Source organism: Zingiber officinale, unplaced genomic scaffold, assembly GCF_018446385.1.
Source record: "Zingiber officinale cultivar Zhangliang unplaced genomic scaffold, Zo_v1.1 ctg246, whole genome shotgun sequence".
NCBI lineage: Eukaryota > Viridiplantae > Streptophyta > Magnoliopsida > Zingiberales > Zingiberaceae > Zingiber > Zingiber officinale.
In genome coordinates this window covers 1,211,806-1,283,894 of record NW_024589918.1, presented here as the reverse complement: position 1 = coordinate 1,283,894, position 72,089 = coordinate 1,211,806, and the positions used below count along the sequence as shown (strand labels likewise).

Below are 72,089 nucleotides of genomic sequence, written 5' to 3'. Positions count from 1 at the left end.
TTTGGATTTTTGTAGAATTTTCTAGGGTTTCAGTTGACTGAAATGGAATTTCAGCAACTATCGACTCGATCGATCCATGGATCGATTGAGTTCTGAATCGATCCATGGATCGATTCAAGCATTCCAATCGATCCATGGATCGATCGATCCAGTCGAGCCGAATCGATCGCTGGATCGATTCGAGAATTAAATCGATTGGAACCCAACTTCAATCGATCCAAGTTGCTGGTTTTGGCTGGGAAGGCCTGATTTCAGCATCTTTGAACCTATTTTAGTCTAGGTAACCATTCCAAACCCTTAAATACATTTGTATACATACAAAGGGTGTTTTCATGTTGAAAACAAGGATGGATTGGTTAACGAAGACTAAGTAGAAGTTTAGGTTGAGGTTGTTTCAAATTTTGAATATTTGAACCTCAAAACTTCTAAATTTGGGTTTCCTAATGTTTTAGGGATTCCAAGTCATTGTTGGTGCAATGACAGAAGTTACCACCATGTCTTTAGGGGGAGGGACTCTTTAAAGACATGAAAATTATTTTTCATGAACCTTGGAAGGTGGTTAATCTTCTGTTGTGAACTTGCTCAAGGTTGAGCATTTAAACTTGAAATGGGGAGAAATGGGGAGTGGATATCCTCATTATTTCAAGTGGACACTCAAGTGGTAGATAATGCTCAAGGTTGGGTAGTTGTCTACATTGAGGGAGAAGTAAAGGATAAATAAAGGGTATGGGACCTTCATTATCGTGTTGATCACAACGAGTGATGTTGTGAACAACGATGAGCAGCTCTTCAGGGGGAGAGTCTTCAACAAATGGATTTGTTGAAGTGTGCCCAGAATTGGAGCATAGGTTGATGTGTGTCCAACGATGGGTTGATGTGTGCCAATAGGGGGAGAATGTATGGTTAAGCTTAGGCCTTCATTACCTGTGGGAAGGTCATAGGGGGAGAATGAAAGGACTCATGAAAGGGAGTAAGTTAGGCTTTCATTACCTAGAGGGAGTTTGCCCTCTTAGGGGGAGAATGAAGAGCTTAATTTATTCCTTCATTACCTAGTGGCATGAAGAAGGAGGCTATGGGATTAGCCTAACTTACATATGGGATTGTAAGTGTTATTGTGGTATTGTCAAACATCAAAAAGGGGGAGATTGTTGGTGCAATATCCCTCAGGTCAAGGTTGACCTGGGTAACCAAGCTGAGTCTTGGTTTGGGTTTAGATGTTTGACAATAAGATATTGATTGTAGAAGAGTCAAGTAGGTCAAGGTTGACCGGATACTTGACCGGGAAGTCCTAACTGGGATGTTAGGCAAAATGAAAGACCTAGTGAGTGAAGCTAGGCAGATGGAAATCCTGGTGAGTGAAGCCGGTGGAAGGAAAGTCAGGTAAGTGAAGCCGAGGCAAGAAAAGTCCCGTGGTGAAGCCAGGAAGTCCTAGTGAGTGAAGCTAGGCGGATGGAAATCCCGGTGAGTGAGGCGGTGAAAGTCCTAGTGAGTGAAGCTAGGCGATGGAAATCCTGGTGAGTGAAGCCGGTGAAAGTCCTAGTGAGTGAAGCTAGGCGGATGGAAAACCCTAGTGAGTGAAGCTAGGTGAAAGTCCCAGTGAGTGAAGCCGGGCAAGGAAAATCCAGATGGATCAAGGATGATCGGACATCCGGTATTGAGAAGTCCAAGTAGGTCAAAGGATTGATGGATACTTGGCATGAAAGAAAAGTCCAAGTAGGTCAAAGGGTTGACCGGATGCTGGGATAGAGAAAAGTCCAAGTGGGTCAAGGATTGACCGGACACTTGGTAAGGGAGTCCTAGCAGGTCAAGGGGTGACTAGATGATAGGCATGACATACCAAAGTCAAGGTTGACCGGATGTTGGTTTGGGAGGTTTGGGACTTGTTTTGGACAAAATCAAGTCTGGATCGATCGATGGATCGATCATCGGATCGATCGGTGGATCGATCGGACCTGTCAATGACGAGCCTCGGATCGATCCGTGGATCGATCCGAGGTCCCAATCGATCGATGGATCGATTGGAGCCGTCGCGCGATAAGCGCCGGATCGATCCGTGGATCGATCCGATGTTTCGCGATAAGCACTGGATCGATCCGTGGATCGATCCAAAGCCTCCCCGATCGATTGGGAATATTCGAATCGATCGGGATCCGACCGTTGGCGTCGTTTATAGCTGCAGGCGTGTGATGGCTGCGATAGATCTTCTCCGATTCACTCCAGATTTCTCGCCAGCTCCTCCACAGCACTCACAAAGCTCAGATCGCCAGTTCTTGAAGGATCTTGGAAGTTTTCCAAGTCAAGAGGCGGATCAAAGCCAAGAAGAGAAGCTAGGGTTAGGGTTTATACTCATTGTAAGCTTGTAAGCTTGTATTTCTTGTATCCTTTCCCTCTCTCCTTGTATTGAGTCTTGTAGGGCTTCTCCGCCCTTGGTAGTTACCATAAAGGAGAGTTTTATTTAGTGGAGGGTGTGTGTGTTGGTGTGGATCCTTGGATTAGTCACCTCTTGTGAGGTGGATACCAAGTAAAACCAACCGTGTTAGCGTTGTGTGTTTGTTTCTGTATTTTCCGCTGCACATCTTTGAAGAGACAAGCAACGCCGAGCAACGAGCGAACGCGACGAGCTATTCACCCCCCCCTCTAGCTACTTTTGGTCCTAACAAGCAGGAGCGCTGTTGGGTTTTTCGGGCCGCGAAAACCGCTTTTCGCGTCGTGGAAACCCCGAATTACCCAAAGCCGTAGATCCGTGCAAGGAAAAACCGAATGAAATACAAGTACGAGTTTCAAAAACTTCTAGATCTACTCCTAGATCTATGTGTTAAGAAGTATACCTTGAAGCGTGCCCTTTCGCGTTCCCGCTCGTCCAAGGAATTGCTGGATCTCTAGACCGTCAAGCGTCAGTCCTCTAGAAGTATCCACACGGACACGTAGGTGGAGAAAACCTCACCCAAAGGTGTGCTAGAACCTTGGTAAGATTCGGCCAAGCAAGGAGGAGAGGAAGAGGGAGAGCTTGAGAGGAAGAAGGAAGAAGATACACCCTTGAATGAAAAATGAATTCCCATTCAAAACCAAAAGTGGTCGGCCACTTCCCATAGTGTAACTCCCCATTAAATGCAATTAATGTGAAGTTATTACGAAAATGGCTTTGTAACTTCCATGAGGTGGCACCCATGATGATGTGGAGTAACATCATTGGTCCATTTCAATGCCAACTCACCAATGAGGTGGCATAAAGTCAAGTCTAACTTGACTTTTAATCTTCCTCTCAAGTCAAGTCAAACTTGACCAAATCTCTTCCATGGTTAATCGAATCCAACCATTTGATTCAAGCCAACTTAATATAATGAATCTAATTCATTTAATTAAATTGATTCAATGAGTCAAAATCTAAATTAGACTCATTGAACACATGAATCAACTTGAGTCGAACTCAAGTTAGCCCAATTAGGATTACTCTTAATCCAATTTGATTCATCAAATGAATCTAATCCTCTTGGTTCATCATATGAACCTAATCTCCATCTAATTGTCCTAAGTGTGTGACCCTATAGGTTCTTGTAACGTTGGCAATGCCCTAAACCCATTTAGGAGCATAAGTAATGAGCGGTATCTAGCAACACATCATTACTACCCAAGTTACAAGAATATCGAGATCCGACATCACCTTGTGACTACTAATTGTGACTCCTCACAATATATGACAAGTGCCCTTCTATCATAGACATCTAGATTGATCAATGTGAGGCATAGACCGTGTTATCCTCTGACCAATCTAAATCTTGAACTCCAAGTAGACTCACTAAATCAAATGAGCTCAATATCCCATATTGACTCATTTGGGCATGGCCATGCACTTCGTGGTCTCACTCTATCAAGAATACCGATGTCTCTCCCGTCATATAGGAGGGATAGATCCCATCTACATCACTCACATCCCTCTGCATAATTTGTTATATACCCAGTAATCGCCTTTATAGTCCACCTAGTTACGGGTGACGTTTGACGAAACCAAAGTACATAACTCCTTATGTAGGGATCTATGGTGACTTCAGGTCTAAGGACTAGTAGTCATACTAATAGCCACATGAGAAAGTATATGACACTCATATAACGATCCATGATACTTTCTCATGGTGGGTCATTCAGTATACATTCTCTAATGTATACCCATGTGTCAACTTGATATCTCTATATCCATGACTTGTGAGATCAAGTCATCGAGTTGACCTACATGCTAGTCTTATTGCATTAACATTGTCCCTGAATGTTAATACTCGACTAGGAATGATTAAGAGTAGTGTTCCCTATATCATCTCACTATCGGTTCAACTAATCGATTGATATAGGTGAGAACCATCTACTCAAGGACATTATTATACTTAGTTTATTTGGCACCAATACAAGTAAGTATAATAACCAAAATCCAAATGCCTTTATTAATATACAAGAATATGATACAATGAGTCCATACAATCATCAAATGATTGACTCTAGGGCTCTAACTAACAAGCGCCACGTCCCTAGCATCCGTCTCTTCGACTTTCGGACAGGATCATATTTGGTGTCGTCTGTGGGAACGTCACCTGCATCCGAGCTGAGAAGATGGAAGACATTGGACAACTAACCACCGTGACGCTCACTCAAGAGGAGGTGGAGATGCTCATGCAAGCATGGGTAGTAAAAATGATGGAGCAACAACAACAAGCGCAAGCCGATCGGCCAGCACCATAGCCTGCAACATCGATGGCCGATAGGTGAGCGGGGCAAGAAGACCGAGCGAAGCAACTCTCCTTATGGGGGCAGAACCGAAGGCTGACCGACACCCAGGGGAAGTGTCGCTCGTGCCGATCCCCTTCCATCGAGCTTTGTTCCAAACCCCCTTGAAGATAGCCCAAGTGCATCAAGAGGGGGGATCATCTTCTAACGACGCACCCGTTCGAGATGCACGGAAAGGAAAAGTGCCCCGTCCCTCGAACGGATCAATAGGCAGTTCTCAGAGGAGATTTTACAAGACCATATGCCTCAACACTACACCCCGTTGGTAATCGAGATGTACAACGGATCGACCGACCCAGATGATCATTTGGATCGGTTCGACAATGAGGCTACACTACACCAGTACACGGACGGAGTAAAATGTAGAGTCTTTCTCACGACTCTCTCCGAATCGGTGCAGCTCTGGTTCAGAAGGTTGTCGGACGGCTCTATATGAAGCTTCAAACACTTCCGAGCCGCATTCCAGCACCCTTCGCTAACAGTAGACGCTACCAGAAGACGAGCGTCAACCTCTTTACCCAGAAACAAGGGCCCAAGGAAGCGCCCCGAGCGTACATCCAACGCTTCAACCAAATGACCATGGACATCCCCTCGATCTCGTCTAAGACCATGATGAATGCCTTCACCCAGGGGCTCACTGAAGGGGACTTCTTTCGGTCACTCATCAGGAAGCTGCCCCGGGACTTCGACCATATACTGAAGAAGGCCAATGAATACATCAACGTGGAAGAGGCTAGGCGGCCAGAAGAAAGGAGGCGTCGACCGAGCACTCGACTATTAGTTAGAGCCCTAGAGCCAATCATATGATGATTGTTGTATGGACTCATTGTATCATATTCTTATGTATATAAAGGCATTTGTTTTTGGTTATTATACTTACTTGTATTGGTGCCAAATAACTAAGTATAATAACGTCCTTGAGTAGAAGGTTCTTATTTATATCAATCGATTGGTTGAATCGATAGTGAGATAGTATAGAGAATACTACTCTTAATCATTCCTAGTCAAGTATTAACATTCAAGGACAATGTTAATGCGACGAGACTAGCATGTAGGTCAACTCGATGACTTGATCTCACAAGTCATGGATATGGAGATATCAAGTTGACACATGGGTATGCATTGGAAAATGTATACTGAATGACCCGCCATGAGAAAGTATCATGGATCATTATATGAGTGTCATATACTTTCTCATGTGGCTATTAGTATGACTATTAGTTCTTGGACCTGAAGTCACCATGGTTCCCTACATAAGGAGTTACATACTTTGCCTTCGTCAAACATCACCCGTAACTGGGTGGACTATAAAGGCGATTACTGGGTATGTAACAAATTATACGGAGGGATGTGAGTGATGTAGATGGGATCTATCCCTCCTATATGACGGGAGTGATATCTTAGTTCTTGATAGAGTGAGACCACTAAGTGCATGATCATGCCCAAATGAGTCGATATGAGATATTGAGCTCATTTGATTAGAGTGAGTCCACTTGGAGTTCAAGACATAGATTGATTCGAGAATAGCACAGTCTATGCCTCATTTGATCAATCTAGATATCGTGGATAGAAGGACATTGTCACATATTGTGAGAGTCACAATTAGTAGTCACGAAGGTAATGTTGGATCTCAACATTCTTGCAACTTGGGTATAAATGATGTATTGCTAGATGCCGCTCATTGCTTATGTTTCTAAATAAGATTTAGAAACATTGCCAATGTTGCAAGAACCTATTGGGTCACACACAAAGAACAAGTGAATGGAGATTAGGTTCATATGATGAACCAATTAGATTAGGTTCATGTGATGAATCAAAAAATTAGATTAAGAGTAATCTAATTTAGGTTTTTTGAGTTAGACTCAATTAGGTTGGATTTAACTCACCAAGGAAGATGAGTGATCAAGTTTGACTTGACCATATGGAAGTGGAAATATCAAGTTTGACTTGATGCCACCTCATGAAGGATAACTTATCCTACACGGCATGGCTAGCCAACACATCCTTGCCAAATCATCAAGGGAGAGCAAGATTCCTAGTGTGGTCGGCCATATGAATGGAAGATTCATTGGCCGCCCAAATGAATGCATTAAGATTCATTGAATGCAATTAATTGCATTCCTAGTGTGGCTAGCCACATGAATTGAAGTTTCATTGGCCACCCAAATGAATGCATTAAGATTCATTGAATGCAATTAATTGCATTCCTTGTGTGGCTGGCCATATGAATGGAAGATTCATAGGCATTGAATTAATTCATTCATTTTTGTATCATCTTACTTACTTCTTCCTTGCTCCTTCTCCTCTCTTTGCTGAGAGCTCCAAGCAAGACAAGAAAGTTAGTGAGTTTATCCAAGAAGAAAGGTAGAGTGATAGTCACATAGAAAAAATAAGAGGAGTGTTTGAGATTATATCTTTCTCTTTTCTCCTACCTTTCTTCCAATCCCACCCGAGAGCCCTAGGGAGTGCTAGCACACTTGTGGTGCTCTCTTCTCCATCCTTGAGTGTTAGATAACACTTCTTATTCGTGTGGATACTACTAGAGGTGTGTACGCTTGAACACACTCAAGATTCGAAGGACCTTGGACGAGCGGGATTTTCGAAGGGCTTCGCTTCAAAGGTATAACACTCACCATGTAGATCTAAAGTAGATCGATCTAGAGTAGGAAATAAGTACAAGAATTTTATTAATTTTTCGCACGGATCCGTGGCTAGCATTCGGGGTTTCCGTAACACAAAAAGTGGTTTTTGCGGCTCGAATTGCTAACATCGACGCCGACCGAGCGTCGACCGTCAAGCAGCCATCAACCACCTAAAGGGCCAAGGGCTGAAGGAGTACGACCGCATCAGGAGACCAGGGTACACGCCGTGCAGCATGTGGCATCCGGGCGGCCCAATGCGTCAAAGGGCAAGGTATGGATGCCTATGTTTTGTTCATTCCACCAGTCGGCGATGCACAATACACGGGACTTCCGAGGACTGACGCCAATTGTCAATCGACCGACCCCCATGGGTATCGTCGTCGCTCCCCATCTCCTGATCGACGAGATCGTCGCCCTCGACCGAGCGACGAGAAGAAAGAAGGGAGCCCGAGCGCCATCACCATCAGTTGAGGGAGGAATTTGATCCCTCTAGGATCCCGGCCGAGCGAATTAGGCTGTTTGCTCGGGAAGAGGAAAACAGGAACAACGCTTCCCGGGGAGAGATAGGTATGATCGCCGGATGGCCGACCGACGGTGACTCCAACCATGCCAGGAAATCATACGCTCAGCGATTGGAGATCCATGGCATAGGGTGCAGTAAGGAGAAGGTCGAAGGCCTCAAATCAGCTTCGGCCCCAGTGATTTAGAGGGCGTCGAAATCCCTCACGATGATGCTTTGATCATTCGAGCGATGATCGCCAACTACACCATTCACTAGACCTTCGTCGACATGGGGAGTTCAGTGAATATCATTTTTAAGAAAGTATTTGATCAGCTGTAGATCGATCGCAGTGAGCTACTGCCCATGGCAATCCTGCTTTACGGATTCACAAGCAACGAGGTTTTGCCGATTGGCCAAACAAGATTGGCCATCTCACTAGGAGAAGAGCCGTTGAGGAGGACCCCGACTACTAACTTCATAATAGTAGACGTGCCATCAACTTACAACATCATCTTGGGTCGACCGACCCTCAATGAGTTCCGAGCAATAGTGTTGACCTATTGCCAGAAGGTGAGGTTCCCAGTGGACGATCTGGTGGACGGGTCAAAGGCGACCAACTGGCCGCTCGGCATTGCTATATGGAGATGGTCAAAACTGAGGCCAAAGCAGCTCAGAAGACTTCATGATTAGAGGTAAATGCTATTATTGAAAAACCTCCTACCTTTATATATGAAGAAAAGGAGGAGGTTTAGATCCACCCAAGCCGATCGGAAACCACGACCTTTGTTGCCGCCAACCTGGAGGAAGAGAAGAAGGCAAAGCTGATATCCGCCTCAGACAGAATCATGATGTGTTTGCTTAGTTGCCCGACATCTCCCCTAGTGTGGCCCAGCATGAGCTCCACATCCGACTGGACGCTCGACTGGTCAAACAAAGAAAAAGAGTTTCAGCGCAGAGCAGAACACGATCATCCGGGTGGAGATAGAGAAGCTATTGGAGGTCGACCACATCAGGAAGTCCAATTCCTGAGCTGGCTAGCCAATGTTGTGCTAGTCTCCAAGTCAGGCAACAAATGGCGGGTCTGCATCGACTTTCACGATCTCAACACGGCCTGCCCAAAGGATTTCTATCCCCTGCCCAAGATAGATCAAATGGTGGACTCGACGACGGGCTACGAGCTTATCTGCATGCTCGACACATATCAAGGATACTACCAAGTGACGCTCGCTCGGGAAGATAAAGAGAAGGTCAGCTTCATTACGGCTGATAGAACATACTACTACAATGTCATGCCGTTCGGATTGAAGAACGTCGGAGCCACCTATCAGAGGCTAATGAATAAGGTGTTCCGATGGCAGATCGACCGTAATATAGAGGTATATGTCGATGACATATTGATTAAATCCCTCTGAGCTACTAACCTATGTGCAGATATCGACGAAACCTGCCGGACTCTAAAGACATACAGAATAAAGCTGAACCCGAGTAAGTACCTGTTTGACGCAAAGAGGGGTCACTTCTTGAGCTACATCATCACCGAGTGGGGTATCGAAGTCAATCCAAGCAAAGTCCAAGCTTTGTAGAACATGTCTCCACCTCAGAATTTGAAGGAAGTTCAAAAGCTGACCAGTCAGATCATGACACTATCCAGGTTCATATCCAACTCGTTCGATCAGAGCTTGCCATTCTTCAAGATACTGCGCCGAGCTACAAAATTCTAATGGGACGCCGAGTGCGACCGGACGCTGGAAGAGCTGAAGGAGTATCTGAACTCATTACCTGTATTAGCTAAGCCAATCATGGGTGAGCCGCACAGGATCTACTTGTCATCTAATGAACATGCGGTCGAGTTAGCTCTTGTCAGGGAGAACGACCCAGAGCAGCAGCCTGTGTATTTTTTGAGCCACGTATTAAAATATGCTGAGTCACACTACACTGGTCTCGAAAAGTTGGCTTACGCCTTAATACTCGTCACGCGGAGACTTCGCCTGTACTTCCTGGTGTATTCAATAATAGTGATGACCAACAGCGCTTTGGGAAAAGCCCTCAATTCGGAGGCGTCAGGGTGGTTGATCAAATGGATGACCGAGTTGAGCGAGTTTGACATTCAGTATCAACCCTGATCAGCGATCAAGGCTCAGGCCTTGGCGGATTTCATCACGGAAGTCCAGAGTGATGAGCCGACCACAACGTGGAGGATATATGTGGACGACTCGTCCACTCGGCAGGGTAGCGGGATCGACATATTGTTTATCTCACCTCGAGAGGATCAGATGCAGCTGTCCGTCCGGCTGGACTACGAGTCACTAATAACGAAGCATAATATGAGGCGTTGATAGCCAGCCTACAGGCAGCTCGGCACGTGGGAGCCATTAAAGTCCTCATCCACTCGAACTCCCAGCTCATCGCCTAGAAATTATTCGGGACCTTCAAGATAAGCAGCACATAGCTGAGGCTCTATGAAGAAGCTTTCGAGAAGCTGAAGGCCAACTTCTAGGAGGTTGTTATACAGAAGATCCCCCGATCGGAGAACCAAGCGATGGATGAACTAGTGTTATGCAATTGCATGTGTACGGTTTCATCGTCAGTAATAAAAATATCGAATCTACAGGGACTGTTGATTAAGCACTAGAGATATTGCAAAGTACGTTATCTAGACAAACCTAAGATTGGTGAGAAAAGAGAATAAGAGAGAGAGAAGAGGAAAGTGAGAAGAGAGAGAAGAGAGAACTGATCTTGGAGGGAATGAGCTTCGGGAGATGGATTCTAGGATTTCGGTTTCATTATAATGCTAGGAGATACTACATAGATTGCTTAGTTTCCATCCTCTATGTCAATGTTCTTATTGGAAGTTAGATTGGCCAGTATCCCTAAGCATCATGTAGAGACATTTCCTGTGAAATCCTGTAACGGTTAACCCCCTGTCACGAGGGCGCCTCGGTAGATCACTGAGATACATATATAGTAAAGAACAATAAGGATAAGGGTAGAGGTTCGGTACGGTTACCTACTTCCTTATGGAGGAATTGCCTCTCCTTTCAAGAGAATGTCCTAGATGTCCGTGAACGGGTTACCCTTGTCACTAGGGCCCCTCGGGTATGCGATCTAGAGCACACTCTTTACGAGAGCAGCAGTTCCTAAGGGATTGTTTCTCCTTTTGAGGGAACGTCTTAGACATCCGGAAAGGGTTTCCCCTGTCACTAGGGTACCATGGTCAATACGCTCTAAGGTATCCCCTTTGCGGGATCAACAATCCTCCACATCAATAAATTAAAGCATAGAAATATAAACATCTCACACAAGCATGAACAAGACATTAACAAGTCATCGTATAGAAACAAAGTGAATCTACATAGTCCTACATCTCCATCGCATTACAAATATTCCCTAATCCTGGAAGAGGGCGTTTACTCCATTGTGGGGGAAGAACAACTCCAAAACATAAAGAAAAGTATACTTACAACCCTAGAAGGAAAGGAAGAAGAGATGCTTGATGATTTCGATGTCTTGGGGATGCTTCCTTGCTCCGGAGATGGACGGATCGTGAAGAGACGGCGGTGGATGAAGCTCGACGGCTTTCCTCGAGGGGAGGGACGAAGTCCCAAACCAAAGATCTCCCAAAAATAGGTTTCTTGACCCTTTTATAAGCTAGGGTATGGGCGCCGCACGACCCGTGGCACGACTGTGCAAGGTTGGCACAGCCACGCCCATCCTCTCCTCTGGCGAAGCTGCACGGCCGTGCCAATTGGCACGACCGTGTGGTCTTTGGCTTCTGCTCCCTGAGGCACGGCCGTGCAAGGATGCACGACCAGGCATTCCCTTGTCTCAGCCTGGAGTGGCACGGCCGTGCAATGATGCACGGTCGTGTGCTGCTTTGCCACTGTCATGGAGGCACGACCGTGCATGGTTGCATGACCATACCTTGCTTGGCTGCTGGTGGTGAGGCACGACCGTGCAGGGTTACACGACCATGCTCTGATCCCTCTCTGGATTGGCCACACGGCCGTGCAAGGTTGCACGACCGTGCTCTCTGGTTTGTCCTGGTGCGTCGACAATCACCGTTTTCGCTCCAAAAGTTATCCCTGTCAACACAAAATCAAAAAAAGAGCAGATATCTGAACAAAAGAGTATATATAGTGAATACATGCTAAAAGAGGCGATCATGCAAGGAATATATACGTATAAAGCAAGTGAATGTGCATCAAAACATGCATAAATGATTATACTATTTACGCACATCATACCCCCAGACTTTAACCTTTGCTTGTCCTCTAGCAAAACCTGCAATCTAGATTCATGTGGTTAAACAGTGCATCATAATCTCTAGTGAGTCAATCTAATTCTATCAAATGATTTCATTGGTGAGCAAGATACAAAAGTAGTTTGAGTATGACCTAAGTAGTAGTCCTCTGTGCTCAGTGCGAAAGTGGCCTAGATTTATCAAGTTTCAATCCCTAAGTCTAGTCAAGTCGTCATAAAATTGTGTTCCTTATGCTTCCGGCGATAGACACTTACCTGCCACACGCAAGGTTCGTTCCCCTCAAAATGCTATGCATCGTCTATATAAGGTCTCAAAGGAATACTCAGTATCAAGAGAAACATAGCATTCATTTCCCCAGTAACCTAACTCGGTCTCAAAGGGGTGAATTGCTAGTTTCCACTCACGACAACTATTTTTTTATCCCTTAGTTTTTTTCCATTTTTTTTCTTTAAATGTTTGCAAAGTATCAAACTTGAACAAACCTTCATTTTTTCTATTTTTTTTTAAATTTTTTTGGGATTGATTTTTCCAAATGAGTTTACATGATCTGAGTTTATTCGGTAACCAAAATATAGTTGAGAGGTCATCATAGAAACACAAGTACTAGTCCAATTCTATGAATTATGACTATTTTAGAGTTATCAACCATAAAAAATAGGCATAGTGTATAGAGATCCTAAAACAAGGCCAATACTTAAACTCTTATAGTAAAAACATTGCTCACTTCATGTTATCATAGATAGAAAAAGATAGATCACTAAATATACTAGTACATGAACCATATAAAATCTAGAATAAATGTGCTAGTATTTTGCAATAAGGAACAAATAATCATAATATGATGTAAAATGCAACTACTAAGCTAAAAGAAATAAGTAAAAACTGAACTAAACTAAATGCATCTAATGCATCCCCCCAGACTTAAACTTTTCATTGTCCCAATGAAAACTAAAAACCATGTGGAGGAGATTAAAAGTAAGAGAAGTTACCAAATGATGCGTGCCAAGTATCCATGCCATTAACTTCTCCATCATGTAGTTGCACTTCTCCTAATCTTTGAGTCCTATAAAAGAAGATAAACAACAAAAATTAAGTAGAGGATACATGTTTATTATACAGAAAGAACTAAAGATATAAAAGAAAACAAGGAAAATGAACTTGGGTTGCCTCCAAAGAAGTGCTTGTTTAAGGTCATTAGCTCGACCACCTCATTAGATTCATCGAAATCTCACTCTTGGAGGGGTAAGATATTTTAGAACCCTCTTACCAAGGGCTCTTATTATGGAGAGAGCTTTCATCAAAAGGTGAAGAATAACTCTCTTCATCTTCGTCTTCTTGGAAATTCTTTCAGAAGGTCGAAGACGGTTCAGATCGAGCTTCCAATTATAGGCCCCATGAAAATCTGCACACCTAAAAGAAAAACATGCCTCTCCCAAGCATGCTATATTAGATAGAACTAGAACCTTATTAAGATGAACTGAGTTTGTATAAAAAATTGAATCACTTCCAATAAAATCAATTATAGGTACCTCTATAAAGTTTTCCAAAGGATCGCTAGAAATACTAACCTTGCATTGTTGAGATATACCTGAAAGTTCTAAACATGTGGATGTGACTTCTTCAGAATTAAGCACTGGTTCTAGCTCTGACTCAAGTGGTGGTGCTTCTGAAAATGGTGATTCTTGGGGCTTTGCTTTCATTGCACAAGGTGCTACACATTTATCATCAACCAATTCCATTCTTACAAATTCTATAGCATCAATTGGTTGTGTCATCAAAGTAAGTGATTCTTGGGGTGTTTCCTCCATAGTACACCTCTCTACACTTTTATCCACCACATTACCATCAAAAGAATTGAAGAGTCCACTAACATCAATAGCATCAATAGAGGAATCAACAGCTTTATTAGAAGTTTGTAGTAATAGTTGTAAAGCTAGGATCTCCCGTTGCACCATTAGCTCTTCAGAATCATGTGTTGTGGTCTTCATTTGGCCTGGAGCAGGAATATTTGGGTTTTGAGAGTCATCCAAGTCAATCGGCTCATCTGGTTGTGAAAGATGTGGTCTGTCCAATGAAAAGCCATCCTGAAACTCTGACAGACTCTGATACACATGGAAAGAATGCTCAACATTTTTTATGTATTTGTAGTCCAAATCTTGATGGTTCATCCAAAATTGATTGTAATGTTGAGACGGGCCAGAGATCTGTTGTTGGAATAATAACTGCTCACTCTGCTCTTGAATTAGTTGGGGTTGAAGGATCTGAATTTGATGATCTTCCCAGTCATAGCTATAACTATCAAGAACTTGCTCATATGTATCTTGATGTTGAGGTTGAACCAAACACTGAAGTTCCAGAGTCTTAGCAGATTTTTGGAAAAAATGGCAAATAACAGCTGGATGAGATGTGCTACCACACACTCCACAAAAGAACTCAAATTGATCATCTTCTGAATCATAATATTCATCAATGGAAGATCTTGCTCTTGCACTCATAGGTGTGAAAAATTATTTTGAAGCCCTTCTTGACATGCTAGTGCTCATGGAAATCTAAAAAAAAATTTGAGAAAAAAATAAAAATGAAGAATTAAAGAAAAGAAATAAAATGCTATATGAAAAACAAGAAAGACAATGCATAATTTAAATTGTAAAAAAAAATACAGAATTTAAAGACAAGAAAGAAAATGTAGATTTTTTTTTTGAAATATGAAAATGGAAAAATAAAACTATTCATATGTTTAAATTAACTAAATTGCTAATCTACTAATGTTAATGCGAACAGTCCTCGACAACGGTGCTAAAAACTTGTTACATAACCGCAAGTGTACGATTTCATCGTCAGTAATAAAAATATCGAATCCACATGGACTGTTGATTAAGCACTAGAGATATTGCAAAGTACGTTATCTAGACAAACCTAAGATTGGTGAGAAAAGAGAATAAGAGAGAGAGAAGACGAAAGTGAGAAGAAATAGAAGAGAGAACCGATCTTGGAGGGAATGAGCTTCGGGAGATGGATTCTAGGATTTCAGTTTCATTATAATGCTAGGAGATACTACATAGATTGCTTAGTTTCCATCCTCTATGTCAATGTTCTTGTAGGAAGTTAGATTGGCCAGTATCCCTAAGTATCACGTAGAGACGTTCCCTGTGAAATTCTGTAACGGTTAACCCCCCTGTCACGAGGGCGCTTCGATAGATCACTGGGATACATATCTAGTAAAGAACAATAAGGATAAGGGTAGAGGTTTGGTACGGTTACCTACTTCCTTATGGAGGAATTGCCTCTCCTTTCAAGAGAATGTCCTAGACGTCCATGAACAGGTTACCCTTGTCATTAGGGCCCCTCGGGTATACGATCTAGAGCACTCTCTTTACGAAAGCATTAGTTCCTAAGGGATTGTTTCTCCTTTTGAGGGAACGTCTTAGACGTCTGGAAAGGGTTATCCCTGTTACTAGGGTACCTTGGTCAATACGCTCTAAGGTATCCCCTTTGCGGGATCAACAATCCTCCACATCAATAAATCGAAGCATAGAAATATAAACATCTCACACAAGCATGAACAAGACATTAAAAAATCATCGTATAGAAACAAAGTGAATCTACATAGTCCTACATCTCCATCACATTACAAATATTCCCTAATCCTAGAAGAGGGCGTTTACTCCATTGTGGGGGAAGAACAACTCCAAAACATAAAGAAAAGCATACTTACAACCCTAGAAGGAAAGGAAGAAGAGATGCTTGATGATTCCGATGTCTTGGGGATGCTTCCTTGCTCTGGAGATGGACGGATCGTGAAGAGACGGTGGTGGATGAAGCTCGACGGCTTTCCCCGAGGGGAGGGGCGAAGTCCCGAACCAAAGATCTCCCAAAAATAGGTTTCTTGACCCTTTTATAAGCTAGGGTATGGGCGCCGCACGACCCGTGGCATGGTCGTGCAAGGTTGGCACGGCCACGCCCATCCTCTCCTCTAGCGAAGCTGCACGGCCGTGTCGATTGGCATGATGGTGTGGTCTCTGGCTTCTTCTCCCTGAGGCATGGTCGTGCAAGGATGCACGGCCGGGCATTCCCTTGTCTCGGCCTGGGGTGACACGGCCGTGTAATGATGCACGGTCGTGTGCTGTTTTGCCACTGTCATGGGGGCACGGTCGTGCATGGTTGCACGACCATACCGTGCTTGGTTGCTGGTGGTGAGGCACGGTCGTGCAGGGTTGCACGGCCGTGCTCTGATCCCTCTCTAGATTGGCCACACGGCCGTGTAAGGTTGCATGACCGTGCTCTCTGCTTTGTCCTGGTGCGTCGACAATCACCGTTTTCGCTTCAAAAGTTATCCCTGTCAACACAAACCAAACAAAGAGTAGATATCCACACAAAAGAGTATATATAGTGAATATATGCTAAAAGAGGCGATCATGCAAGGAATATATACGTATAAAGCAAGTGAATGTGTGTCAAAACATGCATAAACGATCATATTATTTACGCACATCAACTAGCGAAGTTATCTAGTTCGTTAACGTCGATCGTCATAAGTCAGCCGATTAAGTAAGTATCACTGGTGGCCCACATCGACCGTATGGAGGGAATCACCTTCCCGAATGACTGGAGGGCGACCCTAACAGAGTTCCTGCATGCGGAAGCTGCACCGGCCGATTCGGAGGAAGCTCGCTTTCTAAAGAAGAGAGTCAGACAGTTCACGTTGATCGGCGACTAGCTCTACAAGAGGGCCTTCTCCCGACCCCTCCTCAAGTGCATCGGACCAGAAGAAGTAGAGTACATCCTGAAGGAGGTACACCAAGGCTCTTGCGGAGGTCATCCGGGCGGTCGCACGTTAGCCCCAAAAATACTTCTAACTGGATATTTATGACCGACCCTCGAGGAGGATGCCGCTCGGACGGTAACAACTTGCTTATCCTGCCAGAAGTATCACAGCTTATCGCACCTGCCGACCGAGGAAATGAAGGTGTCCACGGTATCATGCCCATTCGACCAATGGGGCATGGACATTGTCGGGCCTTTCCCCATGGCGACCGGTCTACAGAAGTTTCTACTCGTGGTGGTGGACTACTTCTCAAAGTGGGTAGAAACCAAGCCACTGATAAAAATCACTGAGCAGATGGTCATCAAGTTCGTGTGGCAAAACATCATTTGTCGGGTCGGTATCCCACACCGACTCGTATCCGATAACGGGAGACAGTTCGCCGATCGGAAGCTCAGAGAGTGATGTGAAGGATATGACATCCAACAATCCTTCACCTCTGTAGCCTACCCTCAGGGCGACGGGCAGGCCGAAGTCACCAATCAGGAGATCTTCAGAGTCTTACGAGCTCGGCTCGACCACATGGGAGGCAGCTGGGTAGACGAGCTCCCTAGTGTGCTATGGGCTCTCCGCATGACTCCGAAAGAGGCGACCGACGTTACCCCATTCTAGTTGGTGTACGACAGCGAAACAGTTGTCCCCATGGATGTCGGAGTCGAATTCTACCGGGTGCAGCACTACGACGAAGGGAATGCTAAACGGAGGCTGATGAAACTCAACCTGGTGGACGAAGCAAGAGCCAAAGCCGCCATTTGACCAACGACATACCGGCAGTGAATGAAGCAGAACTACAATAGGCGAGTGATCCCGAGGTCCTTCCAGGTCGGTGACCTCGTTTGGAAGGAAGTGAAACCGGTTGGCGACATTGCCAAGCTCGAGACACCATGAGCAGGACTGTTCAAGGTTGTGCAGAAGCTCTGATCGGGCACGTACTATCTAGAGGATAAAGACGGGAGGCAAAGGTCATGGAGTGCGAACCATCTTCAACCCTATAGGATTGGATGAGAGGTGCGTAAGTGAATCCTATACTTTGTATCTATCGTGTGATTGCCAAACGCAGGGCTAAGTTTGAATAAAAAAGCGAAAGCCTCCAAGTGCATCTTCCTCAACGGTCGAGCGGTGACCTTAAACCCGAGTGCGCGAGTCTACATCAAATCATCCAGCGATGACGTTAAACCCTCGTCTCCACCGATCGTTAAGCGGCGACGTTAAATGTGAGTCTACATCAAACCATCGAACGACGACGTTAAATGCGAGTCTATATCAAATCGTCGAGCGGCAACGTTAAAACCTCGTCTCCACCGATCGTCGAGTGGCGACGTTAAACTCTCATCTCCACCAGCAGTCGAGTGGCGACCTTAAACCCTTGTCTCCATCAACGATCGAGTGGTGACCTTAAACGTGTGTTCACAATGGTTGATGACTACATCAAATCATCGAGCAGTGACATTAAACCCTTGTCTCCATCGACGGTTGAGTGGTGACCTTAAACACTTGTCTCCACCGACGGTCGAGCGGCGACCTTAAACTCGAGTCTTCGCATATGCCTCAGTAATGGTCGAGCGGCGACCTAAAATCCAGGTCTTTATCAAGTCGAGATGTACTAGTCACAAATCAGCATATCGAATCTCCTATCTCCCCTAGTCCCGAACCAGCATGCGAGATTCCTCGTCTCCCTGTTCGGGGTTAAGTAGCCTACGAAAGCTCAGTGAGCAGGCGAGCATTGATGCACAACCGACCGTCAACTCGGGCTTCTCAAAATCTCAAAGTCTTTAGAATGTAGCAGTCGCTCAGCACTATTCTCTCAAATACTCCTAGGGTCGAGCAGGAGATCATAGAATCACAACTCTAAATAACAGAGGGGTCGATCGACTGATAGAAAAATTATGAACAAAACTAAGGGGTCTGGAAAACAATCAGAAGTCGAAAAATATGCACGGAGGTAAAGCTCATCCGAATGGATGAGCATACATTGCAACTTCAAAATTTTTTACAAAACATCAGAACTACAGGGACTCTCAGCCTCACTCAAGATAGTTTAAGATGTCGTCTGGCAGAGAGGCGGTGAGTTTGTCTCGGCTGCTGACGTTGCTGGTCAGAGCGGCTGGTAAATGGCCCCTTCATGGAGCTAGCTGATCGTCTCATCGATCGCCAAGTCAAATAGTTGGAGGGCTCGGTCGGTGACTTTATTGCAGAATGCGTCCGAGCGGATGTAAGCTTGCTTCATGGCCTCGAACCTACTCCCCTCGGCATCTTGATAAATTCTCAACGCCGCTCGGGAGCCCTCCAGCTCATCCTTAGCGGTGGCAATTTGGCCAGGAGGGACGTCTCTTTGACCGAGCGGCTATGCCGTTCGGCGACCAGGAAGTCTTCATCTTCCTTCTGAAGGTGCTGGAATTCCGTTCTTTTTAAATTTCCCTGTACAAAAATTGTACAAGTACATAACTTTTCCTAGTAACCCGCATGTTCGATCAGACATGTCTTTGATCAATCAAGTAAGTTCTTGATGGATCAAAGCACACCTTGATAGAAGTACAAGATCGCTGGCCTCTTGTGTTGATATTCAAAATTGATACAAAGAAAACTAAACTAATTACGCAGCGGAATCAAAAAACTAGTTGTACATTTCCTTTGTAGCAAAAGACCTCTTGATCTTCTGTTGTATTCCTCTCCTCTTCTTGGATGTCGTGTGGGTAACGATCTACCAAAACAAAACCACCCTTCTTCCCTTCGGATCCAAACCGCCAGCCACCAAGGAATCTCTAGGATGAGCCGCCTACTAATCTTCTTCCTTCTCCTCTTCTCCAATCCGCCGCCCACCAAGAGATCCTAGCAAGGAGGGGTGTCGGCCCTAGCAAGGAGGGGCATCGACCCTAGCAGGGAAGAGGGGGTGTCAGCCCTTGGCAAAGAGGAGGGGCGTCGACCCTAAGTAAGGAGGAGGGGAGGGGCGCCGACCATAAGGAGGGAGGAGGTGAGGGGTGCCTGCCACAAGGAGGAGGATGTGTGCCGCCGACCCTAGGAGGAGAGAAGAGAATTATGGGAAAATTAGATTTTTGAGGCCACCACCTACTCCTTTTATAGCCTTGCTGCCAGCCCTAGGAAGGTAAGAAAAAACCAAACCAAAAACCAAGTTGTGGATGGGTGGATGTGAGGCTTTATATAGAGGCTACAACAGGGACCTAGAGGAGGAATTGGTTTAGGCCTCCTAATGGGCTTGGGCTTCCTGTGTTCGGTCCGAACACCCAACTCAAGTCCATCAATAATAACCCATACCACTAAAGGATTATTATTGAACTACCGCACCAATCCCATATTACAATATGGGCTCCTTCTTATCATGAGTGTGTTAATCTCTCTGTGTTTAAGATATCATATGTCCGTTAATTAAATGAGTTATTGACAACTCAATTAATTAACATCTTATTCCAAGAGTAGTACCACTCAACTTTATTATCATACTGGACTAAGTCCACCTGCAGGGTTTACATGATAATCCTTATAAGCTCCTCAAGGGGGCATCATCAGTCTAAATAATTAGGACACAGATTCCTTCTATAATCAACAACACACCATATAAATAATACTATCTCCCAACTTATCGGACCTATTAATTTAACGAATAAATCTCACTCATTGATAAGTTAAAGAAATAAATACTAAGTATACGTGCTTGTTATTATATAGGGATTAAGAGGATGCACATCCATAATAACAGAGGTTCTGTTCTTTTATGTAGTCAATATAAATCAAACAACCTCAAACAGTCCTGCTCAATACACACATAGTGTACTAATGTAATTTTATAATCAAGACAGACTAATACCAAATTACACTACAACTGTTTCAATGGTTTGTCCCAATCCATCTTGGTTGTGAGCTACTATTTATAATTTATAAGAAACTGATAACATGATCTTCTGTGTGGCACCACACACCATATTATCTACAATATAAATTAAATGGACAACTGCATTGACATATATATAAATGTAAAATGCAAACATTTGACCAAAGTGATTCTCATTTCAAAATATTTCAAAACAGATGTTCATACAAAAGATAGGCTTATAGTATACATCCCAGCACCTTCAGCTTCTGGACGAGGGTCCGGGTCGCCTTATTCTTCTCGTCTAAGTCGGCGATGGCCTGGTTCTTCCTCATGTTTGCCAACTCGATCTTGTTGTCAAAAGTGGCAACTTGTTTGTTAAGTCACTCCAGCATGGTGGCTTGACCGACGCTCTTTGCTCGCTAGGCCTCAAGTAGTTTCTCGTTCTCTCCAGAGCAGCTCGAAGCTTGGCCACCTCGGCGTCGATCTTCTCTTGAGCAGCGGAGGATTGACCGCTCGACGCCTTCAGTTGTTTTACCTCCTCCTCCAGGTACGTGAGCCTGTGGCACATGACCAAGCTCTCCACCCAGTACTACAAACAAACAAAAAGGAGTTCGTAAGTGCTGATAGGAGGTAAAATCTGAATTTACATTAAAATACTTACTCCAGTGGATATTTGGGTGTGACTGTTCGCAAGGGCACCCGGACGCATCATCGCCGCACGGGCTCAGGCGCCCTCCCAGATTTTGGCGAGAGACCCCTGAATGACAATTTGGTGCTCGGGGCCTTGAGATCCAACGCTTGGCTTGCTGTATTCCTTGGTAGGCAAGTGGAGGATCGTCGTGATATGGTGCTGGCCGCTTGGGGGAGACTGTGTTGAAGTCGCCCGGCCAAACAACCGGAACGTGGATGTCGGACTTCCTCACCTTCGAAGGCTTCAAATTCAATGGCATGAAAGCCACCGGTCGAGCGGCTAGAGTCCCTTGCGGCAACTCGACAAGGGATGACGTCCGATCAGAAGATGCGGAGGCTGCCATTGGTTGAGCCAGAGTTGGGGTCGAAGTTTCGACCTGCTCGGCTGACTGCGCCCCCGAGGTGGCAGAGCATAATGAGGGTGCGGCTCAGCGCCTCTTGCGTCGATTCAGGGGCACGTCAGAGGAGCCTGAGCCTGATGGTTCCTCGACATGAATGATGGGGTGTTGCTCGGTCGAAGGCTGTGAGACCTGGGAGGCTCCTCCGCTCGGCGCATGGCTAGACTCGCCTTCGGCCACCACCACGGGCGTCTCCTCACTCAGGCCGAGTGGATCTTCATGGGAGTCAAACTGTTGTCGGCCCCGGCTCGCCAGCTCTTCAGTAGCCACCACCTCGATCATGGTGTCCTTAAGTTTCACCTTACCGATCATACGTGCTTGCATCATGACTTTAGCTACAAGAGAAAAAGAAAAATCAGTTAACATCAAAGGAAGAGGTAAAGAGGTTTCTTATCTCGGCTGGTCGGCAGCCGGGTGCGGATCAGACTGAGGCCGAAGATGTAGAGGACACCCTCAAACAGCAACTTGTGGATATCGTACTTCTGATCGACCAACATCGCCATAACATTCAAGTAGTCCGATAGGCTCCTATATGCCTTCAGTTGGGGCTGAGGCACCACTTTGAGCTGCCAATGGGTTGAAAAATCTGGCCGCTCGGGAAGAAGCAGGAAGAAGAAATACTCTTTTCAATGTTTATTGGAAGTTGGTATTTTATCAAAAAATACAAAGTTGACCCGGGACTAGAATAGGAAGGTCCCCGATTCAGATTGCTTCAGGTAGTAAAAATAATGAAAGACCCGAGGGATGAGAGAGATGTTGTGCAGCCGGAACAAGACAACGATGCGGCACAACAAACGAAAAGATTTCAGCACATATTGGGGAAGGGAAATGCGGAAGTATTTACAGACGACGAGAAGGAAGGGATGAATGGGGAACCGTAGACCGTCGATGAAATGGTCTCTGAACAGACAGATGCATCTGGTCGGCGGGGTATTTGGCCAATCGGACGAGGAAGGCAGAATAATTTCATGGTCGTGCTGAATTTGGAAAGCGTTCCTAAGGCCCTCAGTGTCGTCCTCATCGAACCTGGACTCCATGGTGTGTACCATAGCCCAGGGATGGAGGCCGATGGTTGTGAGGAGCTGGCCATTGCAAAAATAGGTAGAAAAAGGGACTAGAAGGAAGAAAGGTGGCCACCAGAAGGTCACTGGAATAGAGGAAGCAGAAAGCTCGAAAGCAAAAGTGATGGGAAAGTGAGCTTACTGGAAAAAGATCGACGGGAAATAAATGCGAGGAACCGCCGGAGCAAATCACGCAGAAGCACAGAAGGGTTGCTGGAAACATAGAGCGACGAAAGCGCAGAGAAGGCGGTGATGCAGCGGGTTCATATACCCCGGGCTCGGCCGACCGGAGCCGTCAGATCTAGGTCGCTGAAACCTAGGTCAAGATCCGACCGTTGAATTTAAACTGTCAAACGTCGCAATTAATGGCTGTCACGTCAAGCATGCAGTTTCGACGGGCGCGACATGTGGCACATTCCCATGGAAAATTCCAAGAGCATTTAATGATAGCATGGAAGCACGTTCAACCTTAACACGTAGCGATTTACATGATTTCCAAGAGATCTGGATGACGTCAGCCAGACTAGCCCGCCCTAGACAACCCAAGGAAAATTCTACAAGTGCAAACCTTCGTCCATCCGGTCAGATCGAGGAAGCACACTTATGCCCAAACGACAAGCTTCAGCAGGCCGATCAGCGAGAAGCGCCACATCCCGTTTGGAGTCCATACTACGATGAAGGCCGATCGGGAGGGAATCTGCTCACCTAATGGTCCAGTCAGTCGGACTACAGTCTCCTTCGACTAGACTTGAAGGGAAGGCTTATGATGCGGTAATTAAGCGGGGCCCCACCCTATTGCCATGGTGGAGGTCAAAGTCAAGATGGTCGATGGGTGGAGGTTGTTGGCCGGTCGAGCAAGTTATGTGCCGATCGGGGGTTGAGCACCGACCCATCATCTTGAGCATAGTGAGTAATCAAACTGATGCTCAAGAGACGCGTAGAAGCCAAGCCGAGCGGCTCCTCGCTTAGCCTAACAACAGACTCGACACCAGCTAGGCCCGCAGGCAGTGAGTTACTCGCCGAGCATATGGACAGTGGGCTTCAGGCCTAGCGGATATCCCGCTCGGCCCAACAGCAGGCAACACTGGGATAATGGACTTTCAACCGAGCGACCTGTTATTATTCCGCAAGTGTACAGATTCGTCGTCAGTAATATAAGATTATCGTATCCACAGGGACTGTTGATTAAGCACTAGTTAACTTCGCACGATGAATTATATAGACGAACATAAAAGTAAAGGAAAGAAAAGAGGGAAGAGAGAAAATAGATCTTGGAGAGAATGAGCTTCGGGAGATGAATTCTAGGATTTCGGTTTCATTATAATGCTAGGAGATATTACATAAATTGCTTAGTTTCTACCCTCTATGTTCATGCTCTTGCAGGAAGTTGAATTGGTTAATACCCCTAAGTATCGAATAGAGATGATTCCTGTGAAATCTTATAACGATTAACCCCTGTCACGAGGGCTCCTCGGTAGATCACAGGGGTACATGTCTAGTAAATAACAATAAGGAAAAAGGTAGAGACTTGGTATGATTTCCTACTTCCTTATAGAGGAATTGTCTCTCCTTTCAAGAGAATGTCCTAGACATCCGTGAACGGGTTACCCTTGTCACTAGAGCCCCTCGGGTGTACGATCTAGAGCACTCTCTCTACGAGAGCGGCAAATCCTAAGGGATTGTTTATCCTTTTAAGGGAACGTCCTAGACGTCCAGAAAGGGTTACCCCTGTCACTAGGGTACCTTGGTCAATATGCTCTAGGGCATCCCCTTTGCGTGATTAACAATCCTCCACATCAATCAACAAAGCATGCAAAGAAATATAAATACGTCACGTACACAATGCACGAACAAGGCAATAACATGTCATTAAATAGAAATGTGGCGAATCTACATAGCATCTCCATCACATTACAAATACTCCCTAATCCCAGAAGAGGAGATCTATTCCATTGCAAGGGAAGAACAACCCCAAAACATGAAGTAAAGCATACTTACAACCCTTGATGTGAGAAGAAGGGGAAGAAGAGATGCTTGCCGGGGTTTCCGATGTCTTGGAGATGCCTCCTTGCTCTGGAGATGGACGGAACGTCAAGGGACGGTGGTGGATGAAGATCTAGGGTTTCCCCTGAAGGGGAGAACCATTTCCCAATGAGAGGGTCAAAGTCCCGAATCAAAGATCCCCCAATGAATAGGGTTCTTGACCCTTTTATAGGGTAAGGTACGGGCGCTGCACGGCCCGTGTCACGGCCGTGTGAGATCCGCATGGCCATGCCTATCTTCTGCACTGGTTAGGTGGCACAGCCGTGTGAGTTGGCATGACCATGCCTATCTTCTGCACTGGTTAAGTGGCACGGTCGTGCGAGTTGACACGGCCATGCTTATCTTTTGCATTGGTTAAGTGGCACGGTCATGCGAATCTGCACGGCCATGCTCTTCCTCTCTTCTGGTTAAGTGGCATGGTCGTGCGAATCCGCATGGCCGTGTCTTCCTTCTGCTTTGGATACACCTCACGGCCGTGCGAATTGTCATGGCCGTGAATCAAGGGAGTGTGAACTTGTAGACCATTTTATCACATCTTAACGTGGTATTCTTGAGTTGGGGTCTTCATCAAAGTTGTAGGTCTTGACGTTAGCTACAATTTAGTATAAAGAATAGCCCAAAACTCTAACGCACCACAACGTTATGCCTATCTTTCTCTTCGTGTGCAGTGCAGGATTTGACACGGCCGTGTGCCAAGGCCATGTCTCATAGAAATGAACTTTAGACCTTCAAGACTTGGTTTTCTCTGGTTGAAGTCTTCATAAGAGTTGTGGATCTTTAGGTTATCTACATTTTGAGATCTGGAATGACTCATAACTCCAATTGAGAAGAAAGTTATAGTAATTTAACTTTTGATATGTAGTGCTGGAAATCTCACACGGCCCGGACACCTTGGAAGCTCTAGACTTCACTTAAGCTCATTTTTGCTCCAAATCGTGTCCTATCAACAAGAAAACATACAAAGAGCAGATCTCCGAATAAAAGCGTATTTATGCAGAATATATGCTAAGAGAGATGAACATGCATAGAATATACATGAATAAAGTAAATGATTGTGCATCAAAACATGTATAAATGATCATAAGATCTACGCACATCACACCTCAGACTTGAACCTTTGCTTGTCCTCAAGCAAAACCAGTAGTCTAGATTTATGTGCATAGATGGCATGTAATAATCCCTAATGAATCAATATAACCCTATCATATAGTTTCATTGATGAGCATGATACAAAAATTATTTGAGTGTGGCCTAAGTAGAAGTTCTCCGTGCTCAGTGTAATAAGTGACCTAACTTTTTCAAGTATCAATCTCTAAGCCTAGTCAATTTTTCATTTAACCGTGTTCCTCATTCTTTCAGCGATAGGCACTTACCTGCCACACGCAAGGTTCGTTCCACTCAAAAATGCTATGCATCGTCTACACAAGGTCTCAAAGGAATACTCAGTATCAAGAGAAACATAGCATTCATTTTCCCAGTAACTTAACTCAGTCTCAAATGGGTGAATTGCTAGTTTCCACTCATGATAACTATTTTTTAATCCCTTATTTTTTTTCCTTTTTTTATTATGTTCGCAAAGTATCAAACTTGAACAAACTTTCATTTTTTATTTTTTTTTCTTGGGATTGATTTTTCCAAATGAGCTTACATGATCTGAGTTTATCCAGTAACCAAAATGTAGTTGAGAGGTCACCCTAGAAGCAAGAGTACTAGTCCGGTTCTATGAATCATGACTATTTTCAAAAATATTTAACATCAAAGTCAAACATAATGTGAAGAGATCCTAAAACTAGGCCAGCATTCAAATTCTTCTAGTAATAATAATGCTCACTTCATGCTACTATGGATAGGAAAACATAGATCAATAGACATACTAGCATACCAAATCACACAACATAAATATCTAGATGAAACATGCTAGTATTTTGCATTAAGAAACAAACAATCATGATGTGATGAATGATGCAACTAGGAAAATTTTATTATGCAAAAGAACAAAAGAAATAAGAAAAAAACTAAACTGAACCATAAACCAAATGCATCTAATGCATCCCCCCAGACATAAACTTTTCATTGTCCCAATGAAAACTAAAAACAATATGGAGGAGATTAAAAGTAAGAGAAGTTACCAAATGATGTGTGCCAAATGCCCATGTCATTAACTTCTCCATCATGTAATTGCCCTCCTCCTAATCTTTGATTCCTATAAAAGAAAATTGACAATAAAAATGAAGTAGAGGATACATGCTTATTATAAAGAAAGAAGTGAAACTAGAAAGAACTAAACCAATAAATGAAAACAAAGAAAATGAACTTGGGTTGCCTCCCAAGAAGCGCTTGTTTAAGGTCATTAGCTCAACCACCTCATTAAATTCATCGAAATCTTGCTCTTGGAGGGGTAAGATATTTCAACACCCTCCTACCAAGGACTCTTATTATGGAGAGAACTTTCATCAAAGGAGCTACAGAGTAAAGCATAACTCTCTCCATCTTTGTCTTCTTTGAAGTTCTATCAGGTGGTCGAAGACGGTTCAGTTTAAGCTTCCAATTATTGGCCTCTTGAAAATCTGCACACCCAAAAGAAAAACATACCTCTCCCAAGCATGCTATATTGATAGAACTAGAGCCTTATTAAGATGAACAGAATATGTATAAAAAATTGAATCACATCCAACAAAATCAATATTAGGTACCTCTATAAGATTTTCCAAAAGAACACTAGAAATACTAACCTTGCTTTGCTGAGAGATACCTGAAAGTTCTAAACATATGGATGTGACATCTTCTGAATTAAATGATGGCTCTAGATCTGGCTCAGGTGGTGGTGCAAGTAAATGTGGTGATTCTTGGGACTCTGCCTCTATTGCACAAGTCCCTACGCATTGGCCCACTACATGTTCAATCCTTGCAACTCTCATAATCTCAGCAGGTTGTGTGGGTAAAGGAGGTGATTATTGAGATGCTGCTTCCACAACACAACTCCCTACACTTCCTTTCATAACATCATTATCAACACAAGCATCAAAAAATAAATCAACACCAATATCCTCAGTGGGAGAATCATTTATAAGAGGATCACTAACTTTATTTGCAGTTTTAAGTTGATCTACCATATCACATTCATCATCTGAAAATTCAATTTCATCATAACACCCTGTAAACCCAAAAGGTAGATATGAAAACTTGTTATCCACTGCATTATCATCATAATCCTCATCTGAAGAGTCCTCATCTTCATATACATCCAAAAATCTATACTCAACCATATTTGTGTCACAGAATTTGCCAAAGTCTTCGTTTTCATTGACCCTCACTAGTCTTTGTGGAAAATGAACCCTTAGTGAAGGTCTTAGGAAAGGTACTTCCTTTTCCCCATATTCCCTTTGAGCTTGCAGAGGAGGTCCAACTTGCTTATCTAGTGTTGGTGTGATTAATCGTTGAGGAAAAGGTACTTGTGTCCTTTGTGAACTTCTTGGAGTAATGGAACTGAGTTCTTGAGATCTTCTACTATTCTTCTCCTTAATTCTGTATAAGTCCTTTTCAGAAGTTCTTCATGATTCTTGTCACTTCTCAACTTAATATCATTATCATTTACACTAGATCTTGTCTGTGTAGGAGGAAGGTCTTCTTTGAACCATTTTGAAACTATGCTATTAACTTTTTCCCCCAAATGTTTCAACTCCTCATTCTGTGACTTGTGGATTTCAAAACTCTTGGATGGTTGAATGGTATTTTGTTTGACAGGATCTCTTGTATATATGGCTTGTACTTCTTGAATTTTTTAGGGAAATTCCATCCAACTTTTGCTTGACCATTCATAGAGGTTCAATGCTACTTGATCAATCAACATGTATGCTTCATCTACACTCTTGTCCATGAAAGAACCTCTAGTTGATGAATCTAACAAACATTTATCTGTGAAAGAAATTCCCCTATAGAATATGTGCAGGGTCAGCCATTTTTCCAAATCATGATGAGGGCACTATCTTTGTAGACTCTTGGATCCGTTCCATGCTTCAAATAATGATTCTCCATATGCCTGAGCAAAATTTGTGATGCAATTCCTCATATAAATTATTCTACTTGGAGGAAAAAAAAATAATCTAAAAATTTCTTCTCTAATTGTTTCCAACTTGTGATGCTTTGAGGATGGAGGGAATATAACAAGTCCTTGCTTTATCCTTGATACTGAAAGGAAATGCTATCAAACGAACTGTATCTGCTGACACTCCTTCACAGTTCACCATATCACAAAGCTCTAGAAATGTCTTAAGGTGCAGATAAGGACTTTCTAATACTTCTCCTCCAAATTTATGACCTTGTATCATGAAAATTAACTCTGGGTCTAGTTGAAAATTTTCTGCTTCAATATGAGGCTGCACAATGAGAGACATAAATCTTGCAGAAATGGGCACAGAGAAATCTCTTAAGGGCCTGCTTGACATGTTAGTGTTCATTGATATCTAAAAAAAAATTATGAGAAAAAGCAGAAATAAAGAATTAAAGACAAAAAATAAAATGCTATATAAAAAACAAGAAAGACAATGAAAAATTTAAATTGCAAGAATGAAAGTGCATAAAGAAAACAAGGAAGAAAAAACAAAAGGAAAAAGAAAAACGTCTAGAGTAACTCATATACTAATCAACTAATGTTAATACGAATAGTTCCTGACAACGGCGCCAAAAACTTGTTATGATTCCGCAAGTGTACGGATTCGTCGTCAGTAATATATAAGATTATCGTATCCACAGGGACTGTTGATTAAGCATTAGTTAACTTCGCACGATGAATTATCTAGAAGAACATAAAAGTAAAGGACAGAGAAAAGGGAAGAGAGAGAATAAATCTTGGAGGGAATGAGCTTCGGGAGATGAATTCTAGGATTTCGATTTATTATAATGTTAGGAGATATTACATAGATTGCTTAGTTTCTACCCTCTATGTCCATGCTCTTGCAGGAAGTTGAATTGGTCAATACCCCTAAGTATCGAATAGAGATGATTTATGTGAAATCTTGTAACGGTTAACCCCTATCACGAGGGCGCCTCGGTAGATCACAGGGGTACATGCCTAGTAAATAACAATAAGGATAAAGGTAGAGATTTGGTACGATTTCCTACTTCCTTATAGAGGAATTGTCTCTCCTTTCAAGAGAATGTCCTAGACGTCCGTGAACGGGTTACCCTTGTCAATAGGGCCCCTCGGGTGTATGATCTAGAGCACTCTCTCTACGAGAGCGGCAAATCCTAAGGGATTGTTTCTCCTTTTAAGGGAACATCCTAGGCATCCGGAAAGGGTTACCCCTGTCACTAGGGTACTTTGGTCAATACACTCTAGGGCATCCCCTTTGCGTGATTAATAATCCTCCACATCAATCAACAAAGCATGCAAAGAAATATAAATATGTCACACACACAATGCACGAACAAGGCAATAACATGTCATTAAATAGAGATGTGGCGAATCTACATAGCATCTCCATCACATTACAAATACTCCCTAATCCCAGAAGAGGAGATCTACTCCATTGCGAGGGAAGAATAACCCCAAAACATGAAGTAAAGCATATTTATAACCCTTGATGTGAGAAGAAGGGCAAGAAGAGATGCTTGTCGGGGTTTCCGATGTCTTGGAGATGGCTCCTTACTCTGGAGATGGATAGAACATCAAGGGATGGCGGTGGATGAAGCTCTATGGTTTCCCCCGAAGGGGAGAACAATTTCCCGATGAGAGGGCCGAAGTCCCGAACCAAAGATCCCCCAATGAATAGGGTTCTTGACCCTTTTATAGGGTAAGGTACGGGTGCTGCACGGCCCGTGTAATGACCGTGTGAGATTCGCACGACCATGCCTATCTTTTGCACTGGTTAGGTGGCACGGTCGTGCGAGTTGGCACAACCATGCCTATCTTCTGCACTGGTCAAGTGGCATGACCGTGCGAGTTGACACGACCATGCCTATCTTTTGCTCTGGTTAAGTGGCACGGTCATGCGAATCTGTACGACCATGCTCTTCCTCTCTTCTGGTTAAGTGGCACGGCCGTGCAAATCTGCACGGCCGTGTCTTCCTTCTGCTCTGGATACATCGCACGGTCGTGCGAATTGTCACGGTCGTGCATCAAGGGAATATGAACTTGTAGACCATTTTATCACATCTTAACGTGGTATTATTGAGTTGGTGTCTTCATCGAAATTGTAGGTCTTGAAGTTAGGTACAATTCGGTATAAAGAACAGCCCAAGACCCCAATGGACCACAAAGTTATGCCTGTTTTACTCTTAATGTGCAGTGCAGAATTTGACACGGCCGTGTGCCAAGGCCGTGTCTCATAGAAACGAACTTTAGACCTTCAAGACTTGGTTTTCTCTGGTTGAAGTCTTCATAAGAGTTGTAGATCTTGAAGTTATCTACATTTTGATATCTGGAATGACTCATAACTTCAACTAAACAGAAAGTTATGGTCATTTAACTTTTGGTCCGCAGTGCTAGAAATCCCACACGACCCGGACACCTTGGAAGCTCTAGACTCCACTTAAGCTCATTTTTGCTCCAAATCGTGTCCTGTCAATAAGAAAACATACAAAGAGCATATCTCTGAACAAAAAGGTATTTATACAGAATATATGCTAAGAGAGGTGAACATGCATAGAATATACGTGAATAAAGTAAATGATTGTGCATCAAAACATGTATAAATGATCATAAGATCTACACACATCATGGCCCTCCGGCTCGGTGTGACAGTGGACTTTCAGCCAAGCATCTATCCCGTTCGGCATGATAGCAGCCCCCGTAAGGATAACAGAATTCCGGCCGAGCGGTCATTCCACTCAATCAAGCCACAAACACAGCGGGATATCCTTCTATATCCTTTTGGGAGCTAGTGTCGCTGACAGGTGGCATGGTCAGATAGAAGATCGTGCGGCGGAAGCTTCCACTGTCACTTTAGATATATGCTCGACCCGTTAAGGTACTATGTCAGGGATACTTTACTGACACATCTTTTCAGGGAAAGCTTTGAGATGCGTGCTCGCCTTAAGAAGCGTGCACACATGCTCCTGGGGCTCTATATAAAGGGGGTCCAAGCATCAGCGGAGGTATGCTTTTCTCGCGATTTCTACTGTTGCGCTACAGTTATCTTTGCTTCTTCTTGCCATTGTCGGGGACCCCTTCCCTGGTTCGACACTGACGCTACTTGTATTGCAGATGGGAGCAGAGTCCATCGGAGGTCAGCAAGAGCGCCACGTCCCCAACATCCGTCTCTTCGACTTTCAGACATGATCTATTAGTATAGTTGTTATGGGATATCCTTTCGATAATAATCTAAATAGAGGCATAATTAAGGTTTGATAAATTTCCTATATAATATTTTGTTGGTTGTTTTATTCCTTGTAACCCCTAGACAAAGTTACTAAAAGGATGCAAGAGATAAAATAGATTTTACCTCCATTAGAAATTACCCTCAAGACCAATGGTTATGTTAAACAGTAAGTAAGGAAGAGTTAGCACTTCACATTCGCGGTATGTCCAATCAATTTATTGTATTGGGGTGGAAGCCTTAGCTTGGTGAATATAATGACCAACTGACTATATAGAAAAGTGGCAACAATAGATTTTTATTAGAAGGGGCCTTTTGTTGCGGCCCATTTAGTCCCGTATGGATTAGTTAAACTAAAAATAGAAACTCTCTATTTAAGGCACAAAGGAGATCAAATCTTCTAGTCCATACAAAAGTGAATCAAGAGATGAATTATTTATAATTACGGTTGGACCGTGGTTATGAAAGACACTAGTTCAGGCAACAAACACCTTGCTTTGTGTAGGATTATAGAAGTAATATCCCTTTGTTTCCTTGGGATATCCAATAAAATAGCACTTGTCTGATTTGGGTCGTGGTTTATCTGAGACTTGTCATCGAATGTAAGCCTCACAACCCCAAATCTTCATAAAAGACATCTTGGGACTCTTCCCTGTTTATATCGTATATGATGTCTTTATGACGTCCTTGGATGGAACACGGTTAAGTGCGAAAGCGGTCGTCTCTAAAGCATGTCCCTAGAAGGAAGAAGGAAGATCTGTATGACTCATCATCGATCATATCATATCTAATAAAGTACGATTTCTCCTTTCTAATACATCATTCTATTGTGTTGTTCCAGGTGTAGTGAGTTGAGATATGATCACACACTCAACGAAATGGTCATGAAACTCTTAGCTAAGGTATTCCCACCTCGATTTGATCAAAACATCTTAACACTCTTACCAAGTTGATTTTGTACTTCATTCTTGAATTCTTTGAACTTTTCAAAGGATTCTGACTTATGTCTCATCAAATATACATAGTCATATCTATTGAAATCATCAGTGAAGGTAATGAAGTAATAATAGCCTCCTCTAGCTACTATTCTGAAAGGGCTACATACATCAGTATGTATGAGTCCTAACAGATCATTAGCTCTTTCGCAGTGTTCACTAAATAGAGTCTTTGTCATCTTGCCTTGAAGACAAGATTTGCATGCCTCATATGATTCAAAATCAAATGAGTCCAAAAGTCTATCCTCATGGAGTTGGGATATGCGACTCTCATTTATGTCACCCAAGCGACAATACCAGAGATATGTTTGGTTCAAATCATTAGATTTGAACCATTTGGTATTTATGTTATAGATTGAGTTTTCAAAGTTTAGAATATAGAGGACATTTATAAGAGGTGCACTACAATAGAATATATCATTAAAATAAACGGAACAACATTTGTCTTTTATTACAAATGAAAACCTTTCTTGTCCAAACAAGAAATAGAGATAATGTTCTTTGTCAAAGTGGGCACATAATAACACTCTTCTAGTTCTAAAACAAGCCTAGTGGGCAAAGATAAGGAATATGTTCTTACAGTGATAGCAGCAACTCTTGCACCATTACCTACTCGTAGGTCTACTTTGTCCTTTGTAAACGCTCTACTATTTCTCAGCCCCTGCACATTAGTACAAATGTAAGACACACATCCGGTATCTAATACCCATGAAGAAGAAATAGATAGATTGACTTCTATAACATATATACCTGAGGCAGAAGTCTCACTTCTCTTCTGTTTCAGTTCCTCTAGGTATACCTTGCAGTTCCTCTTCCAGTGTCCGGTCTCACCGTAGTGGAAGCAAGTTCCTTCCTTAGCAACTCCACCTTTGGGTTTCAGTGCATGAGTCTTTCCCTTGCCTTTGGCTTGGGTCTTACCCTTACCTTTAGGCTTTCACTTGCCTTTGCCTTTAGACACCATCAAAATGGTACTAGGATTTACCTTCTTAAGGTTGAGTTCAATAGTTCTCAACATGCTCAACATCTTAGGCAGTGGTTTGTCAATTTCATTCATGTTGTAGTTTATGACAAATTGACTATAGCTATCGGGCAATGACTGCAAGATAAGATCAGTGGCCAATTCTTGGCCTAGTGGAAATCCCAATCACTGTAGGTTTTCTACATACCCAATCATTTTGAGTACATATGGCCCTACGGGACTTCCCTCTTGCATTCTGCATTAAAACAACGCTTTAGAGATCTCAAATCTCTCATGCATTGCTTGTCCTTAATATAGTTGGCTAAGGTGTTCAACTATATTATAAGCATCCATGTTCTCATGTTGATTCTGAAACTCAGAGTTCATGATAACGAGCATAAGGCATGACACATCTAATGCATCATCTTGATGCTTTTTATAAGCATCCCTATCAGCTCTAGTGGCAGTAGCAGGGGGTGCTTCAGGAATAGGCTGCTCTAGGACGTATAGTTTCCGTTCTTGCTTGAGAACTATTCTCAAGTTTCTGTACCAGTCCAGGAAGTTAGCTCCATTGAGCTTGTCTTTATCAAGGGTAGATCACACACAGAGAGAGAGAGAGAGTGTGTTCGACGTATTTGACGACATGATAATCTACAACAACATAATGCAAAACTTAGTATCATATATCGATCATTTAATTAAGCCTTAATTAAATGATTCTCCCACAGAATTGTAAAGCTTGGTAGGAGCGAGTCATGATTATGGTTTTACCCAAACTACTAGCTCTAAATCCAATCGCAATTATATTCATGTGGGACAAGATCCATATTATACCTCATGTTGAGTTAACTTTGGCTAATCGCCTAAGACTCGTATAATGTAGGTAGGCATCATATACCAATTTCATTAAATGCAACTCTTGGATAACTAGATGAACAATACTATTTGTTCATTTGCCCATCTTATGAAATTCATATTATAGCTCATCTTGAGTTAGCTTTGGCTAATCACCCAAGATTAGCACAATTTGAATTCCATCTTATGGGATATGCCTTTAAGCTCTCAATCTAAATGAGATAACTTAGTTAAGTCGCACCCAAGTTTAATAGTTGGACATCACAATTGTCTTGTCGTACTCTAGCAAGATAAATTGAGTCACTTTACTTTGGCAAAACCTGACTACAATTGATCGAGCTAGAAGTGAGTACTAAACTTTGGTAGGCATATATTAAAAAGACCTAATTACATTTAAACTAGACATGTATCGAATACAATCAAAGCACACATCACATATATGCATAAATTAAAACGGGGGCATGATTATGGCCCCCATAAACTACGATCTTCTCAAGCCAATGAGAAGAGCAATAAGTCAACCTAGGTCAAAGCAGCTTCTCCAAGCGCTTCCTTGGTCATCATGTGTTGTTGTCCTTCCTTCCTTTTCACCTGTCGTCCAGTAGACTAACTCCTTTCTAATTTGTACATTACAAAATCTAAAGAAACTCGAGTTACATTCGAGTGTAGTCTAAAATTACAACATGAATAAAAGGATGAAGGCACGACACGCAGGCCGTATTATGAATTACAACATCACACGCAATCACATAGGGGTTCAAGGGCCATAACCATGTACCATGTCATTTATATTCACAATATACTTAAGACATAAATCTACTATGATGTGAACAACAAATTATGAGCCGCAACGCCACGACAGTCCTGCTAGTCGGTTAGTGGGCAGGGTCAAGGGGCAGCGCCCCCGAAGCAAAAAATATTTTGCATACTCATTTATGAGTTGCTGCCATACCCGAGACCCTACTACCCTCAAAAAGCAACTAGGTTTCATTCTGAACAAAACACCTTTGGCCGAGACCTTGCTAGTCACATACCAACTATGTTTCGTTCTCAACAAAATACTAATTTTTTGGCCAAAACTCATAATTTGCAGATCATCGTAAACCTATCATGCATTTCTATATCACATATAAAAATTCTAATTACTTAGTATATCCCTTCGCAATTGGCTTTGATACCACTTTAAGGAACTAGAGTGTTAAACACGCTTATGCGCAGCGGAAACCATCTAATTCCTCTAGGAGATCCATGCGAAGGGAAAGAAAATATACTAAGATTTGAACAACAACATGATAGTATACCTTTGATGCGTGCTCACGGACTCCAGACAACTTGGATCTCAACACGATCACATGTTTGCGCCTTTACGATATCCACATGAACAAGTATCTCCGTTTGTCTCACAAACTCACAAAATGGAGTAGAAAATTACCTAAGGTTGTGTTAGCAACCAAGCAAGATAATTTCGGCCAAGAGGAGTAGAGAAGAGGAAGGAGAATGAAGAATTTCTCAAAAATGAGAGAAAAAATTGCTTAAGTATTTTCATCCAATGAAAACACTTAATGAGCATTAATTTAATCAATGAGTCTTAATGAGCATTCACTCTGCATTAAAGACCACACTTGAAACTCCTCATTTTTTAATTCAATTTCGAAATTGAATAACTTATTGAATTTAAAAAATTCAATGAATTAATCTCTATTAATCCTCACTTAAGGCTAACTCAAGTCTAATTCCCTTGAGTCTAACTCAAGTCTAATTCACTTGAGTCTAACTCAAGTCTAATTCAATCGAGTCTTACTCTAACTCAAGTCTAATTCCCTTGAGTCTAACTCAAGTCTAATTCACTTGAGTCTAACTCAAGTCTAATTCAATCGAGTCTTACTCAATTAATCTCATGCAATTTCAAATTCAATGAATCACTATTTCATTAATTTGAATTGACTCCTTGAGTCTAGTTTGAATTAGATTTAATCCAATAATTAGATCCAATTGAGTCTAACTTAATAAGTCCAATTTAGATTAAACTTAATCCAATGATTCATCATATGAACCCATCTCTAAATCTACTTATTCTTTGTGTGTGACCCAATAGGTTCTCGTAACGTTGGTAATGTATCTAAATCAACATTTAGATATATAAGTAATAAGTGACATCTAGCAAGACATCATTGCTACCCAAGTGACGAGAAAGTCGAGATCTGACCTAACCTGTCATGGCTATTATCTTGTATGACTTGGTCCCTCTATCCTTGATATCTAGATTGATCAATGAGGTATAGCCCGTGTCATCCTCTTATCAACCTTTGTGTTTCTTGATCTCTAAGTAGACACACTAAATCAAATAAGCTCAATATCTCATATTGACTCATTTTAGCATGATCATGCTTTCTTGTGTCCTACTAATCAAGGGGCCCACATATATCGCTTCCATCATATGGAAGGGATAGATCTCATCTACATCACTCACATCCCTCTGCATAATTCATTGCATACCCAGTGATCGACTTTATTGTCCACCTTGTTACAAGTGACGTTTGCCGATACCAAAGTACACAACTCCTTATGTAGGGAACCGTAGTGACTTCAGGTCTAAGGACTATTCATACCAATAGTCACATGAGAATGTTTATGACACTCATATAATGATCCATGAAACATTCTTATGGCGGGTCATTCAATATATATTCTCTAATATATACTCATGTGTCAACCTGATATTTCATATCCATGACTTGTGAGATTAAGTTATCCGTTGACCTACATGTTAGTCTCAAAGCATTAATATTGTCCTTGTATATTAATGCTTGACTAGGAATAGTTAAGAGTAGTGTTCGATGTATATCTACAATATCTCACTATCAATTTAACTAATTGATATGCTGTAGATAAGAACCTACTACCCAAGGATATTATTATACTTATTCAATCGACACTGATCTGAAATAAATATAATAACCAACTTTGTCTTTTATTAATAATGAAATATGATACAAAATGAGCTTTTATAATCATCTCATAATTGGTACTAGGGTTAATACTAACATTGCTTTCCAGGAAGATCTTCACTAGAGAGGCCACTGCTGGCGCATCGCAGCTACATTCTGTTGTCGCACCTTTGCTAGATCCGGTTGGGCTACCACTACATGGAGTGGATGTTGTTGATTCACCACAAGGAGGCTGTCATGACCGTCGGGTGCATAGAGGAGGTAGTGGCGGTAGGGGCATTGATCTTTTACAGTAATTTTAGTCAATCTTTTCAGAAAAAAATGACAAGGGTACAAATGACCAATTTAAAAAGTTGAATGGCTAATTTGTTTAAAAAAAAGTTGGAGGGCCCAAAGTAGAAGATTGAAAAAGTTTGAGGACCACATAGTTAATTTAACCTAGATTTAACGATAAATTTTCACGACAAAATTCTACAATGATATTAGCGACAACAATAAATTATCTCTAATTAGTAACAAAATTAGTAATAAAAAAAATTATCGTAAAATTAGCAACTAAAAACTTTGATCGTAAAATCCATTATTAAAATATTATCATTGTAAAATTTGTTATAAATTAACAATGAATTTTAAATTTGTCATAAATATTATGACTAATTAAAATTTCATTTAAATTCATCCCAAAATTTAAGAATAAATTCAAAATTCATTGCAAATGAGGTCGTCCCTTTGTCGCAAAAAGCGTTTAAAAGCCCGACAAAGGTTTAAATGTAGGCAAAGTTGAGGAAAAACTCGGTAGCGGATTCCAATTGCTACCAAAAACGGCGTTTAACCAATCCGTAAACCTAATTTCCCCATCCCGATCTTTCTCCTTCGATTCCTCCATCCCGATCCTGATCTTTCTCTAACGCGCTGGTGATGTCTGCCGATGCTCTCCAGCACGCGGCGGCCAAGCGCCGCCTCGAGGCCACCTCTCCGTATGGCCGCGAGGCCGGCCGTGAGCTTAGACCGCCCACAAGCAGGGCTGGCCGTGACCCCAGCCCGGCCGCGAGCTTCCTGGGCCTACGCTTCAACCTGGCCGCGACCTCCCTTCCCGGCTGCGATCTCCCTCCCTGCGCCTCTCCCTGAATGAGGTTGCAACACCAACAGACTTCTCCTTCACCACAAAAGTTTTCATTGTGAGCATGGATTTTCAGGGATTGGGCTCGAGCTGGAGCTCATTTGATGCTGCAATGGTGGGAGAGGAAGAATCCCAAGTCATGGCGCAATTGTTCGGTTCTCAGGAGATGTTTTGCTTTGATCACAGTTCTCACTGTGATCTTTTTGATTGGAACCAAGGCAGCTATGATGGCACCAGCTCTGCTAGTGTTCTTCCTCATGTAGCTGCCAATTATGCAGAAGATAACTACTTGATAAAAAATGGTGGACCTGCCTCCACTTTCACAAACCAAGAAGAGAAAGTTGAATGGCAAGGATGGCGACGATGTTTAGAAGTTCCTAAGAAGAAGGTGAGCATTTCCATTCCTTGTTTCAATTGCGAAGCATTGGTAATATACCAATTGTGTTGTGTATGATAAAAAATGATGTTGTTTCTTAGGGTTCTAAGAAGGGGAAGAATTCACTGTCCAAGAGGACCGAGAAGAGTGACGACAATGTGTAAGTATTCCGTGATAGTTTTAATGTGATCAACTAAGTAAAGTTAGGTAATGATAGTATTTAACTCTTGTGTCTAAGTTGCAGGAACATAGGAGTACAGGAAGTCGAGCGAAAGACGCAGTTAGCGAGAAGGACAACACGGGAGAGAGTCGACGAGCTCGGTGCATCCGAAGGATGAGGTGCTGCGGAAGAATACGCTGACGGACGAGAAGGAGGCGCACAACATTTCCAAGGGATAAGAAGTCGCAATGAAGATTGCTTAAAGATAAAAAAAATGGGTTCGGGCGAGTCCTATTCTGGATTGCCGAAATCACCCAAGCGAGCAGAGTTTGAGCGGAAGATCCGGACCAATGCGAGTGGAATCGGAGCAGAAGATCGGGACAGAAAGTCAACCGAATGGTGACTTTTGAATTCGGGTGCCCGGAACCCTTCCTAGCGCCTGGAGCAAGTTTTTATTCGGAACGTGACGCGACGCATTCCGTTGTGACGAAGATAAAAAAATTTTCCTCCAGGCGCCTAGAATTCTTCTAGGCGTCCCGATTAGGGTTATAAATACAGTCTTAGTCTTAGAAGCTTAGACAGAACACTTGTGATTATTTTTCTTTCGATTTAGTTTTCTGATCTAGTGCTTTAATTGTTATAATGAGGCTTTTCCGCCTGAAGGAGAATTTAGTGAGCGTTCAACTTTCTTGGATTAACAACCTCCTCGGTTGTAATCAAGTAAATCTCGTTGTGCCTCTTCCTTTTTTGTTTCTTATTTCATTTATGTAAGTGTATTATTGTTAAACTATAAAGTCGAGAAAAGTATTTTTGTGTTTTTGTTGTGCAGGCTATTCACCCCCTCTAGTCGGTCGCCAAAGGGATCAACAAGTGATATCAGAGCCCAACAGCTTCAGGAGAACTAACCGTCGAATGAAGCACACGAGATGGCCGGACCGAGCATCTACCTACCAAAGTTTGAGGAGGAATTCACGAGTTGGAAGAAAAGGATGGAGGTATTCTTTAAAACATATTTTGATTTGATTTTAATAATGAAATTTGGTTTTGTAGCACCTAAGGGTAAAGAAGAATACTAATGGACAAAGAAGGAGTAGGTCGATTTCATGGCAAACGGCAAAGCAGAGTTCCATCTGCTAAGCGTTTTACCATCACAAGAAGTCAATCGGATCGGAGCCTTCGAGTCAACAAAGGAGCTCTAAGAGAAATTCCTGGAACTACACGATCGGAGGCGAAACTCACAAGATGGGATCTGCTCAAGAACTAGATCAGCAACATCAAATTAGAAGAAGGATAAACTGTTTGATGGAGTCAAAGAAAGAGAGCAACAAGCTAACGATATGAATCATGGTCAACCCACTCTAGATATTAATGATGATCCATTATGCATCAATGGAGGTCCAATTACAAGTGCTAAGGCTAGAAAGATGAAGGAAACATTTTATGTACTAATTGAAGATATGAAAGCTAAAGCTATCATTGAAGAAGGTTTGACCAAGAGCAAGTCATTCGACATAGTCAACCTAATTCAAGCTTTAGATGAGCTTAATTAGCACTTAAGTCTCATGTCTATGTAGTGGGGGTATGTAGGCTCAATTTAGACTCAATTTCTACTTTTATTTGGATTGTAATAAAGTCATAAGTTTAAAATGGTTAAGTAGTCTAATAGGCCTTTACTAAATGAGCTTTCTTTTGACCTTTTAGGATTTTTTGGTCACCTTATAGATATAAAAGTAAAGGGGGTGACTGTCACACATGTATCTTTGATATATTTTTCAATCTAAAGCACAGTGAGACTCTCACTTGTTGGTTCTTCATTGAATTAAAAATTATCAAGACATTTCCTTGTAGCGTTCGAAGACTTATCAACCTCCATCCCAAGGTTACGGCGTCTACCATCTTCTATACTAAGGTTCATGTTTTTCTAAGCATTAGGTCGAGGTTCTTTTCATCAATTTTGTCGGTTTAGTTCTTTCTTTCTTCTTCCATTCGTTGTGGGTTCTTGAGATATCTTTTTCTTTGGATTCACATCATTTGGTATCAGAGTTTTGGTTTTTCTAAATTAATTTCGTTATCCTTGTTCTTTTGTGCTTGAATATTTGTTTATTTTGTTCAAAATTATCTACTTATCATCATCATCTCAATCTTAGTGAGTTTTAGTCATCTTGTTACTATAAAAAAAGGTTGAAATTCAAAAAAAAGGGAAAAAATATTTTCAGCAAAAAAAGGGTCGATAAAAAAAGAGAGGAAAAAAGAAGAAGGTGGGTATAGAGAATTGTTATTTTTATACTTCATTTTCCAATTCTGCATTTTCTTTAAAGTCTTGTTTAGTATACTTGCATCTTCCAATTCCGTATTTTCTTTAAAGTCTTGCCTAGTATATTCCACATCTTTTTTAAAGTTTTGCCTAGTATACTTACATTTTCCAATTCCGTATTTTGTTTAAAGTCTTGCCTAGTATACTCCGCATCTCCTTTAAAGTCTTGCCTAGTATATTTGCATTTTCCAATTCCGTATTTTCCTTTTAAGTTCTGCCAAGATTTAATTCTGGTAAATTTCGTTTTAGTCCTTAATATCAATTTTCAATTCTGCAACTTGTATTTTTATATCAATTCCTATCTTTTATCCTAATACCTTTGGGAGTTTAAATTAGTCAATGAATGCTTATAGGGAAATTGCCACAATTCTAATTTCTTTAAAGAGCTAACATTAGTGAGTTGAGTGATTGAGTGTTAACAGATTGCATTAATGGTGACAAGTGGAGAGGAAGCAAGACCTAGAGAAATACTTAAACAACAAGCCTTGAGACAATACTTGGAACGCATGGAAATTAGATTCAATCAAATTCTCGACAGATTAGAGAGACAAGATGCTATAATTTTAGGATTGCAAAATAGCCAAGCTAGTAGAGTTCTTACATGAAATTCAAGGCAATATAATCGTGATGACAACAACGATAATGATGATGATGATGATAATGATGATGGCCTATCTGAGGACATTGATGATAGAGTTTCTAGTGACAGATCTGGTCATGCTAGAATTAGTGGTAGAAGAGGAAGAATGAATAATTATGTTGATAGAAACTTGGGAAATATCAAGATGAAGATTCCTTCATTTCAAGGCAAAAGCGATCCAGACGTATATTTAGAGTGGGAAAAGAAAGTTGAATTAGTGTTTGATTGTCACAACTACTCTGAGGAGAAGAAGGTAAAACTAGCAACTGTTGTATTAATTGATTATGCTATTATTTGGTGGGATTAAATTATTCTAAGCAGGAGAAGAAACTACGAGAGACCCGTTGACACTTGAGAAGAGATGAAATCTATTATGAGAAAGAGGTTCGTGCCATTACATTACTATCGAGATTTGTACCAACGACTACAAAGTCTAATCCAAGGATCCAAAACTATGGAGGAATATCACAAGGAGATGGAGATTGCCATGATTCGAGCCAATGTGGAGGAGGACCGAGAAGCAACCATGACAAAATTTGTATAAGGTTTGAATCCAGAAATTGCAAATGTAGTGGAGTTGCAACATTATGTGGAGTTGGAAGATATGGTGCATATGTCCATGAAAGTTGAAAGGCAACTCAAAAGGAAGGGCTCAATCAAGCATGGTCAAAATTCATCCACTTGGAAATCTAGTTGGAATAAAAGAGATGATAAATTTGCATCAAAGAGTAAGACCGAGTTTTTGAAGAATAAAGATGCTGGGTCTCCATGGTCAAAGGTAAAGAACTTATCCAATCTTCAAGAAATAAAGATATTAAATGATTTAAATGTTTAGGAAGATGACATATTGCTTCATAATGTCCAAACAAAAGGATTATGCTTTTGAAAGAAAATGGTGATATTAAAACTGAGAGTGAGTCCGAAGATGATAATGTCGTGCACCATTGATGGAAAGTAATGTAGAAGAGTATCTTGTCGAAGGTGAAGCCCTTGTCATTAGGCATGCTCTAAATGTGCAAGTGAAGGAAGAAGATGAACAACGAGACAATATATTTCATACCCGTTGTCACATCAAAGACAAGGTATATAGTATGATTATAAATGGGTGAAGTTGCACTAATTTTGCTAGTGCTATCTTGGTTGAGAAATTATGCTTACCTACCACTAAACATCCTAGACCTTATAAACTACAATGGTTGAATGATTGCGGGGAAGTTAAGGTCACTAAACAAGTGTTGGTTTCATTATCCATTGGTACGTATCATGATGATGTTCTTTGTGATGCAGTATTAATGCATGCAAGTCATTTGCTTTTAGGTAGACCATGGCAATTTGATAGGAGGGTCATGCACAATGACTTCACAAATAAATATTCTTTTTAGATGTATGGTAAACTTGTAACTCTTGTACCATTAACTCCTAAGTAAGTATATGAAGATCAATTGAGGATAAAAAAAAGAGTGAAAAAATGAAAAATTGTGATAGAAAACAAATGAAAAAGAAAAGGAGTGTGAGAAAACAAAAAGTGTGGATGAGAGGAGTGAAAAAAAAAGAATGAAAAAGAAACAAAAAATCTAGAGCAAGAGAGTAAAAAAGGGAGTTTTATACACAAAAAAAAAAAGAGGTTAAGAAAGCTTTTTATTCTCAACAGCCGATGATTGTACTTTTGTACAAAGAGGTTTATTTCAATACTAACAATCTTAACCCTTTTTTGCCTAGTGTTGTTAAATCTCTTTTACAAGAATTTTATGATGTCTTTCTTGAAGAAGTCCCTGATGGATTGCCACCACTTAGGGGAATAGAGTACCAAATTGACTTCATCCTAGGAGCAACCACTCCTAATCGACCAGCCTATAGGAGTAATCCTATGGAGATGAAGGAACTTCAAAAGCAAGTTGAAGAGTTGATGAGAAAAGAGTATGTCCGAGAAAGTTTGAGTCCTTGTTCAGTTTCTATTTTGCTTGTGTCTAAGAAGGATGGAACTTGGAGAATGTGCGTTGACTGCAAGGCTATCAACAAAATTACGGTAAAGTATCGTCATCCTATTCCTAGATTAGATGATATGCTAGATGAACTATATGGTTATTACATTTTCTCTAAAATTGATTTGAAGTCTGGCTATCATCAAATTCGCATGCGTGAGGGAGATGAATGGAAAATTTCTTTTAAGAGTAGGTATGGTTTGTACGAATAGTTAGTTATGTCATTTGGGCTAACTAATGCACCTAGTACTTTCATGAGATTAATGAATCATATTTTGCGTGCTTATATTGGGAACTTTGTTGTAGTATGTTTTGATGACATCTTGATTTATAGTAAGAATTTAGATGAGTATGTCAATCATTTACAAAAAATTCTACTTGTTTTGCGAAATAAAATATTGTATGCTAACATTCAAAAATGTTCTTTTTGCACTAGTCAAATAGAATTTTTTGGTTATATTGTTAGTGCTAAGGGAATATCCATTGATGAAGAAAAGCTTAAGGAAATTCGTGAGTGGCCAACACAAAAAATGATAACTGAGGTACCTTTTACGAGTTGGCAAGTTTCTATAGGAGATTTGTTAAAAATTTTAGTTCTATAGCTGCACCCTTGACTGAAGTTGTTAAAAAGAATGTTGAGTTTCGTTGGGATAATGAATAAGTTGCATCTTTCAACTTACTCAAGGAGAAGCTAAGTTCTGCACCATTACTTGCATTACCTAACTTTGTTAAAACTTTCGAAATTGAGTGTGATGCATCAGGAATAGGTATTGGAGTTGTGCTAATACAAGAAGATCGACCTCTTCCTTATTTTAGTGAGAAATTCAGCGGAGCAGTTTTGAACTATCCAACTTATGACAAGGAGATGTATGCATTGGTGAGGGTTTTAGAGACTTGACAACATTACTTGTGGCTCAAAGAGTTTGTCATTCACACTGATCATGAATCGTTGAAGCATTTGAAGAGCCAAAGTAAGTTGAATAGACGTCATGCAAAATGGGTGGAGTTTAATGAATCATTCCCTTATGTGATCAAATATAAACAAGGTATGAAAAATATTGTTGTAGATGCTTTATCTCGAAGGTATACCTTGATCTCTACTTTGAACACTAAATTGTTAGGATTTGAATACATTAAAGATCTATATTCTAATGATCCTAACTTTGGAAATATGTTTGATGTTTGTGAGCATATTGCATTTGGGAATTTTTATAGGCATGAGGGATTTCTTTTTAGAGTGAATAGGTTGTGTCCCTAATTGTTCATTAAGGGAATTATTAATCCAACAAGCTCATGGTAAGGGACTAATGGGACATTTTGGAGTAAGAAAAACTCTAGAAGTGTTGGTAGAGCATTTCTTTTGGCCACACATGAAACGAGATGTAGTCAAGTTTTATTACATGTAGGCAAGCAAAATCTAGATCTTTACCTCATGGATTATATACACCTTTACCAATTCCTAGTGAACCTTGGGTTGATATTTCCACGGACTTTGTTGTAGGACTACCAAGGTCTAAACGAAGTATGGATTCTATTTTTGTCGTTGTGGATAGATTTTCTAAAATGACTCATTTGATTTCTTGTAGGAAAACAGATGATGCTAACCATATTGCTGATTTATTTTTTAGGGAGATTGTGTGGCGTCATGGAGTACCGAGGAGTATAGTTTCAGATCGTGATGTAAAGTTCCTAAGCTACTTTTGGAAGACATTATGGGGAAAATTGGGAATAATGCTTTTGTTTTTTACAACTTGTCATCCACAAACAGATGAATAAATTGAGGCAGTAAATCAAACTTTATCTACTTTATTGAGAACTATAATTTAAAAGAATTAAAAAGGTTGGGAAGATTATTTACCACATGTTGAATTTGCTTATAATAGAGTTGTGCATTCTACTACTAATTTTTCACCTTTTGAAGTGGTATATGGGTTCAACCCTTTAACTCATTTAGATTTATCATCTTTGCCTGTCTCTGAGTGTGCCAGTTTAGATGATATTAGAAAAGCTAAGTTTGTGAGACAACTGCATGAAAAAGTTTGATTGCAAATTGAAAAGAGGACTGAACAATATGCTACGCAAGAATATCATAGATCCATCATTATATTTGTGGAATAGAGACAAGTTAGTCTTTGATCCAAAAAATTCTTGAGCTTGTAACCAATTAGATAGTCGATGAAGTCATGCACGAGGAGCTTGTTGAAGACCATATAAGGGTTTTTTGAGTTGACAAGCAAGAAATAGAAATTGTGGATAAATGAAATTAGGTGGTTACTCTATAAATATAGTTTTCTCAAGATGAATATGGAGAAACGTATTTGAAATGTCTAATTGTCGTACAAGCCAATTAGAACTAATAACTATCGATAATAAAGTTTAACTGATGTAATTTTGATAACTGGGTTAAAAGTATCATTAAATCTTGATGCTTATGATGGAATACCCATTTAGAGTCTACAACATTCATGGAGGGAGTGAGAGAAACTAGACTCCAAGTTCCATTGCGAAGAAGTGCATCAAATTTTGTAGCCATTGCACTACACCAATTTAGATCCTTGTTCGCTTATGTAAAACAAGTTGGTTCAATAGATTTTGAAGAGACCACTAGAACTCATGGAAGGGGATGTGGAGTTATCATTGGTGGACATCGTGCATATATGTCACTCAAGGGAAACATGCGTCGAGGAGGATTATCATCTGAATCACTTGTTGATTGTGACGAGGAAATAGACAGACATGGTGATTTTGATGATGGATTTGTATTATCTTTGACTTGTGAAGCTTCAGAGACTAGATCAACAATTTGTGGTGATTATGTATTAGAGAGTCCTGGAACAAAACCTAGAATGCCATCATTTCTGACAATATTAGGTGACATCAAGAAGGTGCCACCTGTATTTGGAGGAGAGATTGAAGAAGCTATTGAAAAAAAATAAAGACTCATCAAAAGTAACATGTCATGAAATATAAATTTGTCCTGTTGCTATATGCAATCAACGATAACTATGGTATAACACATTGTAGTGAACGAGAGTCAAATTTGTGTTTAGAGTAGGGGTGTAACCATAGATAACATAACATGCGCAACAAAAAATTTGAAGGAAAGTGTAATAAGGAGTTTGATTATAAAGTTTTTCAAAAGGACACTTATGATTTAGCAATGGAGTACGAAGTCGATTTATTAGATATACGGCAGTGCTAACAGCTTCATTCCAAAATTTACGCAGGACTTATGCATGATGAAGAAGAGCTAAGGTAGTTTCAACTATATGTCTATGTTTTATCTTAGCAGAGCCATTTTATCCTAGAATGTGAGGATAAGAGACTCGATGAACAATTTCATAAAAGACAAGATGATGATGAAGAACTTGATATTCGCCTCCCCAATCAAAATGAAAAGAGAATATTTTACGATTAAAATATCATTCTAACTTGATTTTAAAAATTACAGAATATATCTAATAATTTAGATTTCCTTATCATAGGATAAAGCCAAGTATATTTACTAAAATGATCAATGAAGATGACATAATATTGGAAACATTGGTTAGACAAAATAGATGCAAGACCCTAAATATCTAAATGAATTATTTCAAATGTAAAATTAGAAATATGATCGGATGAAGAGAAAGATAGCTTATGACTTTTAGATTTCATATAGGTCCTAGGTAAACCATATCTATTGGTAATTGACTAAATAATGTGAATAGAAGGACGACCAAGTCAAGCATGTCAAGCTAATTTATTTGTATGTTCACCAACAAAAATTTTGATTGAAGAACTTTGAAGATAGTAGAGGTCATTTTTTATTCTCCCATAAAACATAATAGTATTTGTTCCTTTATCTTTTATAAGAGAATGATTATGATGAAACTCAAAAATGACATTGTTATCACTTATCAAGACAAAACTGACGTGTAGAGAGTAAATTTTTAATAAAGATGGAACATGAAAGACATTGTGTATGTGAAAAGTACAATTGGATAAATGAATCAATGTGTTTCCAAGATATATTAGCAATTTATGAACTTGAACCATCGCTTACTTGAACCGTATTTGAGTTATAATATGACATTACATCTGTAAGGATATTATAATCTGATGTGATATGATGAGTTATTCCAATGTCAGTATATCAATCAGTAGATAAAAACTCTTGGATTTTACCATGAGTAAGCACAGATGAAAGGACTTTAGGATATACTTGTAAAACAGTTAGTTGTCTTGAAGCTGCAGAACTACCAATGAAATTTGAGTCAAATCGTCTAAAACATTGAATACTAAAATGTCCATTTCTAAAATAAATTTGATATTTTCCCTAAGTATGTGATCAATCAAATCTTCTGGAGCATTAATTTCCGGTATGTCTAATGATGTGATAGATTTGACATTGTTTTTAACTTTGTCTTTGGCCATGATGTTGTTGATTATCTGACATTGCAAATAATTTTTTTTTAAAAAAAGAAAAGGTATGAGAAGGAGGGTGGTGTTGCCGAAGAAGATGGAACAATGATGATCTTCTTAATGACTATGGTGAGATTGAAAACTGTAAGGAAATAGGTTGCTAAGCACGCAAACACGCAGCAGAAAAACCTATTTCCTCCAGAAAATCCATGCGAAGGGGAACAAAACTATATACTAAGTTTATATCTAAGAACATGATAGATTATACCTTTGTAGCATGCACACGATCTCCCGATAGCTCGAATCTCAGCATGATCAAGCGTCTGTGCCTCTTTCGGTATTCACACGAACAAGTGTTCCTCCGTTTGTCTCACAAACTCACAAAAATGGAGAAGAAAAACACTTATGGTTGTGCTAGCAACCAAGAGTGATTTCGGCCAAGAGAGAAAGAAGAAGAGGAAGGATAATGAAAAATGAGAGTAAAATGACTTAAGTATTTTTCATCCAATGAAAACATTTAATGCCATTAATGTTGGACCCCGTGGTAGTTTTGATGTGATCAACCAAGTTGGTTAGGTCCTGCTTTGTGTTTGATCCCTGTGTCTAAGTGTGCAGGAACTTAGGAGCGCAGGAAGTCGAGCGGAAGACGCAGCTAGTGAGAAGGACAGCACGGGAAGGGAGCCGACGGGCTCGGTGCGTCCGAAGGACGAGAGAGCTGCGGAAGAGTACACCGGTGGGCGAGAAGAACATGCGCGGCGTTCGAGGGACATTAAGCAGGGGAGGAAGACTGCTCGAGGAGAAGGCCGGGAATTGGGTTCGGGTGAGCTCTATTTCGGTTGGCCGCAATCACCCAAAAGAACGGAGCTTCGGAAGCCAAAGCGAAGAAAAGGAGTCAAAAGAGGCTGGAAATTACTGTAGCAGAAAGTTACTGTAACAGGAACTTGAAGGTGCCTTAAACATGCATTGAAGGTGCCTTCAACATTGAAGGCACCTTCATTGCTTGTTGAAGGCGCCTTGAGCCAGGTCAGAATGACCGTTCGAGCACCGGATAGAATTCTATCCACTCACCGAGCTGGAGGCGTCTTGGACCTTGTTGGAGGCGCCTTGGACCCTCGGGATAGAATTTCCAGAGGCTATTTAAAGGCCCCTGGAGCTAGGAATTAAACAACAACTCAAGCAATCAATCGTGTAGCCATTCCTAGCAATAGTTCTAAGCTTCCAAAGTGTAAAAGGCTTCTCCGCCTTCAGTAAAGGAGATTTTTTTTAGTGTGCTTCTCATTGCCCTGGATTAACAACCTCCTTGGTTATAACCAGGTTAAATTCCTGTCTTCTATTTAATTTCTATCTCTTTATTTGTTATTATTATTTTACTATTACTTTTCTGAGTTGAAATCCGAGGAGGGTATAGTTTATTTTTGTTTTCAGCAATTCACCCCCCTCTTGCCGGCCTCCGCTGCACCTACAATTAATTCCATTAATGAGCCTTAATGGGTATTCACTCTCCATTAAGGGTCATTTTGAAACTCCTCATTTTTTCATTCAATTTCAAAAATTGAATATAATGATTCATTGAATTTCGAAAATTCAATGAATGACTTCTCGTTTATCCTCACTTAAGTCTAATTCAAGTATAACTCACTTGAGTGTAACTCAAGTCTAACTCACTTGAGTCTAACTCAAGTCTAATTCAATCGAGTTTTACTCAATTAATTCTCATGCAATTCAAATTTAATGAATCATCATTTCATTAATTTGAATTGACTTCCTCAAGTCTAGTTTGAATTGGACTTGATCAAATAACTAGATCCAATTGAGTCTAATTCAATAAATCCAATTCGGATTAGATTTAATCCAATGATTCATCATATGAACCCTTCTCCAAATCTACTTGTTCTTTGTGTGTGACCCAATAGGTTCTCGTAACGTTGACAATGCACCCAAATCAACATTTAGATACATAAGCAATGAGTGACATCTAGTAAGACATCATTGCGACCCAAGTGATGAGAAGGTCAAGATCCGACCTAACCTGTCCGTGACTATTATCTTGTATGATTTGGTCCCTCTATCCTTGATATCTAGATTGATCAATGAGGTATAGACCGTGTCATTCTCTTATCAACCTTTGTGTTTCTTGATCTCTAAGTAGGCACACTCAATCAAATAAGCTCAATATCTCATACTGACTCATTTGAGCATGATCATGCTTTCTTTGTGTCCTACTAATCAAGGGGTCTACAGATATCGCTTCCGTCATAAGGAAGGGATAGATCCCATCTACATCACTCACATCCCTCCGCATAATTCATTGCATACCCAGTGATCGACTTTATTGTCCACTTTGTTACAGGTGACGTTTGCTATATCAAAGTACACAACTCCTTATGTAGGGAACTGTAGTGACTTCAGGTCTAAGGACTATTCATACCAATAGTCATATGAGAATGTTTATGACACTCATATAACAATCCATGAAACATTCTTATGGCAAGTCATTCAGTATATATTCTTTAATATATATACCCATGTGCCAACCTGATATTTCATATCCATGACTTGTGAGATCAAGTCATCCGTTGACCTACATGCTAGTCTCAACGCATTAATATTGTCCTTGTATATTAATTATCGACTATGAATAGTTAAGAGTAGTGTTCTCTACAATATCTCACTATCAATTCAATCAATTGATATACTGTAGATAAGAATCTACTATCCAAAGACATTATTATACTTATTTAAATAGCACTGAACTGAAATAAATATAATAACCAACTTTGTCTTTTATTAATAATGATATATGATATAAAATGAGCCTTTTACAATCATCTCATAATTGATATTAGGATTAATACTAATAAAAATCACTCTTCTCATTGCTTGCTACTGTCAAGGAAGGAGGGAAAATATGAAGCTACTGTTTGGTGTGTTGTTAGGTGGCTGGAATTGAGGAAGAGGAGAGTAGATGTAATTGTTGTTGTTGAGAGGAGAAATACAAAAAGATTGGGAATAAAGAGACTGCAGGGATGGTGGGATTGACAGGAAAAAGCCATGCAAACGGAGGCGGATGCAGTTCGACGAAGTGAATATTCTGGTGAGAAGGTCCTGTTTGTTCTATTGCCTACCTGATGATATATCATCCCGTCGATACTCTACTATCTCAATGCCTCCACTGAGCGCCCGTCAAATCTGGTCAGCATAATGAAAACATGCAGGAGGATGAACTGATTAGGAAAGAATCCTCTAGTTCTTGAAAAGGTGACGCTGAAATCTATCTCTATCAGGGTTGAGAATTGGTTGCCTTAGACACATAAGTTCCATTGCATTTATGATGAAGCGTCGTAGCAAAGCAGAGAGAGGATTTTATGTGTCGGTGTTGTTGTTACGATGAAGGAAAAAAGAAGAGCAATGTTTTGATAAGATAAGAGAAAAGAGATAATAAAATAAATTTACCCATGTAATATATATATATATATATATATATATATATATATATATATATATATATATATATATAAATTTGATGTGCTAGGCGACGTTTTGTGCGCGATCGTGAGTGACGCGCAGACGTGGCGTTGTCAGCTCGGTTTTTCTACAAATAAAATATTCCTTTTATTTTCTCTCCCCTTCTGGCCTCTGGTCAAAATTTCAACTGCGGAAATTACCCAAATTAAAATCTCTCTCCCCGCTCTCTCTCTCCCCCTCGCTCCCGTCGTCTCCCTCGCCGCTCGCTCTCTCTCCCTCGCTCCCTCTGTCTCCAGCGTCCGGTCGACCTCGCACTCCCGTCGGGAAAGTTTAATATTAAAATCTCCCTCTCCGCTCGCTCTCCCCCTCGCTCGCTCTCTCCTTCAACGTCCTCCGTCGAAACTCGTCCCTCGTCCCTCGCGCTCCCGGCGGGAAGGTTTCTCCGACGTCTTCAATCGCACAGCTGCTGTGAGATCCTACCATCTCACTCCATTTTAATTTGTTAATCCACACCGCTATAGCCTACAAAAATTGGTCTATCATAATAGCTGAAATAATTGTATAAAGATGTACTGCACCTTTGCTTCGCTTCTAAACGTTGCATCAACTACTTCGCAGGAAATCGTCCTTGTAGCAGCTCATCTTGGATTGGTCGTTGTAGAAGGTCGGAAGGAATTATGCTACGACGTGGAAGGCCGACGGCTGCAACAACCGCCTGCTCTACGTTGGACCTTCCTTTGCTGCGACAAGGTGTAGTAGCTACATGGAAAGGTAGCTACTACAACGTGTAGCAGCTAACTCTCCTTGTAGCTGCGACACCTTGTAGCAGCTAACTTGGTAAGTCATGTTTCTAGCAGCCCTATTTTCTAGCAGAGATTAATCCAGTATCCATAGTTTTCATATTATGTATATCAACTTGATTCAAGAATCATTTTTGCTCAGTCTTTCCGTTGCTTCAGCGCCTTTGCTTTGCTTTGCTACTACACCTTGCGAATGGCTACTTTGACTCATAACTGCTACACCTTGCAGCAGTTATCTTAGTAAGTCATTTTTCTAGTAGGCCTATTTTCTAGCAAAAATTAACCCAGTAGCCATATTTTTGTAGCAGTGTATCTTCGACTATATAACAGCTACACCTTGTAACAGCTACTTCGACTCATAACTGCTACACCTTGGAGTAGCTAACTCCCCATGTAGCTGCTATAACTTGGGGCAGCTAACTCATTTAGTCATTTTTTTAGAAGCCATATTTCTGTAAAAAAGATTAACCCTAAAAATATTTAATTGTCGTGCCCCTATTTAAACTTGCATAAATAATGATTATAAATTTTTTCCGCTGCTGCAGCGCCTTTGCTTTGGTTTGTTGCGACGTGTTGTAGCAGTTACTTCGACTAATGACTGCTAGACCTTGTAGCAGCTACTTCGACTCATAACTGCTACACCATGTAGCAGCTATCTCCCTATGTAGCTGCCACAACTTGTGGCAGCTAACTCGGGAGGATATATGCTACAACGACGTAACATCTCATTCTTCGTTGACGCTTCACCAAGATGTATACTCTGCATTTTTAACCAATAATTGATCATAGCAATCGTAGTTTTTTAGATAGATCAAGTAAATGAGGTTTTTTACATTTCGTTGTCAAAACAAATGCAGCACGGTGAAGTAGCTATTCGTCAGAAGCTGCTACACGTTGTAGTAGCTAACAGTCCAAATAACCTTTTCTTACCAATTACCCTTTTTGCAAATACTGTGCAAATATATATAGTGTCCAATTACATTTTTACCCTCATCGGATAAAGTTTTAACCCCTATACTCGCCGTGTGACAAATATTTCGAAGGAATTTCATTGATAGTTGATCGGTGCCCCACGGAGTCTTCCTCAATCAACCTAACTGCAACGATTTGTTTCTCATCTATAGCTACACCTTCATCGTGAGTACTATGGTAGGGTTTCTCATCCAAAGCTTCGCCTCCATTGATAGGTAGAATCTTTAGGGTTTTGAACCATCATTAGCTGCTACAATTGGGTTTAATGTCTTTAGTTCGTTAATGATTGAGCGTTTTACTTTGAGCGAATCAAGCGTTTAAAAGACATGTTTATCTTTTCTGTCGCAGCTACTGTAGTTGAACTGCTGCAATCTAGGTAAACTCTATTGATTGATACGTTGTGGTTAAACCCTACACCACGATTGACTTCTCATTATTATAGCAGCTACTTGACCTGAACTGCTACAACGTGATCAGTACCTATGTTGTATAATATACTAATCACATTGTACTACCTAAGAAAAAGAATAGACATTGTAATGTATCTAATTATGGTATAAAAATAACAGTTTCATGTATTAGGTATACAGAATTAAATGGCGAGCCAAAGAACTGCTACGTCCTGTTCATATCGCAAGAAAGTGTACTGGAAAAGTAACTACCCTCACTTTAAGGGGTTTATATCATCACTACACATAAACGACCGACAGATGGAGATGATCAAAAGATCCCCATTTGCTTGCGCAGTAGCCATGCTTGAAATTGCAAATATTCGAAGCTTTATTCAAAATATGTTTGACAATTGGGACGTGCAAGCCAGATGCTTCATCTTTCATAATAAGGAGATTAGCTTCGCTAGGAATGATGCTTCATTAATTCTGGGACTCTCAGACCAAGGCGTTGAAGTAAATTTGTAACAGCATGCAGCCACCACCCCACTATTTCTTCAACACTTCCATAATGTGGAGTGTACACAGAAGGAGCTAGAGAACAAGATGACCACCCTCAACAAACAACCTCCTTCTGCTAAATCTGATACTCTCTTTTTCCAATTATTAAATTGTATTTCTTTGTTACTATTTTATTTACTACTACTAGTAGTATATCTAGATTACTAGTACAATCACTAATAGATTGCGTAAATGATTTTGCCAATTTAGGAAGGTATAATTGGTGTAAGGTTGTATATGACTATATCAGCCCACAGCTGGGGGCCATTGGTCCGATGCTTTCATAGAGGCCAAAACCAGAGGGCCTTGTGGGAAATCAAGCTCCCATGGTAAGAGGGTTCACACATCTCCTTGTTGTAAGTCTCTAAATATAATGATAGTCTCATAATATTTATGCATCATATTTAAACAATTTTTATTGTATTACAGGTTTGGATGTGTGAACATGTCAGAATAATGGATCCTTACAGACAGCATGTCCTTCCAAGAATATGCAGATGGAAGTGGTCAGGCTCCCGCGTTGAGACAATAAAGTCTAGGATAACTGAATTACCTCCTGTAAAAATAATTATTGATTTAAGTCCATCGGACCTAGAGACACACCTGCTCTCAAATGATTCCCTAGAAGATCTTGTAGAGAATATTGATCAACAAATTGCAGAGGGGATTTTACAATTAGCTGCTGAGGGAAATTATGAACAAATTCTAGAGCAATTTACTAAACAGGCAGCCGATGCTCAGGAAATTCCCCACCAAGTTCCTGCATAGGCAGCCGAAGCTTTGGAAAAACCTGAACAAGTTATTGAGATATCAACTCTAGAATATATTCAGGAGAAAGAGGCTTGCACAAATTTTCAAGCAAGGGAGGTTGAAATTTCTCGACTGGAGTATATGGTTGAGGGCAAGGACCAGATCATTGCCCAAATGAAGACCACAATTAGTGAGTTAATTTAGGAGAATAAAAAATGTGTCAGTGATTTTGAAACTTTAATAGATTTCCATGGCAAAATGATTGAGGAAAAAGACAAAATTATAATTGTAAAAGATAAAATTATAGCAGAACAAGAGGAAAAAAATCAAAGATCTTCAAAGTCGGTTGATTGCCAAAGATATAGTGGCATTACCTGCTAAACGACCAATAACAAGGGAAAAAAGGAGTGCTAGAATGAGATTCCCACCCCCAACTACAAAAGAGATTAAGTTAGTGTCATTGGCCAAAAGAATTTAAAAAATCACTTTCTAAGATGATCATGAGCAAGAGATTGCTAAGGGCAGTGGAGAGGAAATTATTGAAGTTCCTGGTAAAGTTCAAGAGGCTCGTGACTCATCTACTGATGTAGCGGCCACAACTTCATCATCTAAACGCTTGCATGCGCTTGTCAAACACAAATATAAAATCATGAAGGTACGATTTAGGTTGGTTTAATCTTTTGTCTTTTACTCCTATATCCCATATAATTAGTCTCTCGCTGAAAAATGTTCTCTATGTATTTGTTCAGCAAGCGAAGTCATATTTTAAGAAAACCAAAAATGATGTGGTAGTAGAGGCATTGCTGAAACTGAGTCAGCTCAAGTGAGTTGAAAGTTTGTTGAGTTACACATTGACCGTAATGCAATTATATGATGGATTATATGTGTATAATTATATTGGTAACACAAGGATAAATTACTTTAGAAGTGTATTATTATTTAATTGTAAAACAAACATTTCATTTTGTTGAATAAATAAACCATAGTAGATATAGAAGTTGGTATGACACATATAATTTCCGTAACTGCTTCAATTGTAGTAGCAATAGACACTATTGTTGTAAACACATAATTTATGGACATGTTTTAATTTTTTATGTAGGGCTACGACAAAGGCAATATGGTCCAACGGAACAATTTCATTGGATATGTCATCTTTCCTATGTGTTTTTGATTGGACTATAGGCATAGATGGTGATTGCATCAACGCACATTTTGCAATCATTGAAGAGGAAGCCAAAACCTTTGGCATACCATATTGGCCATCTTTATTTTGTGCTGTTGGATTTGTTGTGAGTATAATGCCAACTCCTACTACCCAATTTTTTATTCTCAATATATTCCTTTAACAATACTTGTTTACTGGCACAGGAAATGTTTGAAATGTTATCTTATGAGGCATTTGGTCTATCAGCAAGCACTGACACTGACAAGCCAACCACTTAGGTATATATTCTGTCCATTAAATAATGCAGATGATCACTGACACCTACTTATAATAGACCTCCAAGAAGCTCAATACATGCATTATAACTCCCTTGAATCCTAAGAACTATACACATCAAAGTTTCAAAATTTTGTGAGTACCTGCCATGTTGAGTAAATCATAATCTACTGGATGTATGTGTATAATGGTTACAAACTTCATACTCGTGCAACTTGATTTTTTTTAAAAAATATGGACCCATCCTACTATGAAATGTGGTATCGAGGGCTACATTCTTTAATATCAAGAGACTTTGAGGTATCTACGATCCCGGATCTAACACAAGTAAAATCATAAGTACATCTGTTTATTCATAATTTTTATACATCTTCATACTTCCTCTAGCAATTATAATATTAACAGTGTGAAATCAACTCTATCTTTCAGGTTAGATTGTGAATTTTTTGTGATGCGATACGCCGAGAGTTTAATATACCGAAGGCCAACAGATTTTGGACAAGCTGGAATCAGAGAATTTAGTTTTCATGTTGGTCATAAAATTTTTAATAGCAAACACTGGATTAATGACAAGGTGGGGGTATAAACGTATTGATACATTGATTGTAAAGGTTTTCTGATTCCCATAAAGTTAGCCTATGTTGTGTAAATGTTTTGTAATATACTGCTGACAATGCCTTGCGAAGCTAATACAGGGTATAGCAGCCAAAGACTAAGTATATGCTGACAGATTGTGATAGTTAATCGGTAGTAGCTGCTACAACGTATTGCAGTCCATCAGCAATAGCTGCTATAAGGGACAAACAAAAGCTGGATTATTCTAATATAAATCACCGGTAAATGTACTGTGAAGCTGCCTAGTCCACCTTGTAGTAGTTTACTGTAGGTGCAACGGAGGTCGGCAAGAGGGGGGTGAATTGCTTGAAAAAAATAAAGTATACCCTCCTCGTCTTTCAACTCAAAAAGATTGTAACGCCGAAAAATTTCCAAATAAATTATTAGAAATATTCTATTATTTTCTGGGAATTTTAGGATATTTTTATGGAATTTTTAGAGTAGCGGAGGTAGCAAAAACAAATAGAAACGTAAAATGGTCTAGGAGGGAATTGAACCCGAGACCTACGGGCCCTATGCCTTATAGAGGACTCTAATAACCAAGTGAACCCAGCAAGGTCGTGCTGAAAGAAGAGGGAACCAATTATATTTATATTTAAGTTGGCCGAATTAACCACTTAATATAAATAGGAAACTTAAGTGGGGATTGGTTTTACATGTTTCGGCAACTTCTCCTCAACCCTCATGCCACCCCCTCCTCTTCCTCACCTCACGGCAAACCAAGGCCCCGAGAGACCTAGGGTTTCACTCCTAGAGACGTAAGGGCACCTTCCGGCAACAACTCCGGCACGAGGACGCTCTTCTCCGCGAGAGGAACACGTAGACGCGAGGAGATCAAGGAAGGGATCTTCTCCACCGGAAACCTAGCGTTTAGATTTGTAAGAAACTCTGAGCAGGAGGTAAGAAACCCCTCACCTGCAGTATAAGTAGCTCTTTTCGAGGTTTTACGTATTAGTTTAGTCGTATGCAGAATTTTAGTATGTAGGGTGTGAACTAGTGCACACCATATGTTTGATAAAATGTGTAGCCCAGTTAAGTGCTACCATAGACATTTTAATAGCTCAGTAAATGCAATAGAAGCATTTTTATAGCATGTTCAGTTTTATTACTGCTTTTATCGGACTACGGTCCAATGGGTGGGCTCCCACAGTCGCCTCTAGGTTCAGACAACCTAGTTCTAGGTTCAGATAACCTAGAAATAGCAAGATAAGAAAAATTCAGCTATAACCAGTATTTTATTTTCAGCAGTGGCACTGTACTGAACTAGATGTCCATTGGGTTGGGCTCCCATAGTCGTCCCTAGGTTTAGATAACCTAGTAAGCCCTACTAGATTCGGAATTTGCAACCCCGGGTTTAGTTAGGGATGCGCGCACAGCAAGTACAGTTGCCGGACCCATCAACAGCATGATTTTGTATTTTTATCTATTTATGATAAATAGTTTTCAAACTTCACGAATTAGTTATGTGAATGCAGTGCTGCTTTAGCATTAGTTTGATATTAGTTCAGCTCAGCTTTCATTTCAGTTTAGTTTTCTTATGGATTCACATGATAGTTCTATGCTTAGTTTTGAATGTCATGTATTGTATGTGATTATGTCATGTTTTAGAATCCATGTTTAGCAATGTCAGCATATATTTCAAATAACATGTTTTAAAAGCATAAATTGCATCGAATGCATGTTTTGTGAGGTAGATGGTTTCTTACTAAGCGTAAGCTTACAGATAAGTCTTTTCCTTATACTGCAGATAAAAGTAAAGGAAAGATGAACTAGCGGAGGCTGGAGGACAATGCTACAAAGATGTGTGTGGACAGGAACTTGGAATGAAGACCCTTGGTGTAACACCCACAAAATTATAAGATAAGTATATGAGTATTATTTGCTTTAGAGCATAAAAGAAGAATCAAAGAAAAAGAAATAAGAGAAATAAAAAAAAAGAAGAGGTGAAGGTTTGAACCTTGAACCTCCCACCAAGGATAGAAATAAAATTATGTATGATAACCACTAGGATAATGAATAATATGTGAAAGGGAAAGGATAGAAATTATAGTTAAAAGTAAAGATATAATTTAGTAAGGGAACAAGAGAAAAATCAACTAGTTTTCTTCCTCTTGTTTACCTCTTGGTTAAGAAAAGGAGAAGCAAAAGACAAGTTGTCTTTCTCCCTTTTTCTTCTCTATTTTCGTGGAGTTTAAAGAGGATAATGAAGAGAAGAGTTAAGGGGAATGAATGAGGACATCTTTTCATTAAAAAAAAATATACATGTATGCATTAAGGAGGAAGGGAAGCAAAGTTCATCTTTGTAACTTCCACTCACTTAGCATAAAAAGGAAAGGAACTAAAGGATTTCATTTTTTTTTCCCTTCTCCCCTACCTTTGCCGAGACTAGCATCCTCCTCCCTCATCTCCACAAGCCAAGTTTAGGTTTCTCCCTAAGAGAAAACTAAACTACAAGAAGGAGCCTTCAAGGTGTACTTTTCCAAGCAAGAGAAATCGAAAGGAGTGCTAGAAGAAGAAACTCCCTATTTCCTCTTCACCAAGGGTACCATTTCTTAAGGATTAACAAGTGAACATTAGGTAAGCTTCCCCTCACCTGTGGTACAATAGTTTGTATGGTTTTCCATGGAGATAGATCGCTTAAAAACTTAAGTTTTGTTTTAAGAAAATTCGGTCAAAAACAAGAAGAAGAGTTTAAGGAAGTTGTAATTAGATATGCTTTCTATTTTTCTTGTGATATGTATTTTATGTAAGAAGTTAATCTATGGTTTCCATGCTAGAATAATTAATGAAAAAATTAGTTTCATGATTTACATGTTTCGGCCAAGCATGAACAAGAAGACTAGGTAAGTTCAAGACTCAAACTAAGCATGTTTCCTTATTCTTTTGGTTATGTACCCTATGATAATGAGGTTGTTAACTTTTCTCTTACTTGTATGTTGTTTGAAACTCCATTTACATGCTCATGAATATTCGGCCAAGTAAGGAGTAAAGGCCTAGGAGAGTTTTAAACCTAAGACCAAGCATGCTAAGATTTTTCCTAAGACAAGACATGAAGCTAAAATGTTATGCCATGATTGTATGTTAGTTATGAATCTTATTTCATGCTTATGAAGGTTCGGTTATGATGAGAGTTGAAGTCTAGGAAAGTTGAAACCAAGGCTAAGAGGTTCATGACCTTCTTGATAAAATAATATGAAACTAGTTGATGTGTTATGGTTGCTTGCTATATAGAATTTTGAATACATGTAACTTTCGGCCACATTGGGTTTTAAAGCTAGTACGTGTAAGTTTTTAACTAAGTTTACTCATGTTGTTCCTTATTATGAAGCCATGAAAATTGTGTAGGGTTTCCATGCTCTTATGCCACTAGAAACTTAGTTTCATGCTTGTTAAGTTTCGGCCACTACAAGTTTAAAGGGCCTAGAGAAATTTGAATCCAACTTATATATGCTTATGATGTCCTTGAGATATATGCTATGAAATGTAGTTGTGGTTCCCAAGCTCTTATGTCACTAAAAATCTAGTTCCATGATTTACATGTTTCGGCCACTACAAGTTTAAAAGCCTAGAGAAATTAGAACCCAACTTATATATGCTTATGATGTTCTTGTGATGTATGCTATGGAATGTAGTTGTGGTTTCATACTCTTATGCCACTAAAAACCTAATTCCATGATTGTTAGGTTCGGCCACCTTGAGTTAATGGGTCTAGGAAGTTTGAAATTTGAAACAAATGTGCTTATGTTGTTCCTTATGAAAATGTATAAGATATTGGCTTAAGATTCAACACTTCCATGCTACTTGTAACCTAAGATGAGCCATGCTAGGGTTCGGCCATGATAAGATTAGGAGCTTAAGGGACTTAGAACCCAAACTAAACATGCTTAAGTAGTTCCTTATGAAATATGATATGATATGAGTTTAGGGTTTACATGTTGCATGTTGCTTAGAACTTGATTTCCCTTCATGAAAGATTTCGGCCATGAAAGAATTAGAAACTTAGGAGGGCTTAAAAATTTAAGTTAACATGCTTATGACCTTCCTTATGCTAGTATGTGATGATATCATGAGATGTTTGTGTTTGTATGATTGTCTAGAGATCATGCCTCTACTTATGACTTTCGGCCATATGGGTTTAGTGACCTAGATGTACCTCACATGCTATGAATGAATCAAGAGATGTTATGTAATGAATCCATGAATGGTTATGTCTTTTATGATAAGTGATATGTTCTTTCATGTATGCTTATGACCCATGTATGTGCTATGTGCTAAAAAAATGCTTGTTTTATGATATGATAAAATGATATGTTCATTATACAAGCCTATGATTCATGCATGTGCTGTGTGCCCATATATGCATGCTTTATGATATGATAAGTGATATGTCCATGATGTATGCCATGATTCATGCATGTGCTGTGTGTCCAAATATGCATGCTTTATGATAAGTGATACGTTCATGATGTATGTTATGATTCATGCATGTGCTGTGTGCCCAAATATGCATGTCTTTATGATATGTTAAGAAATATGATATGCATGAAATGATATGAACTAAGATATGTAAGACATGCTACTTTACTTTATGTATGGCTTGTACCAAGGGTGAGCTCCATAAGTGCCCCTAGGTCGATGGACTAAGAAACGGGCCTAGTATGTATGCCTTGTAGGGTTCAAGACTTGCTACCTTGGACCTACATAGGACGCGCGCATTTATGTATGTGGTACAAGCCGGGGCCCCAATCATGTTGAGATTATGTTTAAGTATGTATTGTATAAGTTTTCAAAAGACATGTTGCATATGTTGCAAGATATATGTTAGGAGTTTACCATGCTTATACCTTATGATTATGCCATAATAGTTATTGATGATGTTATGCTATGATAGGATATGTTTGATGATCATGTTATGTTATGCCATGATACTTTATGTTATGTTACGATATGCCATGATATGCTCTTGACATGATACATTTGTCTTTATGCCTTATGACTTGTGATTTTAATATGCTTTACGATTTTTGTGAGTAGGAAAGGAACTTACTGAGCCATGAGTGCTCACAGCTTACTTTCTTGTACCACAGATAAAGGCAAGGAATGGATGTACTAGGGGAGCAGCAGGAGGGGCTAGAAGGATGTGTGCGGTAGTGGACTGGCTAAAAAGAAAAGACCTGCTTTTGTTTAATAAGAAATTTGCCATGTTGATGTTTTTATCTTATGACTCCATGACCTTAAGTATGTGTTGGGTATTAAGACTCAAAAATTATGATAGGTATGCTATGTGGTTCTTTTATGTCTATGGTGATTTTTAAGTAAGAAAAGTTTTTTTTAAATTCTCTAAGTAAGTCTTCCGCTGTGTTAAGTAAGTATGTGTCGCAAGTAACCCCCGTCGCCTTAGCAGGAAGGGACGGGGCGTTACACTTGGGAACTAGCAAATTTAAAGAATTAGAACCTTTTGTTCTTTTAATGTTTATGCACTTTTAGTATGTTTAAGAATGTTGAATTGTGAAACCATGCTTATGCCATGCCTAGGACACTAGCTAGCTCATTGATGAGTAGTAAATTATGCATAATGTTAGTGAAGACTAATTATAATGTTCTCTAGGCATTTTAGGTTTATTATATTGAGTTGTGTATGATCGGGCTCTGAAATCAGAGTTCTGCAGCGAAATCAGAAACTTCAATCGATCGATCAATCGATTGGAGGGACCTCAATCGATCGGTTGATCGATTGAGAGCTGATTTCTGCGAACAGTAAGCTCTCGAATCGATCACTGGATCGACCGGGGAATTAGCCTCGCGAACAGAGAGCTTCTGAAACGATCGCTGGATCGATTGGTAAGTCTGGATCGATCAGTCGATCGATCCAAAATATTACCCCGCGCATAGTAGCGCGCTGAATCGATCAATGGATCGATTAGTCAGGACGGATCGATCAGCTGATCGATCTAGAATCTTGTCCGTACACAGTAGCACGCTGAATGATCAGTGGATCGATCAGATGGCTCCAATCGATCAGCTGATCAATTGGAGTGTAGGATTTCAGCTGGGAGGGTCTCAATTTAGTCTTTTGAGTAAATAGAAAGTATGAGTTCCTTCCCTAGTGTATGTATGTCAATGGAAAGGTCTTTGAACCTAATCTTACAGGCTGTAATAGTCACTAGCAGAGTAAGATTTTATTTAGCTCAGATTTCCGCACCTTATAGTTTAGCACAGCATAATGTGACGATCCGGCCTTACAGCTTAGCCAGTAGGAGGCGTGCCATTACAGAGTGGTATCAGAGCAAAAGTTCCATACTTCCTCACACACACATCAACATTGAACCTGCAGCTTCCAAGTAAGAACATCTCTCACTTCATTTATGTTTTGTTTGTTTTCATGTTCCTAGATAACTAAAGCATGCTTATATATGTATGATAGTACCTAACATGATAACAATAGTTATGCAATATGATTCTGTTAGTTATGTATGTCCTCTGTGTCTTTAGAAAATGGTACGAGGACGCCCATCTAGAAAGACACCAGCTACGGAGCCACTACAAGAAAAACGTCATTCAACAACACTCAAACGACAACGGTTTTATACCAAACCGTTGTCTTTTTGCCTTTTAACAACGGTTTTAACAAAAACTGTTGTCTTTTAGTAATTTTTTTGGCCTATGACAACGGTTTTTAAAAACCGTTGTCTATTTATGTTTTTTTGGGGATACAACAACGGTTTTTAAAGGGTACGACAACAGTTTTTTAAAACTGTTGTCTATGTGCGCTTTTTTGGGATTACGACAACGGTTTTTAAAAACCGTTGTCTATTAAGTGTTGTTAAATGCAATTGTTTTTTCTTTCGCCACTTTTTCTCCTTCGTCATTTGTCTGTTTTACGCTTATTTTTTTCTGTCTCTTTCCCAAAACCCTACTCTTCGCCGACTCCTCCTCACCGCCCTCTTCGTCGCCTCCCTCCTCACCAGCCTCTTCATCGCCTTCTTCGCCGCCTCCCTCCACACCGCCCTCTTCGCCTCCTCCCTCCTCACCATCCTCTTCGCTGCCTCCTTCCTCGCCGCCTCAACTTTCGGCCTCGCCACCTCCTCCTCGCAGCCTCTACTTTCAGCCATCTTCACCGCCTCCTCCTCCTCAAGCCTCGACCTTTCTCGTCCTCCTCCTCCTCCTACTCCTCGTCTTCCTCTTTCTCCTCTCTCTGGGTTTGATAATTACTTAAAGTACATTGATTGATTGTTCCATCCATAGACTAGTCAGTTATCTTGAATGTGCTTTAGGTTAAATGGATCACAGATTTTCTCATGTTTCGAGTCTCGAATCCATGTTTACAGGTTTCATATGGCTCTCATTCTGTGCACAGGCTTCTCAGTTTACCGTTTCCATAGCCCTTGTATTAGTAGTAAAATATTTGCCAATTTTCTTCCCTCAGATTCAGTATTTCTTCTTCACCAAACCTTTATGCTTCATTTGATATTTTTGTTCAAATAATGTTTCTTGACCATTCTTTGAACACAGCAAGGAATTTTTGATGCAATTTTGAAGGGAGTCATTGATTTTGAATCAGATCCATGGCCGTTGATCTCAGACAGTGCCAAAGATCTCATAAGGAACATGCTATGTTCTAAACCTTCAGAACGCTTGACAGCCCATCAAGTACTATGTATGCTATTTGCCAATCACAAATTAACTAGTGTTTCTTATCGATACCTTAGTTCTATTATGAATAATTTTTTGTGGATTGTGGAGTATTATGAATACACAGCATGGCCTTAGTTTTCATTCTTTATACAGTGATTTTGTTGGCAACTTTTCGTATTAAAGCATTAGTGGATCTGCTCTAGATTAAAAGATTTAATTGTCATATGCCAGTTGCCGCTAACCTTTCACTAAGCAACAGCAATAGTATGGCTCATGTGAATGTATTACTAATTTTTAAATTGAATATAATCCAGTCATCATATATTAATAAATTTGGGCATCTGAAACTTCTTCAGCATGCATAAACTAGACTTTCTTTTTTTTCTTCTTGTGTTTAGTCACCTTTGTGTAGTTTTCACTTGACAAAAGGGCTACTGTACCTGTTTCTTGTGAGAATTAGGCATCAAAAGATTGGTAACTTTTGTCATCTGATATTCTGATTGGAGTTTTACATTTACATTTACAGAGTGCAGAACTGCAGATCTTAATTTCTTGTCTTGGTTTGAGTAGGAAAGTTTTAGTTTTGGAGTAAAAGTGTTAAAGGCTTATGCTTGCAAGAATCAAGACCTAGTTGATTAGTCTATGGATGTTATCTAATAAATTCAATTATATTATACATTCAAATTTAAGTAAAATGAGTGTTATCTTGGTTCTGTGCTTACTGTTTTTCTATGGTCAGGTCATCCTTGGATATGTGATCATGGAGTTGCTCCTGATCGAGCACTTGATCCGGCAGTTCTTTCTCGCCTCAAACAATTCTCTGCAATGAATAAGTTAAAGAAGATGGCTTTGCGAGTGAGTTCACAACCTAAAATTTTCGTGACCTTTATTATTGGGATGAAGTTTCTTGTTGATTCCCATAAAAGTTTGCTCTATTTTGCATTGCTAGATTATTCAAACTTTACTTTCACATTTATTAATTAATTTATTTGATTTAACACTGCCACAACCCCTCTTTTATGATTAAGTACACTGGATGGATAGATATTCCAAAATTTGAAGAAAAAGGAATTAGATTATTCACAAGGGCTTTTATTTTTATTATAAATATTTCCATGGATGCTCTGTACAAGCCTAATAATTTTAGATTGTGAAATAATTTCTCTATTTTCTATCAGGTTATAGCGGAAAGCCTTTCGGAGGAAGAGATTGCCGGATTAAGAGAAATGTTCAAGGCAATGGACACAGACAACAGTGGGTCAATTACCTTTGATGAGCTTAAAGCAGGTTTCAGAAGATATGGTTCGACTTTAAAGGATACAGAGATTCGTGATCTTATGGAAGCAGTAAGACAATGCTACCTTGAAAGGAATAGCACAATTTGATAATTACTTAAAGTACATTGATTGATTGTTCCATCCATAGACTAGTCAGTTATCTTGAATGTGCTTTAGGTTAAATGGATCACACATTTTCTCATGTTTCGAGTCTCGAATCCATGTTTACAGGTTTCATATGGCTCTCATTCTGTGCACAGGCTTCTCAGTTTACCGTTTCCATAGCCCTTGTATTAGTAGTAAAATATTTGCCAATTTTCTTCCCTCAGATTCAGTATTTCTTCTTCACCAAACCTTTCTGCTTCATTTGATATTTTTGTTCAAATAATGTTTCTTGACCATTCTTTTTCTTTTTGAACTTCTTCAGTGCAATTGTTCCATTCGAATAGAATTTACTTTTGAAGATCTAAACTTGTGCCCTCACTTTAATCCTCTTTTGGAGTTCATCTGAAATTATGGAGAGAACATCTTGAACTTTATAATGCTCGGTACATTCTATTTAAAGATACCTTTTGATATACGAAGACTATCGCTTGTAGATTAAAGAGAATCAAGTTTTGTGCTTCCTTTGACATGTTAAACTACTTTTAGGCAGATGTGGACAACAGCGGAACCATCGACTATGGTGAATTCATTGCTGCGACAGTACATCTCAACAAGCTAGAGCGCGAGGAACACTTGGCGGCGGCTTTTTCATACTTCGACAAGGATGGAAGTGGTTATATCACAGTTGACGAGCTTCAGCAAGCTTGCAAAGAGCATAATATGACTGATGCTTTTCTCGAAGACATCATTAAAGAAGTGGATCAGGATAATGTGAGTACTATATTACATGATCTACATGCAATTCTATAGAAATCTCATTCCTTATAAATTAACAGAAACCAAAATTAAGTATTCTTTTGTTCATCAGACCTTGCATGCTCCTACTTGATAAATTTTAGTCGCTAATTTTTCATGGCCCTGGCAACAAGCTTATAGTGAACATATGCTTCCAAATCTGGGTCTCAACACAAAAACTAACAGAAAGTGACTTGGTCTTTCAGGATGGTCGCATTGATTACGGTGAGTTTGTTGCTATGATGCAAAAGGGTACCATGGGATTGGGACTCGGTCGGCGGACAATGAGGAATAGTTTAAACAAAAGCATGAGGAATAGTTTAAACATAAGCATGAGGGATCACAAATACCGTTGCAGTTGAGTGTTGTTTCGTTCTTACTCGTCCTTGTAAATCGATACAATATGTCTCATTATTTACTTACATTTCTGTCTCTTCTCTTGCATGGGTTAGACAAAGGCCGATACTCCTACAAGTTCCACCGACTCTAAACCTGGGTAAGTTTCTTTTCTTATGCAGTGCTGTTTTTTGGCAATTGATTTTTTTTGGAAATTGCAAAGGATTCCTCATGTTGAGTTGTTATTTTCTAAATTCATTTGTGGATTGGAAGAGACGTAGGACAGGGAGTTGTTACTCATTATAATCTTGGCCCAATCTGGAACATTGTATTTATAATAACATCCACTGTCTAGTGTTTCCATGTCCCTTTTCCTTGTTGAAACTTTTATCCAGCAGGGCGCTAGTATTTTCTAACTCATATAAACATTTATTTGTTGAAGCTTCTGCTATTGTCAGAATTCTCGTTGATCAAAATCAATGGTATTTTGGTGCAAGTTACTCCAAGTATCTGTTGTCAGATTCATAAAGTGTTCTTATAATGTTGAAAGAAAAATTTATAATGTGGACGTAGGAAGTTTCAGAATATTTATTGAACTAGGGTGGAATCTGGAATTTAATTAAATGCATCATCATGTAGAGATGCTGATAAAGTGGACATGATTAGTCAGATCAGTAGAGCTTCTGGTGTGTACAATCGTTGTATGTCATATCTTAATTTGCCAACTTTATACTTATAAAATGTAAGATGGAGTATGCGCCAAAGGATGATATGTTTGCTTGTTTGTTGCTTTAGGCTTGTGAAGGGCATAAAGATACTGTCGCTTTACATTTGATTTCATCATGCCAGAAGTTTTTATTGTATGAACATGGAACATTAAAGTCCTTGAATGGCTAAGCACGCCAATGAATATTAAATTCTACAACAATTTTTGCAGTGTGATTGGTCCAATTGTTTTTGGACACAACAAAAACAACTAATGATCAACTAATGCTCTTCACTCTTCAGTCCTTACTAAAATGATTAAGATATTCTAAAGTTAGATTTCAGCCTGATGAAGAATATTCTTTGTGACTGTACAATAGTGCAAGCAGAGCAATTAAATGTGCTAGTTGTTGTAAGATTTTTACTGAAAATGTGTGATAATACATATAGTTTGTCAGGAGTAGGTTTATTTGCTAAAATCACTCATTTTACAATTTAACAACATTTAGGAAGTGCATTTCTCGGTGCTCTAGCATTATGTTTAGGCAAACTTATGGAATTAATTTCTTTTTTTTTATCTAACAGAAGTGTCAAGTAATTATCTTTGCAACCTTTTATTCTTGGACTTTCGTTTACAAAGCCGGTTAGCAATAAAGCTTATCAAGTGTTTAATTCTTTTAGTATTTATTTCTTGATTGACCATAAGTTATGATGTAGGTTATTGAGGACATGTCTATACAAGTCAATGTACCTGCTCTAGCAATGGAAGAGGTAAAAATATCTTTTGGAGTTGTCTTTTAGTTTATGGTAAAAACAGTTTCGAGTCACTGAAATACAATGGTTTTGCAGGTTGCTCCATTGGCCGTCTCAGATGTGGCTATGCTTGCCCCTGAGGAGATTTTTCATGGAAAAGGAAACATCAAAGAAGAGGCAGAGTTAACAAAAGAAGAGAGGAAAAGGAGACGGGCCAACCAGAAAAGAAGATTTCGAAGATTGAAAGGTATCCTTTATTCGCTTATATTTATGGTTCTGCTTATTTTCATGCTTGTCTACAATCTGTGCATAATGGTCAAAAAAATTAGTGGCGAACTTGTGACAGACATGATCCACCACTTAGAATTACATAGTTCTTGTGCACAGGATTGTATAATTTCATTCTGCTCTTTTTAGGTGTCCTCAAGAGTATTGGGAAGAATGCCAACAAGCTAAAAAAATGAAGAGACTTTAACAAATTAAGGAGCACTAGGAGCTGCAATCCCTCCTCTTCACCGACATCTAAGTAGAAAATCTTGTGTTATATTGTTCTACCTTTGTTTTAATAGTGTTATCATTTTGTTGGTTGCTTATGAAATTTTGTTGGTTGCTTATGAAATTTCTTCAGAATGTTATAAATATTATTTTTGAATGTTAGAAATTGTATATTAAATTTTATTTTGAAATTTAGTATTTTGAATGATTTATAATATTGGAAAATTGTGTATTAATTTTTTTATTTTTTCTAAAAGACAACGGTTTTTCACCGTTGTCGTAGATAGTTTAAAACTGTTGTTGAAGACCCTGTTATTAAAGGTAGACGCTCAAAGACAACGGTGAAAAACTGTTGTCTTTGAAGGAAAAGACAACAGTTTTTCACCGTTGTAAAAATGTTGTCTTTGCCTTCAAAGACAACGGTTAAAAACTGTTGTCTTTTGCCACCCCTTTTAACAACCGACCTTTAACAGCAGTTCAAAATGGCCTCGACAGCGGTGAAAAACGGTTATTGTTTGACTTTCTTGTAGTGAGCCCCAGCATGAGGCAGGCAGCTCAGTGCCTCCTCCAGACCTTGTGGAGGTAGTGGCTCAGTTACAGAAGCAACTTGCTGAACAGCAGCAGGAGATAGCCAATTTAAGGGCTAATCAGCAGATCACTCCCACTGTCACTCCAGAACCTAATTTAGCAACCCCAGTAGTGATAGAGGTTCCACCAGTCCAACCTGCAACACCAGTAGCCCCAGCAGCAGGGGCAATGAGGGAAGCCTATCTGATCGAGTGGCAGAAGATCAAGCCAGAGAATTTCTCAGGCACCAGTGAACCATGGGATGCTCAACCCTGGTTCAAAATATTGGAGAGTACGATGGAGCTTCTGGACTGGCCAGAATATGAGAAGGTGAAATGCGCCTCTTTCTGTCTGACAGGAGACGCACGTATGTGGTGGGAGAAAATTAAAGCGAAGCGCCCAGTGAATCAGATGACATGGGTTGACTTCGAGAGGGAATTCTTCGAGGAGTTTTTCCACATGCGGGTCACATACCGCCACTACGATGAGTTCACTGAATTTCGTCAGGGTAACCTTTCAGTTGAGGAGGCCATGATGAAATTCAACAGACTGGCTCGTCTATGCCCTGAACTAGTCAGCATTGAAAGAGAACGAGTCCGGCTGATGCTCAAGATGTTAAGGCCGGAAATAGAAATGAATGTGGCCAGCGGTGTCCGTAGGCCGCAAACTATAGAAGAACTAGTGAGCAGTGCTCTGACCACTGAGCATTATCAGAACAGCATCAAGCAGCAGAAGCAAGTCCTCTCCGAGTCCAAAGGCCAAGGAGGCTTAGGTACTCAAAAACACCAGGGCCACAGCTCCCACGGCTCTAACTGGAAAGGGAACTCCAGCCACAAACGCAAACCAGGGAGTTACCCAAAAGGAGGACTAGCTAGTAAACAGCCCAGCTATCCCAAGTGTTCCACTTGTGGAAAATTTCACCCAGGAGTTTGTCGCAAGGGCACACGGGGATGCTACGAATGTGGACAAGAGGGGCATATGGCTAAGCAATGCCCAAACAAGACCAGTTTTCCTCCACCACAGCCAATTCAGTACGAAGTCAAGCCAGCCCAGTTGCACCAGATGCAGGCCGTTTTAGATGGTCCACACATCAGTCAAGGCAGACTAGAAGCCCCCTCAGCCACAACGAACGCAAGGATCTATTCACTCACCAGAGAGGATGTCGCGAATGCCTCGACAGTTGTTACAGGTCAGATTAGTATTTTACAGCAAAGTGCAACTGTCTTATTCGATACTGGGGCAACCCATTCTTATATATCCAGGGCATTCGCTGAAAAGTTAGCAGTACCCCCAGAGGTATTCAGTGGTCAGTTTCTGACAACACTACCTTCGGGAG

General features: G+C 40.2%; 2 protein-coding genes and 1 non-coding gene across 4 annotated transcripts; all 3 read left to right on the top strand.

Annotated features, from left to right (window-relative positions):
* Positions 1-28,986: 28,986 nt before the first annotated feature.
* On the top strand, positions 28,987-29,092 carry LOC122037240. The gene has a single exon (XR_006127589.1). It is a non-coding gene; the product is annotated as a small nucleolar RNA R71 (small nucleolar RNA).
* A 9,805-nt stretch (positions 29,093-38,897) lies between these two features.
* LOC122037236 lies at positions 38,898-41,173 on the top strand. 2 transcript variants are annotated; one of them, XM_042596675.1, is made up of 4 exons: positions 38,898-39,226; positions 39,290-39,601; positions 39,691-39,749; positions 39,834-41,173. In XM_042596675.1, the coding sequence occupies exons 2-4, from the start codon at positions 39,326-39,328 to the stop codon at positions 39,925-39,927; spliced, it is 429 nt and encodes a 142-aa protein (XP_042452609.1). In that variant the 5' UTR covers positions 38,898-39,226; positions 39,290-39,325; the 3' UTR covers positions 39,928-41,173. The 2 variants fall into 2 exon arrangements, with proteins under 2 accessions (XP_042452609.1, XP_042452608.1); XM_042596674.1 differs by having other exon boundaries at positions 38,898-39,601.
* A 24,422-nt stretch (positions 41,174-65,595) lies between these two features.
* Positions 65,596-68,259, top strand: LOC122037230 (calcium-dependent protein kinase 5-like). Its single transcript, XM_042596671.1, has 5 exons — positions 65,596-65,742; positions 66,460-66,575; positions 66,899-67,066; positions 67,649-67,873; positions 68,104-68,259. Exons 1-5 carry the CDS (start codon positions 65,694-65,696, stop codon positions 68,257-68,259), a joined length of 714 nt encoding a protein of 237 aa, XP_042452605.1. The 5' UTR covers positions 65,596-65,693.
* Positions 68,260-72,089: the final 3,830 nt, after the last annotated feature.

Excerpts from the sequence above, each read along its gene's own strand:
- LOC122037236 (XM_042596674.1), top strand. The coding sequence starts at position 39,278 with ATGGATTTTCAGGGATTGGGCTCGAGCTGGAGCTCATTTGATGCTGCA. Across the intron at positions 39,602-39,690 it reads TAGAAGTTCCTAAGAAGAAG|GGTTCTAAGAAGGGGAAGAA; the intron begins GTGAGCATTTCC and ends GTTGTTTCTTAG. Across the intron at positions 39,750-39,833 it reads GAGAAGAGTGACGACAATGT|GAACATAGGAGTACAGGAAG; the intron begins GTAAGTATTCCG and ends TCTAAGTTGCAG.
- LOC122037230 (XM_042596671.1), top strand. The coding sequence starts at position 65,694 with ATGCTATGTTCTAAACCTTCAGAACGCTTGACAGCCCATCAAGTACTA. Across the intron at positions 66,576-66,898 it reads TAAAGAAGATGGCTTTGCGA|GTTATAGCGGAAAGCCTTTC; the intron begins GTGAGTTCACAA and ends ATTTTCTATCAG. Across the intron at positions 67,874-68,103 it reads AAGAAGTGGATCAGGATAAT|GATGGTCGCATTGATTACGG; the intron begins GTGAGTACTATA and ends TTGGTCTTTCAG.